General features: G+C 35.7%; 1 protein-coding gene and 1 long non-coding RNA gene across 6 annotated transcripts; one reads left to right on the forward strand and one right to left on the reverse strand.

Moving 5' to 3' along the window:
- Nucleotides 1–5,215: 5,215 nt before the first annotated feature.
- LOC143652167 (uncharacterized) lies at nucleotides 5,216–59,367 on the forward strand. Of its 5 annotated transcripts, XR_013160457.1 has the most exons (7): nucleotides 5,216–5,313; nucleotides 5,856–6,113; nucleotides 10,211–10,449; nucleotides 12,985–13,110; nucleotides 15,133–15,213; nucleotides 20,487–20,548; nucleotides 22,278–22,498. It is a non-coding gene; the product is annotated as an uncharacterized LOC143652167 (long non-coding RNA). The 5 variants fall into 5 exon arrangements; XR_013160459.1 differs by lacking the exons at nucleotides 20,487–20,548; nucleotides 22,278–22,498 and adding an exon at nucleotides 59,099–59,367; XR_013160458.1 differs by lacking the exon at nucleotides 20,487–20,548.
- DICER1 (dicer 1, ribonuclease III) lies at nucleotides 9,406–57,568 on the reverse strand. Its single transcript, XM_077123458.1, is given in 27 exon segments — nucleotides 9,406–9,606; nucleotides 10,058–10,133; nucleotides 10,226–10,388; nucleotides 12,949–13,217; nucleotides 15,165–16,065; nucleotides 19,313–19,468; nucleotides 22,839–23,622; nucleotides 24,200–24,375; nucleotides 24,765–24,870; nucleotides 25,119–25,301; nucleotides 26,250–26,403; nucleotides 26,594–26,807; nucleotides 27,039–27,218; nucleotides 29,002–29,141; nucleotides 29,820–29,895; nucleotides 30,671–30,803; nucleotides 34,032–34,189; nucleotides 34,779–35,021; nucleotides 36,819–36,951; nucleotides 42,980–43,452; nucleotides 44,843–45,011; nucleotides 50,036–50,196; nucleotides 53,744–53,878; nucleotides 54,796–54,926; nucleotides 56,584–56,746; nucleotides 57,406–57,525; nucleotides 57,527–57,568. Coding segments are annotated over 27 exon segments (5,790 nt in total). The 5' UTR covers nucleotides 57,554–57,568; the 3' UTR covers nucleotides 9,406–9,440.
- Nucleotides 59,368–72,089: the final 12,722 nt, after the last annotated feature.

Raw genomic sequence — 72,089 nt, forward strand, 5'->3', positions numbered from 1 at the left:
ATGTCACACAGTTAGGGACAGAGGAGACTTCAAATGGGAGAGTGAACTCTATGTACTGAGTTTGAGCTGGGTGAAAAGAGCCTGGAGACCAGGGTGGCTGGTGTACTGTAGGCAGGGAGGCATCGGATCACAGAGGGTTTGTAGGACAGGGGAAAAGTTTAGATCTATTTCCATTTCTGTTTTAAATCGATTACTCTAGATAGGAAATGCAGAACAGAGAGTAGAAGTAGGAAGACCAGTTAAAAGGCTAGGACCTCCTGACCAAAAGGGAGGAAAGAAGTGTAACAAATAAGGTGTCAGTGGCTGAGAGAGTTCAATTAGAGCTGAGGCTACTGTTATGCAAGCTTCAGCTGAACCTATCATATTTGCCAACCATTCCTGCCAACCCTGAAGAACACCTATGGCTTTGTATGAGATTCTACAAAGGTTCCGTACACTAAGATTACTTTCCAGAAATATGCAACCTCCAGGTGGGTTCCTAGGCCTGAAGAATCCTGAAATGCAGAGAGCCCAGCCTCTCCAGAACATCAGCTAGTTCCATACCCCTATCCCATATTATCAACAGCACCTTCCAACGTGAAAAAGTTAGAATGGACATAGCCCAAGTATTCCTAAACAGTGGGAGTAAGATCAAAGGAGATGGTAGAATTATACAGAGAAGATACGGTTTAACAAATGAGTATGACTGCTGAATCATTATATTGATCTTTTAGTCTCCAGTGCCTTGGAACAGCTGCTAGTAAAAACCTAAAATTGTAGAATGGTAACCCATGCTAAACTCTGAAATCTGTTCTACAATTAATTATTGTGGTATGCTTCGGAATTGATAGCTTTTATGTATACATATATACATATGTGTTTTTTCCTTTCCATGCTGTATGGCAGGGTCACATTTCATTCTTTTTCCATGCGAGTATCCCATTATTGCAGCACCATTTGTTGAATTTTGTTTTTTGTTTGTTTGCTTGTTTTTGGGGGAAGTGCATGGGTCTCCCCAGGTGTGCTGGTTTGAAAGGATGCATGTACCCTAGAAAAGCCGTATTTTAATCAAAATCCCATTTCGTAGAGGCAGAATAATCCCTATTCAATACTGTATGTAATTAGATCGTCTCCCTGGAGATGTAATCTAATCAAGAGTGGTTGTTAAACCTGATTAGGGGAGATGTGTCTCCACTCATTTGGGTGGGTCTTGATTGGTTTACTGGAGTCCTATAAAAGAGGAAACATTTTATAGAATGAGAGATTCGGAAAGAGCAGAGAACGCTGCAGCACCACGAAACACAGAGTCCACGAGCCAGCAACTTTTGGAGATGAAGAAGGAAAACACCTCCCAGGGAGCTTTCTGAAATCAGAAACCAGGAGAAAAAGCTAGCAGATGATGCCATGTTCGCCATGTGTCCTTCCAGCTGAGAGAGAAGCCCTGACTATGTTTGCCATGTGCTTTCTCACTTGAGAGAGAAACCCTGAACTTCATCAGCCTTCTTGAACCAAGGTATCTTTTCCTGGATGCCTTTAATTGGACATTTCTATGGTATTGTTTTAATTGGGACATTTTCTCAGCCTTAGAACTGTAAATAGCAACTTTTGTTGCTAGTTTACTATTAAATTATTAAATTTAATAATTTAACTAATTATTAATTAACTATTTTAAATTCCCCTTTTTAAAGCCATTCTGTTTCTGGCATATTGCATTCCGGCAGCTAGCAAACTATTTGCAATATACCAGTTTGCAAATACCAAACATGTTGGAACGGCTTTTTAAATGGATAAGGGGAAGAGTTTGGAAGAGTTGTGAGAACCTTGATAGAGAAGCCTAGAATGCTTTGAAGAGACTGTTGGTAGAAATGTGGATTCTAAAGATACCTCTGACGAGGCCTTAGACAGAAATGAGGCACGTCCTTGTTCTGGAAGGAAGGCGATCCTTGTTCAAAAATAGCAGATAATCTGGCAAAATTAACTAGTGGCTTTGTCTGGAAGGCAGATTTTAAAAGCCATAAACTTGGATATTTAGCAGAAAAGATCTCCAAATTAAATGTGGAAAGTGCAGCCTGGTTTCTTCTCACAGCTTATAGTGAAATGCTATAGGAAAGAGATAAGCTAAGAACTGAACTCTTTGGCACAAAGAAACTTGAAATTGATATTCTGGAAAATTCTGGGTTTCCAGGAGGGGAGACCCAAGAGAATAGTGCCCCACATGAGGTCTTGGCCAAATGTGAAACCACTCAGCCATTTGAGAAAACCAGGATTGGACATGGAGTTATCCAAGAAGGATTTATGGAAACTCCTTGTCTGATGGGCATGATCCAAGGCTACTGCCTAGAAAGCCAACGAGAGTGTTGTGGAACCTGTATAAACAGAGGTGCTGCCAGTCTGGACTGGGGGGTTCAGAGAAGGGACACATTGGAGGAAAAATAACTTCAGACACAAAACCATGGAGGCTGAGGTCTGAAGTCAAGAAGACTTGGGACAGGAGAGTGGACCCACCCAAGCCCGTGGAGAGGGTGAGTTTGCCCCAAAGGCAGAGAATGGGCCTTCCACCTTGTTGTAGTGGAAGAGTCATGCCGCCCCAGGCCTTGGAGAGGGTGAGGCACGTCACTTGGGGTTTGGGGAGAGCCTGGCTGCCACCACATGGAGGGGTTGAGCATGTGCCCCGGAGATGGCAGAGAGCCAGGGTATCACCCCAATGCTTAGAGAGAGTAGAGCCGAGAAAAAGGTGGTCTCCCCAATGTCCCCCAAGGTTGTGTTTGGAGAGAGGCAGGCCTCAACGTAGGCCTTTGGAAAGGGTGGGACTGCCACTTTCTAAAGCCGTGAAGGTAAATGACTCTCAGCCTTTGAAATCTAATGGTCTTTGCTCTGCAGGTTTTTCAAACTGTATGGATCGGGTGACCCCTGTGTTCCTTCCTCCCTATGGAAGTGGGTACATGTATCCTATGAATGTTCCTCCTTTGCATGTTGGCAGCAAATAACTTTTGAGTTTCTATAGGTCCAGAGCCAGAGGCTGATTTTGCCTTAGAACAGACTATGCCTATAACTAACTTTGATAGGAGTTTGTACACTTCTAACTTTGTATCTCATGTGTATTGCTACTGAAATGGTTTAAGGATTTCTGATATTGTTACGGAATGAATGTATTTTGTATATGGGAAAACATGTCTTTTTTAGGGTCCAGGGGGTGGGATGTGCTGGTTTGAAAGGATGTACGCCCCCTAGAAAAGCCATGTTTTAATCAAAATCCCATTTCGTAGAAGCAGAATAATCCGTATTCAATACTGTATGTAATTAGATCATCTCCCTGGAAATGTAACCTAATCAAGCGTGGTTGTTAAACTGGATTAGGGGAGATGTGTCTCCACCCATTTGGGTGGGTCTTGATTGGTTTATTGGAGTCCTATAACAGAGGAAACATTTTGGAGAACGAGAGATTCAAAGAGAGCAGAGAATGCTGCAGCACCACGAAGCAGAGAGTCCACGAGCCAGCAACCTTTGGAGATGAAGAAAGAAAACGCCTCCTGGGAGCTAGTAGATGACGCCATGTTCGCCATGTGCCCTTCCAGCTGAGAGAGAAGCCCTGACTGTGTTTGCCATGTGCTTTCTCACTTGAGAGAGAAACCCTGAACTTCATCGGCCTTCTTGAACCAAGGTATCTTTCCCTGGATGCCTTTGGACATTTCTATAGTCTTGTTTTAATTGGGACATTTTCTCAGCCTTAGAACTGTAAACTAGCAACTTTTTTTTTGCTAATTTACTATTAAATTATTATAAATATATTAATAATTTAATTAACTATTAAATTCCCTTTTTTAAAAGCCACTCTGTTTCTGGTATACTGCATTCCGGCAGCTAACAAACTACACCACCAGGTCTTAAACCCAGGTCACCCACATGGCAGGCAAGAATTCTATCACTGAACTTCCCTTGCACACCCTGTATATGTTATTTTTCACAAAAAAGAAAAAAGAAGTCAATTATGATGACGAATGCAAAGCTAATGCTATTGTGAATGACCGATTGCATACTTTGGATGATTACATGGTACGTGAATATACCAATAAAATTGCATTAAAATTAAAAAAAAAAAAGGCTGTGACCTAGTTCAGGAAAAGGCCATGGTGATGGCATTGGAATGGGGTTATATTTTGGAAGTCAATCAATAGGATTTGTTGATGGACTAACAAAAAGCAGATCATGAAGGAAGGTCAGGAAATCAAGGACGATCTTTAAGTTTTTAGCTTGGACAGAGGGGTTGGGCTATATCTACAGAGGACCACGTCAACCCTGGAGCACTATCAACATCTAAGAACTCTGCTGACTACCTTCCAGACAGGCCAGAGAGCATCCTGCTGGTCTGCACATCATCCCTGTGCTCATCGCCTTCCTTGCTCCTGGTGTCTTTGGGAGGACAAAATGACAGCATACATCAGAGCCAGCGGAGAACCAGCATTTATCATTTCATCTAAAACATGCATCATGTTTATGGATCTGCAAAAATAAAAAGTCAATTCCATCTGGATTCTTGTCACATATGTCATGGTCTGCAGAATGATACACACGGCATGGCTGTGGTTTTTTTTTGTTTTTTTATTTTTACCAGCCAAGGGAGACACAAAAGGAGCAGCCATAGGTCCTTGGAGTTTAGTGCCTACGGTGGCAGGAAGGGGCTCTGACAGTAAGGCTGAGGCTATCCAGTGAATTTGTGGGCAGTATTATCAACACTCATAAGCACAGAATGTTTAATGAAATTTCTGAGGACTAAAACACATACCCTTTTTTCTCTTTCAGTTTGGAGCAATCAGAGAGAGGAACAGAGAAAGAATTGGTTTAAACTCTTACAAAAGAAAACTAAATTTTTCTCATTCAAAGGCATTTATATTTACCACCTTTTCCCCATAGTCAGGTGATTTCTATTTTAGTATTTAGTTTACTGAGTTACAAAAAGCTGGGTTAAAAGTTTGAAATAGAATTCTTTCTTAAGCAACAATATTAGAAGTTTTCCTAAACCTAGAAGCTGAACATTCTCTCAGCTTTTCGTAACTCAGTACAAGAGCTGTGACAAATGTATATTAAATAACCTAAAACACAATCAAAAGTTCTTGTCCACTTAAGCTGAATCAAAATGATAGAGAAAAAAAGATAAAAAGGACACAAGTGAACAGACCATAACTTTATTGGAGATTCACTTGGCTACGATTATTACAAAAGACAATGCAAGGTAATGGTGACTCATCAGGTGCAGACTGCACATTTCCGCAGCCTAAGTACTGGAGGGAAGAAGTACATTGTGTTCTTTAAAGAAAACGGCAGCAGGATGTGATGGTAAATATTTTATCGTCAAATTATTTGTTATTTCACTCAATTTTAGTCATTTTCCTTCACTCTATTTACAGCAGAAAAGCCAGAAATTTTACTTCCTGTTCACCTTTGCATTTTTTGCTATGTAACCTGCTACTGCAGTGAATTCTGAGCATGTCCATAAAATTTACCTTGTCTGGTTGATGTCCAAACAAAAGTGGACTAGGAAAACAACAATGATTAAAATATATTTACAAGTCAGTTTTGAAAGATCATTTTCACTGCTTGTGGACTCAATGCCAATTCCTCAGATAGTGCTCCCGGCATCTCCAACAACTTTAATAATCAATTTAATATCCTTGGTCTTAAACATATCTTAAAACTTTTCACGTACATATAAAATAAAGAAGTTTATTTGGAAATAAATTCCTGAAAAGTAATCAGTGGTTGAAAAAATATACCTATTTGAATGTAATTAAAATAACCATATAGTCAATAAACATGACACTGAATTTTTTCTCTGTAGATAATGCAAACTGGGTGAAAATGAGCTCTAACAATTTCAGGTGCAGTTTAAACGAGGACATCAAGGCCTTGGTCTGCTGGCTTTAATTCTGTGTAAAAGGATTACATATCCTAACAAAGCAAGATACAAAGTTTTAAATCAACTGAAGACTGAACTGTGGCAGATCTGGATTTCGAGTGCTCTGCACCCCGCGCTCGGGTTGTAAGGAACGAATGAAAACATTGACTGTTGAGTGAATAACTGCAGTTACAAACTGAACCAACAGAACCAAAGTGGCCTCAACGCTCCTGCTATTTAGGCAGGTATCTGAATCTTTGAGGGCAAGCTATTATTAAGAAAGTAAAAATATTAGTATTTTAAAAGATAATTACAGGAGTGTTAGAGGTCATTCTAAATTTAATCACTTCACATAATGTAAAAGAAAAAAACGTAACAAACATTTTTTAAACATAATTAAGAGTTCACTTAACAACTCTCTGCCATACTTTTACAAACAGTAAAATTGCCACAGACAAAAATGACCTATTTAAGTTGTGCAAGTATATGACACATTGCAAGCATTATAATCATCTTTTTCAAATTCGGTAAATCAAAACAGCAGCAAGGCCAAACCACATTTTTTCCTCTCAGTTAAGCATATTCTCCTTGAAATGAGGTAAAGCATGTACCAAGTGCAGTGCTTATCTGTGCTCCATGAACAGAACAGAGGGGAAAAAAGCTATTTCAAAATGCCGCAGAGCTAGGACTGCTAGATGGACATTATTAAAGAAATAAAACATTTACAATGCAGGTTTCTGCCAACTAACCTCCACACAATCATCATAAGGAATTTCTGTTGTTGCTGTTCAAGATACACTCTGCCAGTTCTTTCCATGTGTGCTTTCAACACAATCCCACCTCCTCCCCACGAGTTAAGTTTTCCACATTACATTCAGTATAACATTGCAATCACGGGAACAACAGGATGACATACACAGTCATAAAGTGGGGCAATACAGAGTGAATTTTTTTTCCTTAACTGATGGATGCAAAACGTCTCAAGCTAAACTGGGGAAAAGTTTACAGCATTCAAAATCAGCAGCACAAAATTGTTCATAACCACTTCATATGTCTAACTCATCTTTTATTTTTTTAACTTAGTAACCAGGGGACTGAGAAACACTTCAAAATGTGAGTCAAAAATTAGAGTCAGCTTTTTTTCTCCAACAAAAAATGAAACAGCTAAAATTTGCTATTGATAAAAACATTTTGAATGGTAGCAGGAAATTTGAACCCCTGAGAATGTATGACCTAATTATAGCCAAGTCTGGACTTTTTAGTATTAACAAAAAATATTCTTTTTAAGATTACAAAATATATTGAGGCATTTCTCTCCCAAAGGGAATTGTAACTGTGAAACAATCTGACGTTTGGTGCCAGGAGGTGAAAGAATCCCTTAATATTGGTATTATGGCATTAAATATGATGCAAAACCCTCCATTCCTGGCATCAGGTAGTTTATAAATTATTAAGAGATCTGCGATATAACTGTATCACAAATAAAATTCATATCCACAGCCTGACTTATATAACTATATCACAAATCACCCTCACAAGTAAAATTCATGTCTGGCCTGGCTTGTTAACTGTACAAGTTTACAGTTACATAATCCAAGAATTGCTTGGTTTAACTTGCCATATCACATATTGAGATTTTTCAAAAAGTAAATAGAAATCTAAGCTTTCAAATCAGAATTAAATGTTTTAAAAACAAGTCAACCTAATTTGTTCAAAAAATTCATGTAATAATTTCGGTCTTAATTTAAACTTAACATCGGAGAAGTTTAATATGCCCTTCACTCAGGTGTCCTTAGAGCCAGAACTGAGAGATTGCTGTGTGCACAAGCACAGAGGTGTTTCTTTTGGGGTGGAAAGTGCAGATAAAGCCTGAACTAACTGTAATTTAAAACATAAATGCAGCATTTCATGAAGCATCAAGTTCAGAATAATGTGCTAGAAAATCTTAGACACCTCTGCTCAGCTTTTTTAAACTTCAAGCATAGTTAACGGGGCAAACTGCAGCAAACCTCTACTGGTATGTTGGTGAGTGTGCAAGACTGACCCACAACTTTTTAAAAGGTAAATAAAGAGGTATTATAGTTACAGTGCAAAAAAAAAAATAAAATTTCAAGCATAATACATAAACATAGCACCAAACGGGTTGGAAGGGGGAATGCATGCAAAAGAAAAAAAGAACTGAGGTATTTAAGTGAAGAGTGCCTACACATCTAACTAAGGAAACTTAGGCCAACGCCTAAAAATGTCTATTTTTCCCTTTCCAAAGATGGAAACAATGAGCTAGTTTATCTAATTCATGACCTAGATCACAGATGTATCAAAACTATGGCAGTTTATCGCAATGTTAAACTTCCACGGCATTAGGAGCCCAGAGTGGACAGGTGAAATATGCACACAACACTGCGCAAAGTACAGTAAGAAACTCATAAGACTAAGGGTAAAGGTGCTCTGTTTTGCTTCTTTAAATAAGTAACCAATCAATTATAAAATCTGCAGCATATTTTAGGTGTGATATGTCAAAGGTTTACTTTGTTAGAGCAACAGCTTACAGGGCAAAATTATTTGCCATAAACTTCCCATCACGGAACTACCTAGCAGGAGGTTTTCAGCAAAACTGGGGTATTTAGCCAAAGACCATTTTTATTACGGTGTTTTTAAAAAATCCACAGACTACATATTCTTGTTTTTAAAATGTCTTCAGTACACACATGACAGAAATTCTAGTATAATCCTGTAATAAGCTACAACTATACTAGTGAGTTGTAAATATCACACTGTCTTAATACCTAACGCATAATAAAATGAAGGGAATGTAAAATAGTTTGTTCCAAAAAGATCAGAAATTAAAGTATATCCATGAGGGTTTTACTTTTAAGGCAAGAATCTGTTTTATGCAAGACTACGTGACATAAAAAAACTAAAATTTGATTCCCCAACACGCCAGTTGATGTTAATTCAAAAATCTGTCCCTTCCTGTTAACTGCCACAGTGGTCAGGAGCATCGCCTCACACAATGTAACATGGAAAGAGAAGAACACACTGGCACCCTTCTTCTCTAGCCAACCAGATCCATTCTATTCGCTTGTCACCGACTATAGGACTGGCACTACTGCACAGAATAAGAGAATTTATGAGTAACTCTAATAACCTAGGGATTTAGATTAAGCTCCTTGGCCTTCTAACACTAAGCAAAGCTGACAGAAGTTAAACTAAAAAAAAAAAAAAAAAGACAAAAATAAAGAAAGAAAAACCTGTCAATAATCATTTTGAACACTTGCTAAATGTCATCATTAAAGCACTCTTGTGATTTAAACAAAGCAGAAGGGAGGAGAGAAGACAAGATTGTGTTTGCGCAAAAAACTAAAACTACAATTAGTTTCAAAATTTTTATACATATGTTAAATGTTTTATTCTGTTATCTATTTTGTTATCAAACAAACTTCAAATTGTCTCAAATTCATTCCACTCAATAGCTTAATATCGACTTTAAAGTCATCCTTTTCAATTTAAGTATCTCCCCACTTAACTCTGCCTTTAAAAAAAATGTACTTTATTTTTAAAAGGGGTTTCAGCTGTTGGGAACCTGAGGCTGATTAGCTTTGAGGCTTCGTAGGGCTCTTCTTGCTGCTGCAGATTTGGCAATCCTGTAACTTCGGCCAACACCTTTAAATTTCCCCTTTCCTACTACTTCCACAGTGACTCTGACCTTGCCATCATAAGTTCTCTCAGCCGGGCTGTGAAAAATCCAAACAGCTTGAATTAGAAGTCAGAAGTATCTGTTATTATTGTCAGTCAGCATTTAGCATGCACACTCAGACCAAGAGTCCTGTGTACAAACTGACACCACACAAAGGATTTGTGTATTAGCTTAATTATGTAAAACCGACACAGGGCTGCCATTTCTCCTTGAATTGAGCATTATAAGCATTATCTTCATAACAACAAAAAGTCTATCAGAGTATGAATGAAATCTGCCTAATAGCGTGCCACAGTCTAACCATTTTTCAGCCTCATTAGTTTATGGCATCTTTGAGAGCTTCTTCCCCTTCGTTTGTAAGTTTTAAGTTTTTTTTTTTTTGGAGGGAGCACTGCATGGTCCGGGAATCGAACCAGGTCTCCCACATGAAAGGCAGGCAAGTTTTAGGTTTTTAAGTTCATTTTTTTTCCATGCCTTTTTCTGCTTACCTAAATTTGGCGGTTTCTGGTTCCATTTCAAGCAATTCTCGCACAGGGGAACGGGGCACATTGGCAGAAAATTTTTCTGTTAAGCAAAATGAAGGAATGTTATGAATACTATGTTTGAAGTTGTTTTTAATTTTGTTTTTGCTTCTTTCAAAGGGGAGCCAACAATACCTATTAGCGGCCGCATCATAGGATAGTACACCTGCCAAACCATCTCCAATGACATGCCACTATCCATATAAATGGCACCAGCAAGCGACTCAAAAATATCCCCCATGGCCTTGGGAACTTCAATATCCTCTTCTTTCTCTTCATCCTCCTCAGATCTCCTAAGCTATTACAGAGAGAAAAGTTATTCATACGTAAAAGTCCATTTTTAAAGGCAGTCCTTAGAGGTGTGTTTCTTTTCGTCAACTGGACTTTATTTCCTTAACACAAGTAACAATCACAACATTTATGCTTGTTTAATACATGCCAGGCACTATAACAGCTTCTTCACAAACATTATCTTAGTTTAAAAAATAACAAAAGTTTTTCAAACTTAAGAAAAAAAAAGGAAAAAAATTTCCTTCCTACCCATTTAGTATTCTTAATTCCCAGCAAAAGATAACTTCTAAATAAAAAACAAAGAAAATTTTAATATAGAATCAGAAATAGTCAATAAACATATGAAAAAGGGTAGGGGTAGTAATTTTTCAAATTCCCTTATAATCAAAGAACTGCATATTTAAACAATTCTACTCTATAGTAGATTAGCAAGGACTAAACAGAATATAAAACTAATTAGTACAGTACCAGGAGGGTATTCACTCCTTGGAGAGTACAAACTACTACTTTCTTGGCAGGGAAATTCTATTTGGAAGGTATTTTCCTACATGCTTCCTTTTTATTAAATCCCTTAAAATAGGTCCACTATAATAGAGTACCCGACACGTAGTAGGTAATCAAATTAATAGAATAAAAACTCATATATATCAAAAACCTTTTATAAGCTCATAATTCTTTAATGCAGCAACTCCACCTCTAAGAATATACCTTAAGGTGATAAGTGGATACATAAGCATATTTATCACATCCACCGTTATTAAAAACCCTAACTAAAAAAACTTCAACTTCCAGCCAAAAATATTGTTTAAATTACAGTACATCCATCTATTGACTAGCACACAGCTATTAAGAAGCATGACACCAATCACCATACGGAAGACCATCCACAATATATTAAGTAAAAAGAACAAGTTACAGCACACTATGTATGTAGCTTAGCAATAGACACATCCCACAATATTAACATAGGTTATTTCTAGAGTAGCATATTTAGATAGCATTAATTAATTTTCTTTCTGCTAATTTTTCTAAAATAAACATGAACTCCTTGTGAAACAGAAATAAAGAGAAAGGATAGGGGAAGTAATTTCTAAATAGATTACTTAACCATAGAAAGCTCTATATAATATGTTTATAATGCTAAGTACCAGAAAAACAAGATTCTTCTTGTTCAGTCAGGTTTTGAGACAGAAAGTAATTTTAGAACTTTCTCTCCTTTTGTCTGCAGCCCAGAGAGATGGAGGGGCTTTCGTAAAATCAAATGGTAAATTAGAAAAGTCAGACCATGTATTTCCAATCAGTTTTTGTAATTTCTCCTTGTACGTTTATATAAACAAAGGGAAGGGAAAAAATGAACAAAACTTAGACAGAACCAGTATGTCCTACTGGCATCAAAAGAGAACTTGTATATAATTTTAGCTAATTCCTTAAATTCTAACCTTAAATATTTCTAAGGAAGGAGACTAAAAATAATGCTTGAACACGCTTGAGATGGCTCTAACTCCTTATCTCACTGCTAGCTGTACTTCAAACTCAGATCTTTCATCTTGGAAGAGTCTGCAGAGGTGAAAACCCAGAGTGCAAACGCTGCCTCTGTTTCCCCTGCTCAGCATATCTTTTGTACAGTCAACAGCACTTGATCGTCTGCCTTCCGGCTACGCTTAAGATCACTACAGAATCTAGACTCTTCATTTTTCACACAGAACGTCAAAAACATCCGCTATTCCCCAGAAATGGTTTAGCGCGATTTTTTAACAAGAAGGGATAAAAGTGAAGAAAGGACAATTAAAATGGCCACCAGAGTTAGGAATAAATTCCTGTACTACTTAAAAGAAATTTATAATCATCAAATTTATAACCAACATCAAAGGTATGAGGACAGGAAGAATGAGAGACTCAAGTGCTCTCCTAAGCACACAGGTATGCAGATGAACACTAGTGAAGGGGTAGAGAGTCTGGAAAAGATCCAAGCAATAACCTTTCCTACAAAAAAATTCAAAGTAGTTCACAAACACATTAGAATTGACTCCATCACCAAAGAACCTTTGGCTGAACTCATCACAGAAGCCTCCCAAATTCCAATGGTTAAAATTTTCAGTTTGGTTTTCATATGAGATTCTCCCATTTCAAAGAGAAGCAGAAGGTACATTTGTGATGCTTACCTGAGATATTAGCAAATATTTCTGGTCCATTAAAAAAAAGAAAGAAAAACAGAATAAACCACACTGAACTTTTACTAAGGTTGATGCTACTTCAGGGAGGAGGGGAGAAGTGGCATTTTGGCATGCCCTAAGACATAAGTCTTAATCACAAGAACTGGAAGTAACAATAAAACCCCTTCATCTTCATTTGAATTGCCCACGTGTACAATCACCTGGGCACCCCCAGCTGGAAAGGTCTACCCTACCTAAAAAGACTGCATGCGATCCATTTACAGCTCACCCCAGAGAATAGTGTGCTGTGTACCACAGCCATGCAGTCCAAACTCTAAAACTACTAAGATTCCGAGTGGGATGGCTTATTTTAAAGTGAACACTCAACTCAACCTATGGTTAAATAACGCTAACCTCAGAATCCATTCCTTGCATTTCGTTCTTCTCAAGCTGAAACTGCACAAAATCATCAATGACGTGGAACAGCTCGGGAGAAACCGCTTTAAAGTACTTGTGGTAGTCATACTTTACAGCCAGTGATGCAAAGATGGTGTTATTGACCAAAGCGGACCGCAGGTCAGTCAGGACCCCTGGAGAGTGCTGCCGTGGGTCTTCATAAAGGTGCTTGGTTATGAGGTAGTCCAAAATCGCATCTCCCAGGAATTCCAAGCGCTGGTAACAATCTGAGAGAGGGGGGCGCCGTGAGCTTATGCAACACTTACACTATTTACACATATAACTGTATATAATCTGATCCCCAAACCCATTTAAACTTTTAAGTTCATTTTCATATATATTCCTCAATGACAAAATTAGAGCCTCTGGAAATTAAATTTTAATGACAAATTAAGCACATTTCTTGTATATTAATAGGGGTCATAAAACCTTTAAGTGGCCAAAACACTAATGCTTGTTAAGAAAAAGTCATTTCCCAGATGACATCCTTATCATGAAGCCCTTCTCCTTTGGCATCGTGCTGGCCAGGCAGGTGTTGGGGGCAGTTTCTAGAAGTCTCCACCACACATCCCCACTTTAAGGTAAAGCAGCTCCTGCACACACTTCCCACATGCTCGCGCTCTGCTGCCAGCACCACGCGCTGCCTCCCACACTCAGGAATGCATTGTACCACCACTTCTGAGCTACATATGTCAGACAGGGTGACAGTTAACGACGCACTTCAACTAGAACTGAATTGGACACACACTAAGAAATCAAGAAGCAAGCATTGTGGGAGTGAGCAAAGACATGGTTTGTCAAATGTGAAGAGTTAGTGATGCTAACCAACACCTATTTTCTCATGGTGATGAAAAAGAAACATCTTTTTTCATGTGGAAACTGAGGCAGGGACAGATGAGGTGACCTGTGGCAGAAAACCAATTCAGTTAAGAGCTGGGGCCGAAACAGGCTAGAAACCCCAGTCTCATAACTTCCAGGGTAGTGAGGAGAAAACCACACATAATTTTTTTCTCCTCAAAGAATAATGGGCTTTAGCTTCACCAGAGTCTTTCTGGTTCAGAGTTAGATAATTTTTCCTTTTTGGTTTTACATTTTTCTGATTATTTTACCTAGATTGCTTTCATTATGCAAACTGAAATACACCAAGTAAAACGTCCTGCTTCTCTGTGGTAACCTAGACTTAAGCAGTTAATTATTTTAACCCAGAAAACAAAAATACAGACTTTTGCGATGTTTCACAAGCTGAAGCTGAATTTAGTTTTATGGGCTTACTTGAATAGGAGCCTATTAAATGAAGGAGGGGGGAAAAAGCACTGAAGTACAATGAAAGGTAGAAGATGACAGCAGAACTAGAGCAAGGTCGATGGAAACTTTCTGTGAAACAGTTTATTTTAATGTGATCATTTTTAGATATTAAAAAAACCTAACAGGTAAGTAAAAAATAAATTAAAAATAAAAAAAATAATAGGGGGAGCTAAAGGATAAACACTGGATAGATTGAATAACTGTGGTCAGTGAGAGGGAAGAGTAACGGTTATAGGACTTAATAAATCTTTTTTTCTTTTTGTTTATTTTTCTGGAGTGATGTAAATGTTCTAAAAATGATCATGATGAAGAATATACAACTATGTGATGATATTGTGAGCCACTGATTGTATAAAATGGCTGGACTGTATGTATATGGTTATTTCTGAAAAATATTTTTAAAAACAAGCAAATAAATAAAAAAGAACCTAAGAGAGGGGCCTTTTTGCCCAGGAAAAACAATAAAAGGGTATAGAAATACATCTGGAAAATAGGAATAAGTCAAGGACAAAAAGCAGCACTGAATGGGCATGAGAAAGACATTTGGGTAGGATAAAATGGGAAAGAAAAACATACCAAAATACTAAGGCTCAAATTTCTCTAATTATGAAGCATATAAAATGATACATATGCCAGTATATGAGAAAGTTATAATCTCAACTATCAAAATTAAGGAGCAGTACTTGCTCCTAGAAAGATGAAGAAAATAAGATTCATTCTTTCTGATTCTTTTGCTTCCTTCCCCCAACATGCAAATTAAGCTGAGTAGGTACATGCACAGATCTTTTAAATAAAATAATAATAAAAAAGGTCACAACAATGTATCTCTTTTTTCAGAGAAAAAGAAGTTTGGTCCTGGTGCTCCTTACCAGTAATGGTATTGTAGTGGTAGGAGGCATGTGTGAATGCCTGGAGAAGGTAAGCCTTATTCTTGAAACTGTAGTTGATTTTCTTTTCAAAATTTTCAAAACCCGATATAAGGTGATTCAGTGTTTTATCTGCATCAGGATGATCAAACATACATCTTGGTGGGATCTTCAAACAACCATATTCCAAGTCTTTAAATACAGAAGAGTATGAACTGGCTACAGAAGCAGCAGCACAGCTCACTGAAAGATTCTTTTGTTGGCTGTTGAAATTCTGCCTAGTCGGGTGCACGGCATTTTCCCGATCAGTCCGTTTAATTACCGGGAGCACCTTCAGCCCCAACGAACAGAGGAAAAGCTGGGCAGCCCTCTCACCACAGCTGGTTAAATAGCAGCCCAGCAGGGCCTCCACACAGTCTGCTATGCTTTTGTCAGCAATACACTGCTCAGTATGCAAGTCGTAAGAAATGGACTGTTTTCCTGTGTCAACACCACAGTTTTCTTCTGATGGATTCCAGAACCCCACCACAAAGTCATCCTCTTCAACAGCTTTGCTAGGATCCAGATAGCACATTGCATCCCAAGAGCTATAGTCAAAATCCTCAAAATCTGATGAAAATGGCATACTACCTAGGGAAGATTTTTTGGGCATTTTCCATTCATATGCAGAGTCAGTGGTTGAAAAAGGAGAAAGAGAAATTTTCTTTACAAAAGCTCCTGATCCCATTAACATATTATCTATAAATTTGATGTGTTCCTGATCATACTCCAGGAAGTCATCTTCGTAATCAGCCTCCTCCTTTGGAGCTCTCCACAACAGGTCCTCCTCCTCCTCCTCCTCCTCTTCCTCCTCTTCCTCCTCCTCCTCATCAAGTTTGCCATTAGCCAACATGCAATCTTTTGTCTGAAATGAGGGGGAATGGGGAAGGAAGGCAGACATAACTGCTGTTTTTAAAAGGGTTGGAAACTCAATAAAAGCAAGGGTTATGGATAATTTCAAATGACAACCACAAATACTAAAAGGCAACTTTAAAATCATGGCCATTTGTTTTCAATTAACCTAAAATAAGTTATTTAATCATATAAACAAAGTAAAACATGTTCTTTGAATGTTCATTTTCTAAGTTATAAAATGGCCTTTATCCAGTATGAAGCTTTATGTTAAGGATTTTGTATATGGATATAAAGTTAAAATTAATGTTCACAACGCAAAACTTAGGGTAAGAATTCTGACTCCAGCAGGATACACAATAAAAGCACTCATGCACCGATCACAGAGATCTTCAGTTTCACTAACAGAGTTTTAAAAAGGCGGTGACCAGATTTTTAAAGATTTTCAAATTAATAAAATGAAATACCAGATGCAGAAAAAGCATGATTATTGCACTTAAATAATAGTGCAATATGAAAGTGATGGAATTATTTTTAAAACCTTTGTAACATAAAAAATGTACAATTAGAATTTTGTAATAAAGTTTTTGTCCATATTTCCACTTCAAATCAAAGAAAGCACAGCTGCTACAACGTAAAAAACTAAACTGCTTTGCTCAAAAAATAAGTGTTCAGTAAACTAAGTTATGAATTTGAGAAATTATGCTTTTTCCTTCCACTCTAAGCTACAGTAATCAGGGGAGCAGATTATAGCATAACTGACAAGAATAGGAGAAAATTTAGACTAACATGAAACACAACAATCCAATTTCTGTCAGAAGATCTTTGCTAATTCCAATTTCTTTAGCTAAAGCTTATTTGTGAATGACAACCTTAATAATGGGCTCAAATTCTATAATGATGTCACTTTTTTGCAATGCTAGAAAGATGCCAAATTGCTGTTGTGCAATGAAGGAAAAAAATAGGCAGGGAAAGGCAAGACTGTGCTTTAATTTTGATTGCATCAATTTTCCAGAGTATTCTGACAAAAAGTTTTCCAAACTTTCTGTCAAGCATTTTCAAAATATTGCAAATAGTTTATTAAACCAGACTCAAAAAAGGAACAAACACTAAATATATTATTTGCTTGGAAAGAAAAAATAGAAGTAAGCCAACCCCTATATTGACAATTATATACCTTGATATTTCTTTAATTAAAAAAAAATTTATAAAACCTTCTCAAGAATACAGAAGAACACCACAAGAGAAACTACAGAGGAAGAGCTCTAAAAAAATAAATAAAAGAAAACTTAGATTTCACTTTGTCCTGTCCCTACCGTGGAGTATGACAGACAACCCACAAATCCTAGCAAGACTTACTTCATTCTTTTTAGACTAACAACGTGGTGTATAAATAAACTCAACTTGCAAAAATAATAATGCTTGAATACAGAACTCAATTACTATTCATGGATCAAGCTAAATATTTCTTGCTAAGACCCTATACATTTTCAAGATAACATGAGATGTGTCTGATCCTTAAGATATAAACTGGCCAATTTGTGATTTAAAAAATCAGATTTTTTTAAAGTAAAAAAATATATATTTTTATATAGTTTTAATAAATGTTATGATAGCCTGAAACTGGCAGAACACAAAAAACAAAGGATTGTGTTTTATCACTAATAACCTATACGATCGTGGGCAAAAGTCATTTCATGCCTCTGAATTTCAGGTTCTTTATCTGTAAATAACTGGGATTCTACCTCATTAAATGGTTCCAAGAGCATTCCAAACTCTTAAAAGAACAAAAACTAACAGCCCACAAACCTTTCTTGAAACAGTTCAACTCAGCTGTTCACCTTCTCACCTAAGAGGCTTTCACGTGCCAAAGTGTCACATCTATGTGCTGAGGGGCAGAGGAATGGAATGGAACAAGCCAAAAAACACACTGTATTCTTTCAAATATAATGGAAAGCACTATTTCAATATAAGTTATAAATGAAAATATGAACAATATTATTTAATGTGTTCTAAGAACCAAAGTGTCAAGTCTTCAGAAACGTAAAGGAAAATAACATAAGAACTTTGTGTATCTTAAAAACAAAAACCAAAATACCGCGTCAATGTCAGCTTTATAGTTTTTTTTAAAAAAAAAGTTAAATATATTCTAAAAAGGTATCTACAAAGCATGCATTTAGTAGAATTGCAATATTTTCCCTAAAGCCCTCAAAATTCACACACTTTCCTCTGAGGTTCTACTTATTTCTAAATTAGTAACAATTTTTTTTCTGACAAAACTAGGATTAAAATATTCTCTTGATGCTTTTCCAAAGAAGTTCAATTTCTGACAAAAGACAAATACTGAGTTTAAAATATACTCAATAAATACGTAAAAATCAGTAGGCTACCTGGAAATATTTAAGACAGATAGCTAGGATACATGTGTCAGAAAGATGACTTATAAAGAGTATACAACACTTAGAAATATAACCTGTGAAAGAAACAGTATTTTCACTGTTGGCATGAAGTAAAAATGAAGTAACAATGTGCCAGTTTATCATTAATGCAAAATAAATCTCCCGGAAATGAACTGCCTGAGGGAGTGACTACCTTCAGAAGAGGCACTAGTTTTCCCAGCTAACCACCACTGACTGCTCGCAGGGCTCAGAGGCCTTCCAAGGTGCCCTCTAGTGGCCTTCAAGACAAGACAAATGAAGCAGCTGTTGCTAATACTTGGAGTCTCCTCAAGTCATTGGCACAATTTAAATTATTTCCAGAAAACTACAACTTTAACGTATGATGATTTTTTTTTTAAGTTAACAAGAAGAGAAACAGTCCTAGCTGAGAAAATCCTGAGCTGCAAAAACAAGATTTTATTGAAAATAACTATTTCACAGACAGACTAGAGAACATGGATCACTGAAAACTCATTTTACTGGACAGAGCTAAGGATCAATGATAAATTATAGTATAACAGTAAATTATGCTAGGAGGTGTTTTTTTTTTTTTTAAGTCACAATATCAGATACACTTCTGCCTCTGGAAAAGGAAGAAGATAAAAGTAGAAGTCATTCTCCATCAAACTTACAGCACTGCTTCTGAATTCCAATGAAAAGATAACCTATTCAAAGGAATTAATGCAGTACATCAAACATCTAGTCTTTAAAAAACATGACACAGAAAGGAAAAAAATTAATAAAACAAAAATCTCCCCCTCACTATAAAAGAAATATTTTAAAAGTATTAAGAAGAAAACCCTCTAGTTACCCCAAACTCACCATTTCTTCTTTTTCCCATTTATCTGTGTTACTTTTGTCTTGATTTACTACATAACCAGGAGGAAGCCAATTCACAGGGGGATCAAATATTGACACCACCATGCGGCTGGGCAGGCCCTTCTTTTTTCCAAGGCGATAGAGATTACAGTTGCTGACCTTTAGCAGAAAATATTTATGAAACACTTATCCATAAAAGATCACTGCGGGAATCCACACAAGGCATATTATTATATCCTTAGCTGTACGTTCTTCATGTTACTATAACTGGTCAGTTATAAGGGTTGTATGTTTTTCTACCTAGTCATGATAGGAAAATATTAAATTCCCAAGTTCCTATTTCCATCAGATGAATGTTTCTGAATACAAAACGCAGATCGCAAAAAAAAAACTAATGTAAATAAATATGCAAATTCCTTATAAATGAGTCAAAAGAAACAGTTCAGATAATTTCAAACTTTTGAAAACACAAGCTGGTGATATAAAATGCAAACTACTAACTGGAGCTATCAGAATAGAAAAGAACCCAAAGAAAAAGTCAAGACATCACAATTCCTCAGTGAAATAAGAGGGGGACGCGCTATAAACTCAAGCTATAAAGTGAAAACTGGCACTGAACGGAGCTAAAACCACAAACGTGATTTCAATTGTAGTGTTTTCTCAATTATCCTTCTTCATTTTGGATAACATTTCAAGATACTTTAGTTCTATCACTTAAAAACAGAGTAAAAGGTTAAAGAACAACTCCATTTGTTTGTTCATAGTAATACAACAGCTTTGTTTTTTACCCTCAGGTCTACTTGTTTTTCCTAACATTTTCACCTCCTCGCAATCTGCTCAAATCACTGCATTCTCATCTAATTTTAACTGGGAAACTAGAATCTACAATCTTCACTTTCATTTTCTAAAAACTGGATTCTTTTTAACTTAACTATTTCATGAGTCCTTTTTCCATGTAACTTGGTGACTGTTTAACAAGCACCCCCGGTATGAAGGCATGCTGTCAGGCACCCCAGGGAGAGGGAAGTCAGAGAGACGGGACGCAGTCCTGGCAAACCACCGGAGCTGACAAGGAAGAGGCGGCTACGCATGACGCTCACTATGTGCAAAAGTGCTTTCCCACGCTGCCTGAGCATGACAAGCTTAAAATAAATGCTCGTTTCCTTTTCCTCACTAGGAGAACAAAGAACCACAACTGCCAACGAGAAGATAAAGTACCACGGGGAGGCAGACAAGAGGGTGAGCACAAAATTGACAGAGACTTAAGTGGCCAGCAAGATGGGAAAGGGAAGAAGGAGTTACAAACAGATTCATATATCAGACAAAATTTGGGACAAGGAGGACTCGACAGGTACAGGAGAGGATTCTGAAAGAAGAAAAGCACACAGATAAATGCTCTAAGCCTGGGTGGGGCCGCATTTACGAAGCTGGGCTGGAAAATGCGACCAGCGTGGGGATGTGAGCACACCCAGAAGGGCCTCGCAGTCACAGGCCAAGCTGAGAGAGTTGTGATTATTTCTAATAAGGAGGACATAGGAATCAAAGGCTACTGAGCAAGAAAAATGGATGCACTTTCATACTATAAAACAGTCTCTTTCTTACTCATCCTCAATCTTTGATATTCTCTTCTCACAACCACCCCTTGGATCTCATTTGTTCTCAGTGCTTCAATAATCACCCTTATGGAGACCATCCCCAAATTATATCTATATTCTAAATTCTCAATTACTGGGCCATCTCACTGAACATTTCCCCTTCATATTTCACGAGGTCTAAGACCCTAACACTAACCATGGCTTCCTACATTTTCATCTGCCTCACTCCCACCAGCCATCTTTCCCAGTCACATAACTGACATCACTCACTGCCTTGTCAGCTTCTGTCTGAAGTCCTACCAGGAGGCACAGAGGAACGTGGGGACCGATGTGGGCTCCAGGGTCAGACACACTCCTGATAGCCCCAGACTGATTTGATAACCTGACCTGGGTTGATTAAACTCTCTAGGCATAAGTTTTCTCACCGGCAAGATGGGGACAGAACATCTCAGCTACCTCTTTAGATGCTCGCTGAGAATATTAAACGATAATGTTTGTAAAATGTTCTGTTTGGTACTTCAAGCTACTGTGTAATTTTGAAAACAGACTGGAATCATGGTGCACAAGGTCTCTGAAGCCAGATTATTTGGTTCTGCCCCTTACGTGCCATGTGACCTTGGGCAAGTTAACCTCTCCTGCCTCAGTGTCTTCATCTATAAAACAGGGATAATAAAAGTATGCTCCTTATAGGATAATGAGAATTAAGTCAGGTAACATATGTGAAGTGATTAGAATGCTGTCTGGGGAGGGTAAGCACAGATATTTCTTCTGCAATATCACTCATCTGAGCCCTTCCTCACTGACAGACCTCTAGTTTGCTCCTATTTTCTGCTTACAGCTACATTTCTTCAAAGGCCCAACTAATCTCTCAGCTCAGTTTTTGCTTTTCAACCCACACTGCATCTTGCTACCAATTATTTTAAACATCATTATATTAATAGTCCAATGCTCAAAATTCCTTCAACAGTGCCTATGACATTCAAAATAAGTGCAAGCTCCTGAGCCTAGCATTCAAGGCCTTTAAAATATGGCTTCACCCCACCTACCTTTTCAAATCTTTTCTCAGATATTTTCAAACTTCTGACTGCTGCCACAGCTTATTCACTGAGTTCTTACATGCTTTATCATCTGTTCATTTTGTTTACAAACAGTAAACTTACCACTTCAATTTATGTCTTTCCTGATCATAGATGGAATTTCTTCTTTTAAGTGCTTAATATTATTTATCAGCAGCTTTGTAAGTTATTTGTCAAACAGACACATGTTGCCTTGTGACACTTCTTTTATCATCATTTAAGTACTTTACTTTCATTAATTTTTTTTACATAAGCCTTAATTCCACAACTAAGTTTAAGGGTGCATCCCTCCCTCAGGCTGTAAAGCACGACTGATGGCCAAGTTGAGTATCAAAATCACTCCACTGGAGCACAGCTGAACTCTGTGAGGCTCTATTGCTCCTTCCTTCCTCAACTCGACAAAACCTTATAGATGACTTCCTCCATGAAAGCCCTGTGTCTTATTCATGTATGCATGCCAGGATAGTACCTTCCCAAGGAAATGTTTAACTCAACTAAATAAAACCATATGCTTTCTGAATGACCATGTTGCATATTTCTTTATAGTCCCCTCAGCATCATCTAGGTGTGCATATGGCTTCATTAAGGACTGAATTTCCATCAATAAATAAGGCACATGCAGATCAGCTAACCCCCAAACATGAGTACATCCTCACTTAAGAGCATATTCATGTCAACTGCCCAGGCTTTAGCTTTAGTTGGCCCTGGTGGAATGTTGGAACAAGTGAGCTTGTCCAGTGTAGCAATCTCTTAGAAAAAATACTCATCCTCTGAATTTAAACTATCCAGCACATTAAACCACTTTCAGTAGCATCGAATACTTTAACTGTTCAAAACAAAAGAATTCTCACTTCTTACCTTTTTGCTTCTCATATATGAAAGGCGGCCTTCATGAGCATCAGGATAAGTGCAAAACAGATAGGTGGTGATGGCATGCTTTAAAAAGGAGTCGCCAAGCATTTCGAGCCGCTCCAGGTTAAATCCATCACTAGCATTTGAAAGAGTCAAAGCCTGAAGAATAAGTCCAGGGTTTGGGCCCAGGGTTCTTGGGGAGTACCCAACAGAAGGGCTCTGCTCAGAATTCAGCCTGTTCTTAAGAACTTTAACAGCTTCTGTAGTACCAGGCAGCACAGCCAGCAGGGGACTTCCATCTGAGGTAGATGTGTTAGCATTTCCATCAAGGTATTTATTACTCGGCAGAGTACATTCATCACTGGGCTTGAGCTGGTTCTCATAATTGTATAAATTCTGAATGGGATATGAGGTAGTTGGTTGTACAGGTATTTCCTGCTTGTAGTAATTCAGCTGATTTCCTTGGCAAAAGTCTCTGTTAGCTAAATCATAACTGCCATTGGCAAGATTTTTATTGTAAGAAAGACCATTAATTGCTGAAAGATCTGTTGAAATTTCAATTTGGAGCTTACCAGGTGACTCACTGAATAATGTTCTGCAGTTCACAGACATTTGGTCATGATTTTCTAGAGAGGAGGTTCTATTAGCACCTTGATGTGCAGCATTTTCAGGGACTACAATTGTGCTGTGCTTACAGTAATTATCGTTTTCAGCTGAGGAGGAATTAGAAATTGAGATGAAAGATTTGCTGTCGATAGATTTTTTCCATCCAAAGTCTAAGTTAGAGTATCTGCAAAGACATTTTGATAATTTTCATCAGATCCTTCAAAAGGCCTAAGCTCAAAGCAAGAACAATTTGAATTAAAAAAATAAAGATCCCCACAACACTCCCACTTTATTATGGAAAAAAGTTTCCAAACCAGAAACTAATCTTCACTGGAATTCTACTCAATGTAAATTATAAATAGAACGTGATTTTCTGTATTGCTTTAATCTCTCTTCCTACACGGTAGTGTAGTGGTGAAGATCCATGGATCTTGGAGTCAGCCTGTGAGACCCAGAGCCTCACATATATTGGGTTTTTCTAAAGAGTAAATAGTCTTAAAACATCTGCATATTAGCAAAGAAATGTTTTATTCACATGACAGCAGTTATCACTGAAGAAACAATGGTTATTTTTCACCTTAGGAACTCTGGTGCTTTTGTAACTTGACAAGGATTCATTTAGGAGTCCACAACACATTTATGTCACGTTTTGCACATCCATGTTTTTTTAATCTTTTAAGAATTATTTTATATAAAAGTAAAATCTCAACTTAATTCAATTTTATTGTAGATAGGATTACATAATCCTTGTCCAGACATACCTAAAATCTGCAGGAAGTGATTTGACTCCCACACCAGCATCGCTGGCTGTCTGGGCTCTAAGTTCCTCTGCAGTCAAAAGGCAGTGAAGGCGATAAAGTATGCTGGGGAGACAAACTGCTTTTCTCCAAAGTGATGCTGGAATTGGATGTATAGCACAAAGTTCTGGAACCAATATCTTTGAGTAAGGGAAAAAGTGAATAAATACATAAACACACACACAGAAGAATAAAAAAGAAAAGAGAAGATCAATTTCACTTATGGATAAAGAAAAATATCTTAAACAGTAGTAAAATCTAATTTAAAAATATCTTTAAATAATCCTTTCAGGCCAAATGGGATTTATCCGAGGATTAACTAAAATAACTTAGTGATAGAATTATATCAATAGGCCAAGTATAACCACAAATTCTCAGTAGTTACCAAAAAGATATTCAAATAAAATTCAATGCAAATTGTTGATTAAAACTTCCAGAAATTTCACAAATTGCTCAATTCATTTGATAATACAAAATCCAAACTTATCTTAAAAATCATTAAGTTATACAAATACAGTTAACTCATTACCTGTTTATTCTGCAGACTTTCCCATTTGGCTTTCCTCTTTTCAGCACTGCTAAGAGGAAGAGCTTTCCCTTTCTGATTCAAATGGCGTGGTGTCAAAAGATTAAGTCTATAAAGATTTCAAAATAATTTTATTATATCAGACAAACAAAAATAAAGACATACTCTAGCAGTGGGTTCTTCAATTCCAGGTGTCACTGGAAGAACTTCTAGGTCAAACCCTTCCAGTGAACAATTCTGTATACAAGAATCTCCTAGAGTTCAGAGTCTCCAGATGGGTAGTGAGTGATGGTGCCCACTCATCTCTGGAAATACTGCCTCAAGTGAAACCTACACGTCATTTTGAAAACTCCTTACCTTGAAGATGTGTGGTCCACATCCAGCAGTGGCTGGTTGAGATTGGTCAGGTCAAGGTTATACTTTGTTTTATAATATTCTGCAAAAGTTTCATATTCAGGGGAAGGAAATTTACTGAGTGGAGTAAGATCAGTGTATACATCAGCAACATAAAATCGATGAGGCTGATCAAAATTGCGATATCTAAAAAGAAAAGCAATCAGGTATACTTTGGTTTAAATTGTTCTCAAAACACAACTGTTTTCAATATAGAAACACAAATTATGATTTTAAGGGGTTCAAAAGGTTAAAAGCAACAGTACTTGAAAACTTCAATTCTAAAGAGTAAATTTCAAATGGACTTAAGACAAAAAGAATTACTTTTATCACATGAATACTGACTTTCCATTCTCCCCTACTTTATTATTCTTGTTCTAAATAGCTATACTTTGATACTCCACAAAAACTAAACAGCACCCACAAACAGTTCTTAATTTCATCAGTATAAACAGTATAGAAAATTTCTAGTATCTAAATTACTGATAGATACTTTGTACATTAAAGTTGGACACGAAAGGGACTTATCAGTAAAATATCTGACAGTGCTATCTACACTGTTTGATAACTAACATTTGAAAGAATCACAAAGGTGCAAAACAAACAAAAAAAAAATCAAAGAAAGTCTGGATTAGAGCAAGTATTCTAATTCTATGAAAAGTGCCTGTACATAATTTTATTTCCCAGAAACTCCATTCCCTAAATGTTCACAAAAAAGAAAAAAGCATTCTGATTTACTATTTTCATTGAGCCTAAAAAGATTTCCTTATAAAAATTTTCAGAAACAAGACTATTATTTATGATCAAATTTCACAATAAAACTTTGAGAATTAAAAAGGTAGAAATTTTAAGAAGAAAGGTATCAGTATCATTGCGATATCTTGACCTTCACAAAGGAAAATCCCTTCACCTAACGTGTTCAAGGTTTTGTTTTTGAGGTAAGGAAACTGGAAAGAAAAGGTCCAAGAGATACCTACATTTTCTATTAGTAGCATCAATGCCAAAGGCACAGCCCTTTTCTTACATTTCCATGTAAGCAAGAGAACTTTCAAAACAAAGTATCATCACTATTTTCCTTTCCATTACAATACCTACCTTGGAATGATAACTGCATCCTGGTAATCTTCTAATTTAAAAACAAAGGGTGTTTCTTTTGAATACTTTGTACTGGGAATGCCTATGCGAGCTTCAGATTTCTCAATATCTTCCATGAATTTAAAGTCAATGTCCAAAGTGCTGGAGTCATTAACTTAAGGGAGAAAATTTTTAGCTTGTTAAAAATACAGATGAGATTCTTACTTAAGCTAAATATTCACATATGTGTATAATTCGGATCTTATCTAAAAAGAACTTTATCGTACATAAAATAAGATGACAAGTAAATCTTTCATTTTTGAGCTAGTCTAAGAGAACCCTTTTAAAGTCTAGGTCCTTCTTACCGACATTAAGAGGTAGAACACAGTACGCTGAGTCAGCATCTGTAGGTTTAAATTCTAGTGCAGGTTTTTCCAGACGAAGAATATGTGAAAATATATACTGGTGAAGTCTTGTAATCAATTCGAGCATTTGCAGAGACAATGTGAAACCAGACTTCTTCAACTCAATAGATATGGTAACTTCTCCAGAGCGAGTGTATACAGGAAAGTGCGGAATCTTAACAAAAAGAAAAAGACCCACACCCACCCCAGGTTGAGGTTATTTCATTCCATTATAAGTATCACTTCAGAAAAGAAACAGTGTTTTCTATTGGGGGAATAAGGCAGACACCACAATTTTTAAAATATTAAACATACTAAGATTTAAAAAAAGGTACTCCTAATTTTTTTCTTTTACCTTTTTTTAAAAAGCAAGGTGTTTTTAACATAGTCATTATCAAGTACCTACCTGAGGTATGGGCTTGGCTGTCAGTATTCCAAAGCATCTTGTGGTATCCTCCGGGGGATAGAGCTTTCGCCTTCTAAAGTTGAGTTCATCAGGTAAAGGAGTAGTTAAAGCCATCCCTATTACATACAGGTAACAGGGCTGATCAGGTTTGGGATAACTACCCCTCAAACATTCTGGAATCTAGAATTGGAAAGAAATATTAAGCATCAACTCAATAAAACAGTCTCTTTTCTAGATGACTGCAAGAAAACAAATTTATTCCTTACTTTATTAAAAGCTGATGAGAAAAAGCTAAGAAAATAGGGCACAAGACCTCGTGAATAATTAATCCTCCTGGGCAGATAAGCATTTCTCAGGTCTGGTCTGCACCATGGCCCAAATTCATTTCCCTTAGGATGCATAGGTGACTATACAACTAATACCAAAATTATACATTAAAAAAAAAAATCAAACACTGTAGGGTGTTCTTTTTCATAAATGCCATTCCATTTGATCCATTTCTTTTGATTAGGTAACTCTTTTCTCTTCCTTGGGGTTTCTAAATTTTTAATCCCTATAGGAATATCAGAAAATAAAGGCAAAATTTAAAAAAATGATAATCCTACCACTCAGTTAATAACCCTAGTTATTATGTTAATAACCCTTATTAACATTTTGATATACAGTATAACCATCCAGACTCTTTTCCATACACAAATGTACATAAACATATACACACACATATTTTTCACTATAAATGGAATCATACAATACAGACTGTGTCATAACCTGACATTTTTTTATCCTCCAGTTACAGCAATGAAAATATCTTTCAGGGATCAATGAGTCAACATCATCACTTTTAATGGCTACTTAACTATATGAGTGATCTACAATTTAATTAAGTTGAGATTGTTTCTAAACTTTCAATATTAACATAATCCTACACAGTAAAGTCTCATTCAATAATATAAATACTTGCTTCTGTTATTTAAAAGCACAGAGAATACTGGCTAAGAGAAGGTTATGGTTAATAGAATATCAGATAACACAGACTGTATCTATTAATTAAACAAGATGTAAAGCAATGCTATGCCTCTCAGAACGCTTACCATTTGTGACATCTGTAATATGAATCTAGCCTCATGATCTTTGAGGTAAATGTTAGAGTAAGAAAGTGGGTATGGGACACAAAAGCACTTCAGGAAATAGGGTAATATTTATGACTTCAAAAAAACCATGATTTTGAATTTGAAAATGCCTAGCTGCATGCAAATTTTTTTTTAAAAGCAAAACAGTGAACATGTAAAATAAAAAAACAAAAGGCTAAAATAAAAGTATAAGGGCTAAAGTGGAAAGTACATAGCAAACTTGTTTGTTTGGTGTTCTTATGAGGTAAAGCTTGAAAACATTAATATAGGAATATGGTGATAGCTAAAATAGCTCTGAATCTGACTTCTAGTTATGATGTCACAGATCAAGCAAGGTGAGTCATTGAACTAACACATTTCACCTCCCAGGAGCCCAGATCCTAACTCCTGACAGTTTTCTTTGTGCTTAACCATTTCTAGTGGGCCCCTCATCTTGACAGTGCATCTTTTCACTTGCGTATTTATCATACAAATTCTCTTCTGTCTTAGTCCCAAATCAAATGGAAAACAAGATTTTTACTTTAAATGAAACAAGAAGTATCTCTTTAAAGAAATAAACTCATGCTGGACAGAATCTGATAGATGTGTCCAAGAACCTTTATGAGGGGACCAACAAAGCAACGTCTGAAGGGGGAGTAGGCACAGGGTATACACACAAAAGCCAAGGGGCTGGTCTTAGAGAGATTGTACACGAAGGAAATGATCTGAGATCCATAGAGTGGGCCAAATTACAATGGCTTGGAAAGCCAAGATGATAAATTCAAATTTGATGTAGCTAGAAATAAAAGAGTGGGAAAAGGCTTAATTTTTATTCGGTTGTAATCAACACTAACTGCTTTTGGGTAGCACTGTCTTCGTTTTGTGGAACCTGGCCTTCCTGGAACACTGGTTTCTTCTTCATCATGTAAATCGAGCTCTTCCTCGTATTTAACAGTTTCTTTCCCGACTGGCATCAAATGGTCATCCAGTTCACCTGAGAAATTTAAAAGAGAATTTAACATAAAAGGTCCAGATTTTGCCTCTCTAATTAATCAGCATATAATCCAGAAAAGCACCAGGTTAGGAAACAACTGGAAGAGTAATGAGAACTAAAGAACCCCTGTTGGTTTGAATAATGTGAACTTAATCAGATGTGATTCTTGAAGAAAGTTTATTTTGGCACTCATATATTCAGAATAAGAGCAGGAATACAAATTCCTTTCTAAGATTCAAAAATAAAAACATGTGAACATGAAAAGAGCATAAACCATAACTTCTAAATTATGAAGGGTATAGAAAATAAGTTCTTCCATTAAAAAAATTTATACATCAGTATAGACTAATATAAAGGACTGGTATATTACAACAGAAACATTCATGAGTCAACAGACAAGAGAAGATCTTTATGCAGTCAAAAGAGGTCAGTAAAGGGAGCAAATACATTAAAGTTATTTGCAGTTTAGCTGTGGAAAACAAGGAGCTCCTAAATGTGGTAGAATCCTCAAGTTACCTAAGCCCTACATGTACACTCACTCACCAAAGCACACCAAGAGAGCAAGTTCATAGCTCTACAAAATTCTTATAGAGCTATTAAGCCCTTGGAATGCCTTTTTTTAAAAAAAACAATGTTTATAACAATTTTTATTTGGATGTATTTTTCAAATATCCTTACCAATTTTGTGCAGTTTTTCACAGCAAATAAGAGCTACAACTCTCTCAGCTAACCGTTCACAGCTCATTGGCGGACCCTGAAAGTAACAGAAAACCTTTTCGTTGTATATGTACATAGCTATTTCATCACAAGCACATAAAAACATCTACCAAGTTTCTGCCCCAATATCTTTTAAATTTACCAGAACAAGTCTTCATTTTGAAAAATGTCAGCAAGTTTTAAAAATCCTCCTCTCCACGTTTGAAATATGCATCTTTAAAAATCCTGTACATCAAAAACTAAAAGAAATTAACTAAAATCTTACAATTTTGATGAATTTCAATAATATTTTAAAGTATCCTATTTTTGCTATTCTTATAAACAAAAAACAAAACAAAGCTATGTTGGGATGTAACTATAACATGCACTAGTAGTGTTGAATTTTTCATGTGCAATAAATATATAAAATAAATAAAAATAAGCCTTTTCAGACTATCTGGAAATTGGTGTTCGGACCAAGGACAGCAGTTACAGACAGGCAGACTTTTCAATCAACAAAAGAACTACGGAGCTCATTTCTGTTTAATGAGTTCTCCATCCCGCAGCTGAATCATTCTGTCAGAAATGTTTATGTTGATAAGATCTTGGAAGAAACTTCAGAGGTCATCTAGTCCAATTCTAAGAGCCTGTTAATTTATACAGTCTATTGAAGACTTTAACATGTAATTTACTGCAAGAGAGATTTATAAATCTCCTCTTACAAGTAGATTTTAAAACCAACTTTTTACCTATAACTTGTAGCTTTAGAGAAGCTGAAAAAATCCATCAATGACATACTTTAAAGGCACAATCATTTTTTTCTCTAAACTTACAACAATGGAGGCTCGAAGAGGTGAGTTAATTGGCAGATAAAGAGTTGAATAAAATGTACCATCAGGCAATTCTCGGGTTCTACATTTAGGAGCTAGATGAGTAAACGGATCACTTGGTAATCTAGCACAGTATCTGTGAAGAAAAAGAAGAATTCTGATGCTGAATACACAACTGAAAACAGATGGGAAAATGTATACTGCTAGTCACAACCTAAAGTTTGCTTTCTTATGTCCCTCTTTCCCTCTCCTGGACTGGTATTCATATCTGGAGTTTGAATTTCTTTGACTCAAACTTTCAGTGAGGTGGACAGTGCAGCCCAAGAGAATTATTTATGAGATGTTCTCTATGCTATCCAATACAGTAGCCACTAGCTATATGTGGCTACTGGGCACTTGAGATGCAGTGGGTACAACTGAGGATCTGAATTTTTATTTTATTTAATTTTAATTCCTTTAAATTTTAAAATTTATTTTAAAATTATAATCTGAATTTCAATAGCCACAGGTGTCCATGTGTCTACTGGACAGTACAGAAAGTCCTATTTTAAATCTACTAAGAGAACATATTGCCATGTTTGTCCCTTAATAATTTTGTATTTGCCAGCAACTATTGGAGCCTGTGAAGAGGGCAGGACAGGTCAGTTACAGATACAAGGAGGGCATCAGAGTAAGAAGACCACTGAGCAGCAGCACGAGATGTCTAAGAAGGGTAGCAGGGAGCTCAGGTCTGAGTAAGGAGGGTGCTGGGGCAGGAGTGCAACCCAGTCAGGGCCAGGACCCATGCAAAAAGGGTATCAGAGTGGACAGTAGCCTTGCAAGAGTCGATGCCTGCAAAGTCAAGGCACCCAAGTGTGGTGGCATTCCTATACAACAGAGAGATCAGTTACATAATACAGAAGAAAATTGAGCATATAAGTGATTACTTAAAGGAACAGAACCAGGTTTCTCACTGTTGGGAGAAGGGAGGTATCAAGACGGGAAAGAAGAAATCTAGAATGAACCTTCTGGTGACTGAAACTGGAGGTGTCAACAGATAGGCAGTTAAGAAATAAATACAGATGTAAATGTTTGCATAGTTCTATATATAAACATATTTTCTAGCTCTGTCCTACACAGGCTCCAATAGTTGCTGGCAAATATAAAATTAAGGAACAAACATGGCAATATGTTCTCTTGGTAGCAACATCACCCAGTGAGAATGAATACTCTTAGGGCTCAAATCTTAATTTCTAAACACTACTCACTCTCCACTAAATGAAAGGGAGCCTCTAGAAAAAGCTACTTGCAAGGCTGGGGCAGGAAAAGTATGAATTAAGTCTACAACATCTTATTGTATTGCAAAATATATCCTTATTTTGCAATACAATATTATTGAATACATTATTCAAAAAACAATATTATTTGAATACATTATTCAAAGAATAATGGTACATGTTAAAAAGCCACAAAGCTAACTAGAAGGGGTTCTCACTGGCTGTGCCAGTTTAAAGGATTATGTACCTTAGAAAAGCCATGTTTTAATCCTGATCCATCTTGTGGAGGCAGTGGTTTCTTTTAATCCCTATTAGTACTATTAGTACCGTAGGGTGGAAACTCAATTAGATTTTCTCCACAAAGAAGTGACACATTCAACTGTGGGTATTAACCTTTGATGACAGGGAGATGTGACTCCACCCATTCCAGGTGGGTCTTGATTAGTTTACTGGAATCCTTTAAAAGAGGAGCCATTTTGGAAAATGCAAGAACCCATGCAGCCAGAGATCTTTGGAGATGAAGCAGAAAATGCGCCCGGGGGAGCTTTAGGAAACCAGAAGCCTGGAGAGAAAGCTAGCAGACACTGCCATGTTCACCATACACTTTTCAGTTAAGACAGAAACCCTGAACATCACCAGCCTTCTTCAACCAAGATATCTTTCCCTGGATGCCTTAGATTGGATATGTCTATAGTCTTGCTGTAATTTGGACATTTTCCCACTTTAGAACTGTAAACTTGCAACTTAATAAATTCCCCTTTTATAAAAGCCATTCTGTTTCTGGTATATCACATTCTGGCAGCTAGCAATCTAGAACACTGGCCAAATCTAGGAAAATTTCAACATCAAAATAAATAATAAATTATAGTAACAGACTATAAAACCCAGTGAATAAAGCAAGAATTCATAAGTTCAGACTAAGATTAAAAATAAATAAAATAAACAAATAAATAAATAGAAGAGAAAGTCCTTCTTTATAAAACGACCACTAATAAATGCAGAAAGAATAATGGAATTAGAAAATCACCATTCACCAGCCATCACAGTAATAATTGTTTCAGGCAAGAAGCTTAAACTAACGTTTCAGGCAAGAAGCTTAAACTAATGGGTGATACTTTTATATAGTCTCAAAGTATCTCCTTACAAAATACTAATATAAAGGGAGAAAAAGTAACTTAACAGTATTAAAAGCTACTAGTCCTTATTCAAGTGGTCAAAATCAGCACCACCAATAAGGAGACAAGGCAACATCATGTACCACCGGGTCAGATGGAATGAGAACCCAGCATCACTTCAGTAGCATGCTGGCCAAAAATGTGTAATCTTGATCTCATCAGGAGAAAATATCAGATAGATCCAAATTGAGGAACAGTTTACAAAATGACTGGCATATAATCTTCTAAAGTCTGAAGGTAATTAAAATCAAGGAAAAGACTGAAGAATGTTTCCAAATTAGAAGGGACTAGGGAGATATGACAGGTTGGTACAACCCATGATCCTGGATTGGACCCTTTGCTGCAAAAAACGTTCTCACAAAATTCTCTGGGTGGATGTTACATGGGAGTTCGTTGCAGCACTCTTGCAGCTTTAAGTTTGAAATTATTTCAAAATAAAAAGTAAAATCTTGATTTAGTCCTTTATTTTGCCTCTGAATCCTGACATACAATCCAGGTATGTATCTATTTTTCTTAGTTCTTAGAAATGTTATTATACCAGCTCAGGACTGGTACAGAACACACTCAAATATACAAATTAATTTGTCATAATCTTACATCATTACTAACAATATTACCCAACATTTATGCCACAAGACAACAAATTCCAGTACATAGAAAAATAATGAGCATTATAAAATTAAATCTAATCAAAACAAGCATGCCTTCATAATGTCAGCTTGAGTACTAAATATTTAGCACAGCTTTTGGTCCTGACCAAAAAAAAAAAAAAGGAATGGCAACAAAAGTAACTTTTTTCTCATCAAAATATCACATGCCACAAATAAAAAGATTGGTGACTGCATGAAAAACATAAGTAACAACATACTTAGAGGTTTAGACTTAATTATTGCAATATCATAGGTTTTCCATGTCAATGCTTTGATGCCATACCTATTGATGTGCCCAATGGCTGTGTTGATTGTGACTCTTGGACCACCATCATCAGGCCTCAGCACATACGGTGGGAAAACATCATCATCATCATCCACCACAGGCTCAATGTCAGTCTCACTAGCATCAACTGACTTAGAACATTTGTTTCTCAAGATCTGAACATTTTAAAAACAGAACTTATAATGAGAACAAATTCTTCATTGTCATAGGTTAGTTACCCACCTCTATACCTATAGAAAAAGGCTTTCTTTAAAGGAAACATCCAGCTCCCCACAACATACCTCAATATACCAAAGTCTCCTACTGCAGAAAATTTCTCCCAGTGAGATTCCATACACGTACTGGAATTACACTGTACTATCCCTATATACGGGCACACATTTACACACATACCTATGTATACAGATGTGATTGTTGGAGTCTTTCATAAGTATAAGGACTATGTCTCCATTCTCAAATCACTCAACCACTCAAGCAATCAGCAGCCACCACACTGTCCACATTTAACAGAACACTTTCCCAGGCAATCTTTCCAATAATCCATACGACCATTTCACTGCTATTTTATGGTGAACTTTCAAACATTTTAAAAAATACTGCTGGGTCATTGTAATTCAACTTCCTTATAATGTACACATTGCACTTCCCTGTTGAGACTATTCTCAGTAAATAAAAAAGTTTTCATCTATTTCTATGCACATAAAAAAATGATAACTTGAAGTCATACTTATTTTTGAATCTTACCTTTTCAATAGCTTTGTAAGTTTTCAGGTCCTCTTCAAAGCTTCTTATTTTGTCAGTGTCTGCTAACATTACATAATTAGAGATCGGTGCTCTCGCTCTTCCCTTAGACTGAACATACGATCGATACTCTGTGGGCAAATCAAAACGAACCACCAAGTTGCATTTTGGAATATCAACACCCTCTTCTACAATACTTGTTGCAATAAGCAGGTTGGTCTCATGTGCTCGAAATTTCCTAAGAACCTGAAAAAAAATACACCAAGAAAAGCAATTCTAAGAAACAGATCTAAGTTTCTTCACAGTCATTAGCATTATAGAATTCAGAGTAACACACTGAATAATTTCCAAAGACAGCAATACAGTAAAAGTAAGTGACAACGGTCATCTCTGATACATACTCTGGACATGCTAAACGTTTTAAGGCTAGGCTACAGAAGAAGAGTATATCACAGAAAACTTGGCATGCATGGACACATGGGCAAACTTTGATTTAATGATGGTAGTTTTCAACCGAATGTAACTTAAAAATCAAAGGGCCTCTCTACTGTACAGAAGTACCCAGTTACAAATCATGGAAAGCCTTCAAGTCGAAAGGCATGACTTTAATGACCACAGTGAACCTAGTTAAAAAAAAAAAATGACCAAATGAATCCACTTCTGGATTCCTCCTGACATTCTGATACTTCATAATGACACCTTACATATGTGCTACTTTTTGTCAACTCAACATCTCTCCATGGTAGTCAAAAATCTTTCACTAAAATCCTTAAACCACGTGGAATTAAAAATTACAAGCTAAGCATTACTTATTATCTGGCATCTCAGAAAACGTTCAGTTTCAGGAGTTAGAACTCTAGTGAAAAAGAAAAAGTTTTTCTCACACTAAGTTTAAAATATACATCATTTCTCAATCTAGGGTAAGTTAAATAATGAACTAAGTTGATTTTTTAAATGTCAGATTTATCAGACTCTAGCATTTGGATACTACAGAACGTAGAATGTAGAATATTATTAAAAAGCTATGATGGGCGGGCCACAGTGGCTAAGTGGTAGAGTTCTCGCCTGCTATGCCGGAGACCCAGGTTTGATTCCCAGTGCCTGCCCATGCAAAAAATAAAAAAATAAAAGCTATGATTCAGAAAAAGTATTCCAACGTGAATTATTCATAATTATTCAATTATTAATTTTAAGGTTAAAAACAAACTTTAAATAGACGGGTTATGCTGATTTGCAAGCCAGAATACTGCCTTAGGTTTTAGCATCTTTACTCTGCTGTTCTCCCTATTAAGATCTTAAAAAGCATGAAAAAACTTAAGCTAAAATATATAGATTATTATTTTTTAAAGTATTTAACCAAGGTAAGACAGAATAAAATTCAAACAAAACACTTTCTTTAAAATATATAAACATTTTTTATTGTTTAATATATATACAAAGCAAAGAAAGAAAAAAGCAATAATTTCCAGAGTACACTTCAGCAAACAGTTACAGAACAGATCCCAGTGTTTGCCATGGGCTACCATTCCATCATCTCAGATTTTTCCTTTGGCTGCTCCAAAACACTGGAGGCTGACAGAATATTAATATACTGACTCAGCAGCCATATTTGTTCAATAAGTCCCATTTTCTCTGTCATACGTCCTCCTCCTTCTCCTCTAATCCTTCCCCCAACCTATAGGGATCTTAGAGCAATACACGTTTTGACTTTTCAAAGAAAACACTTTTGATTAAAAGATTTCAGTTTGTTACTTCCTAGTCTGAACAGGAGTTTATATGCTTTAGTCTTCAATAGAATGGAATTCTGTGCCAACAATCCAATAAAGGAAATGAAATGCTTGATGACAAGACACAAAATTGATTTACCAGACAGCTCTTCTAATTCTGAGCACATGACTCACCATACAGCTACTTCTTAAGAGCCAGCTGTTCTATACAGGAACAAGTTAATGCTTAGAGAGCTATGAAGAAAGGGAGTTCCTATGGAAGACTTTGTATATGTTCTGAAAATTGTTATTGTATAATTATTTTAACTTAAGTTACCTCTTCCTGTTTTCTGAATTCTGCTTCCATCTGTTTGTTACGAGGCTGATTCTTTCCAATGCCATGTCCAGTTATAAAATTGCTGCTGATATAAGCCAACTCTGGATCCTGTTTGCCAGCTTCCTTTATCAATCTAAGAAAATTATACACATTTGGAAGTTAAACATTTTTGAGGAAACAAAAGTTAAACTTTAGTTTAACTTAAAAAAAAAAAAAGAAATGTATTTTTTGCCAATATTCCTAGCCAAATAGTCTTGGTATTTTTTGTTTCAACCAACTTAAACAGACCTCACAACCACTCTTCACCCTGCAGATCTGTGAACCAAGTATTTCTAATACCAAATACAGGATTGATTCACAACACCAAGGGAAATGGTCACATTATCTCAAGCTTTCTGATTGTGACGATGACTTAAAGATATGGTTCAAAGGGGAAAAGAGCTAGGCAGAGAGAAACATGTTAACTTTATATACCAAGGCTTCAGAACAGGACTTTATAACAACAAAAGCTATGTGTAGCTCAATGCACTTCTCTAAACAAATGCACACCTTGAAGAAGCAGTAGCTGTGACCTTCTCTCTACGGCCACACTTAAACAGAACAAGTACCAAACACTCTTGACACCAAAAGGAAAAAATTCTACAAAGGAAACCTTATTCCCACTCTATGCGAAATAAAATAATTTCCAGCTGTGTAATGAAAAGGAGCATGGGAGCATGACTTATTTATTTTCGTCTTACCCCAATACCCTGTAACACTACAAGTACAGTTCTTGAAAGTGAAATGCCTCCATCTATTGAAAAGTATCTCAGTTCCCAGTATTTTTCTGTCTCCAGGATGCTGAATGCTCACCAAAGCTCTGCATAAGAGAATACTAACTTGAGCACAACAGTGCCAAAAAAAATCTGCCCCCATCCCATCACTTAAAGAGCAGAGACCCTTTTGTCCCTCTCCTGCCTACTCCTCCGTATTAACCCAGAGTGCTAATAACCTAAAGCTGGCCTTCTAGTGAAGAAATGGAAAATAGTTACAGGATGGGATCACCTTACACGGGTACAGAAGGTTAACAGTTAGTGTTGCCATTACAGCTATTTTGGAAATATCCACATTCAAAAACTCAGCACAGAGGATAAATGGTTCCACACCTGACATAAGTGAACCCATATGGGTCTTCTGAAGTCATACAACATAGTATAAATTCCTAACAGAAAATTGCATTTTGTTAAGTCAAACTACCAGTGCCCCCACCCCCCATGCCCCAATACATGAAACAGACTAATATCAAAGAGCTGGAAGAAACCTTGAGTGGTTATCTAGAGTATCCTTCTGTCTTCCAATCAGTAAAAACACCTGCATGCCTAGGTTAATTTTCAGAGTCTGTTCTACAGGTCAAGTACTTAAAATATACTGAAACAAACTTCTTTAATAGCTGTAAGGTTTAATTATTAAAACAAATACACATTGTCTAAAACAGAGGGCAGTTGTTACATGCAAACAAATAGCATGATCAAAAATCTAAAATATGAAATTATCTGAAGAATGATATACACATCCAAATTTCAGCATATGTAAGCATTAATCTGAATATAAAAGGAAGTTAAAAAAAACATGCATTTCCAGTTAATCCTAATTAAGTGAAGAATGTGTTCTACTTTACTCTGGCAGACTTCAATAAGCTGAGATATGGAAGTAATAAGAGTAAATGTATTTTTTCCCTTAATGAAATCTATGTCAATACTACAGAGAACAGAAGAACATACAATAACCAAAATTTCCTGTAAGAAATAATTAAAAGCCACACACACGTGCATATATGCTGATAAAGCCTAGAGAGAAAAAAATATATATTCCTCTATTGGATGAATGTAAGGGGAGGCTAACCATGTGCCTGCAACAAAGCAACAGGTCTCAAAGGAAACAAAACAAGTATCTGCCGTCCTCAGAGAGCTCACAAGTGAATACCATAAACTGCTTAATGATCTCATGGTATCATAGAACTAGCAAGAAAAAGTCTTTTTTTTTTTTAATTACACCGGGTAAGCTGTTCCAGAAGGAAACTGGCACACTATGCTATTTTCTAGTGCACAGAGCTTAGAACCAGGTTTTTGTGTGTGTGTGTATGCGCACGTGTGTTATTTCCTATCCACTGGAGACCATATTTTTGTAAAATTCCATAAAGACGAATTACTGACAAAATGAAATTTAAAGAGCATTAAAATTCAAGTGACAATTTTTATTATATTCCTCAGACATAAAAATGTCAAGTGGTTACAAACATTTCTAAAGGCCCCTTCCAATCTTGGTACTAAACTCCTGGCAGAGTTAATGGGAAGTGTCTGTGAGTTGGCACTGGCCAGCAAGCAGGTCATGATCCCAAGGGCGCTGCTCTGATGCTTGTGTGCCTACGGACACTGCCCCCCTCAGACTGGAAACAGCATAACCAAGTATGAACGGTCATGTCAGAAAAGCAATAAATGTACTACTGAGAATTGTGATATGATAAACATGCTGATTTACAGACAACCATAAGGGGGAAAAACCGCAAAGACACAAACACATCATCTGAAATCTCGACCAGATACTTGAAGGATGTTATCAACAGTACCTTTAATAGTATCCCTTACACCTTATATTTTCTTAGCAATGTAAGAAAATCAAATGCATATTTTCTTATCAATGTGAGAAAATACAATGTAATTCTCTGATCTTACAAATAAAAAAAAAAATCACAGTATCAGTATTCCCCAAAAGGAATTAGCACCTATTCTGTCCCAGGTGATCAGTCATTTTTACATACATTGTCTCATTTGACCCTTATTAACAAACTACCCAATAAGGGAAGGAATTATTTTATTTATTTATGCTAACAGATGAAGAGACTGAGGCTTAAAAATAACTTTTAGAAAATACACACCTAAAAAGGAGCTAGAAATAAAAGGAACCAGGGTGTCTGATTCTAGGGTTGAAGTAGGAAAATACAGCTGGAGTATCTTATACCAAAAGTAAGGAAGGATGGGACGTTAAAAGACACAGGAGCCAGCCTCAAAGCTCCCAGTGGCCAAGGCTAGAAAAATGTGAGCAACAAAATAGGTAACATATTATTGAATTTAACCTGCATACGATAAGCATGAGTTCATCATGATATAAATACATAATCCAATAAATATAAATAGATAAATGGGGGTAGGGGGAGAAGGTCTCCTTTACAGAAAAATTCCAAATATGTGTAGATCCTCCTCCCTCCTCCCATGCCCCCCACACCCCAGATGGCCTAGATTTAGTGACCTGCATCCAAAAATAAAAGGGAAAAGCAGTCATTTGACAGTGGAGAGACCTGGCAACCACTACTGTGGCCAAGCAATGACGTTTTAAATGAACCAGTAGTGTGCATGTCGATACCATGCATAAGATGATGACAAGGGCTTTTCACTTCTGTGGCATTCTTCCCAAAATCCTCTAAACCCCATCTAAACCTGAGGAAAACATCAGATAAACCCAAACTCAGAGGCATTCTACAAAATATCTGGCAAGCACTCCTCAAGACTGTCAAGTCCACCAAACACAAGGAAAGAATGAGAAACTATAACAGATGAGAGGACACTTGAAAACATGACAACTAAATGCAATATAGTACCATGGATTGGAAAGAGAGCATTATTAGAAAAATTAGTGAAATCCAAATAAAGTCCGGAGTTAATAGTAATAAACCAATGTTGGTTTTCTAGCTTTGACAAATGTCCCATAGTAACATAAGATATTAACGATAAGGAAAAAAGGTAAGGGATATACTGGAACTCTGTACCATATCTGCAATTTTTCTATAAATCTAAAATTATTCTAAAGTGAAACGTTTATTAGGAAAAAAAGCAGGAAGAGACAGGATGTGAGCCCAAGTCTGTCCAAGGCTAATACCAAACAATACTAGTAGATTATATGGTATAAAAAACACTAGACTTGGAGACAGGAGGCCATTGTCTACCACTTGATATCTCTATGATTTGGGGAGGGGATAAATTCCGATTTTCTCATCTCCAATGTGATAAGAACAATGACCTCCCTCTCCCACAGAATGCTGTTAAAATTAGAAGAAAATATATAAAGTTAACTTATAAACCATAAAACCCTATATAAATACAAGGTAAAAGTGAAACTGCAAACATACAACTCTACCTACACTTGTATATAAAAGTGGTCATGACATATTTTATTTAGGAAAGTAAAAAATTGCATAAAAACCATAACGCTGCAAAAACTTATACTCCCATGAAATTGTTTCTCCCATTTAAACTCATGGAAGGAAAGAATCTGGACTTCAGGAAGTTTTGCTAAGCTTATTACAAACTTACTGGAACAAGACCTGTATTGTATGTTTAATTAGCTGCCTATAAAGTAAGCCCTCAGACCACTCTTGATTCATCATATAACACTAAATTCTAGCAACATTTTATAACAGTTGATCACAGTCTGATTCTCAAAGTGAATAGGAAGTACCTGATTGATTTTGGATAAACCTTTCCAGGCTAACATTCCTGCAATGCAATTTAACACATCTGTACATAGAAATACATGCAAAGAACAGAAGAAAGAAAGAAAATTAAATCCCATTTCTTCTCTCCAAGCCCCAGAAAACTTACCCAATCCTTATATCATCTTATATTGTGACAAGGGGGATCTCTTAAAACTAGGCCAAGAACTCTGTCATTGTTAAACTTTTTGACCCCTGTAATGCCTTGCCTTTATTCTAAAAGGACAAATAATCTCTTGACAGTCATGGAAGGACTGTCTCCTGGCACCCTTCCCACTGTAAAGCACTGTTTTTTTAGTGTTCTGCGGTGCCCAGGGGTCTTATGACTGAAGAAAGAACTACAAATCAGGAGCTGGGATATCAGGATTCTAAAATTGTCTCTGTAGCTGACTAACAATTTAACCCAGATCAAATCACTTCTTCTCCTGAGGCCCTTCCTCTTTTTTTGTAAAAAGAAGTGGGTTGGATTAGTCAGTGAGATCCCTTCCAATCTCAAACTTTTGATTTAAATGTACTTTACTATCTTATTTTATTTTATATTCATAAGAAGGATTGGGCCTAATGACTATGAAAATTACCAGAATAAAAACTTCCAGACCCAAGAGTCCAATTTCTCATTATTCAAAAAACTTTTTAAAACCATAAATATTCAGCAGCAGTTAAGAAAAAAAAAAAAAATCCCAGATTACCTCAAGACACAAAGCTTAATTTTTCCTCAGAGATCATTACCTGCATAAAAAGCTCTTAGAGATCAACTTTGGCCCATTATTGGATCTCAGAGATAATTAGACTGTGCTAAATACAAAATAAGGATCTTTTGTCAGACAATAACAGAGCATCTATGTGCCAACCCAAAGGGCCAAATGGAGGGACCATTTGATACAACTTTGAAGTAGAGCTCCTTGGCTGGGACTAAATGCAGGAAAAATGAACTTTTATTAATGAAGGGGTAGGAGTCTGGAATTCACAATCTAAAATTTGGATTCATCATCAGTTTTATTAATATTTTCAGAATTCTTCCCTAGCAATTCTTATTCTCTTTTCATTCAGAATAATTTAACATGTACTCTATGAACCAATCCAAACTATAAACCCAGTTGTTGTTCTAAACTTTTTCCACTGTAGACTTGCAAACTTGAACATATTTTCTAAGAAATAAAAATTAACATAGAAGAATTAGCCATAATACCCAAATAAAATTTATCCTAAAACTTTACCACATAAAGATTGCTGTGAAATGCTTAACAAAACTCCCGATATGTAGCAAAACATTACTAAATACCTGAACTGAATTTAACTTGAATACAAAACAAGGAATGCTCTAACATAAATTTTTCTATACTTTAATGTTAATTTTTCTATACTTACTCTCTATTTTAGATGTACTAGGATGGATTAGCATCCTTTAAAGAAAAAAATCTCAGTCAAGTCAAACTTAGCCTGTGAGGGAGTGCTATTATACATCTATATCTCTGAATTCCAGTGTAGCATTACTTATCAATTTATGATGATACCAAGTATAGGACACTTATATAACCCTTATGCTAGCTCTTAAAGCTAACATAGCTTATTACTTAACAAAACAAAAAGCTGCTTTGTTCTAGCATGAAAACTAATGTTAATGTCAGAGATTTACCTGTTTAAGACAACTGCTGTATATCTTCTTTCCACAAAAATAATTCCACATAAAATATTGGTAAATGGAGAAGGAAAATTTGTCTCTGGCTTCTCTTTTTCTTCAATTTCTTCATCTTCATCATCATCCTCAGAATCACTCCAAGACACATAATTATCCTGATTCCTATTATTATACCACTCAACGCTTTCAAACTGCTGTCGCTCATATGGTTTATATTTGCGTAAGATTTCAAGCAGTTTTATTACTTTCGGAGTTACAAATTTCAGGTCAAGTGAGGCAGGTGAGAAGTGCTCTTCACATAGTGCATGTATTTTCCTTAGGAAAGTGTCTGTAAACAATAAAAATTTCCTGTGCAGTTCCTCTTGTTCATGCTTGATATATTTCTGTAGTTCTCTTACCATCATTCCAGCTACCTTATCTGCACACCACGGTCCCAGAACTACCAATACCGCACGACAGTCTGATAGTATCTACCAAAAAAAAAAAAAAAAAAGAAAAAAAGAAAAAAGCCAAATGCTAAGCAACAATCATGTAGCATTTTCATATCAGGCTTAACTTGGATTTAAGTTGTCCTCAAACTGCCCCTTCAAAATAAATCTGTCTCGCCAATATCAACACTGAGGTAATTCCCTAAAATTGGGGGAAGGGGCTTATATATATAAGCCTGAATCATCAGCCTGCCCACCCCCACCCCCAATTCCAGCCCTGGGGAAGAAAATCAAATAACAGACATTTTAAAATGCAATCATACATGGTAATAAAACAATTTTAGATTTTCAATTTTTAATTATTTAGAACTACAACTGAGTCATTTATTTCCAGGCAAATTATGCAAAAAATTATGTAACAGAGCAACTTAATTTAAAGTATTAAAGAATAACAAAACAATTTTTCTTGAACATTTTCTACAGATAACCTCCTCCGGTCTTTTAAATATATTACATTATAATGAATATTAAAAGAGAACGACTAGGCACTGTGGATGATTTTTTTTGGCCAGTCTACATCCAGCACTTCTGACTGCAATGGCTTGACAGTTCTAAATCAACAGTACAACTGTGCTCCATTATTTCAATGGAAATAATAGATCAAAGCTCCTTGACTTTGAGATCTCAGCTACATCCCGATTCTGATCTTGGGGATCACCCAGAGTTCCATACCTTAAAACCCAAGTTCAAAGAAGAATGTAAAGCCATAACCAGGCAATGACCGAAGAATGGCCAGTTCTGCAGTCAAGTAAAAGACATACTTGGTTGAACAGAGACATAATGAGATTTCAAAGGCTGAGAAAGCCTAAACACTGGTGCTCCAGAAAAAAAATCAGCAGGAGAGAAATTAAGACCCATTTTTACAGTATGACATTAGCACTCAAAAATGGGTGCAAAGTCCTAGGGCAGTGATTCTCAAGCTTTAATGCATCAGCATCATTTGGAGGGCTCATCAAAACCCAGACTGCAGTATCCCACCCCCAGAGCTTCTGACTTCTGATTCAGCAGGTCTCCACTAGGGCCCATACTCTGCATTTCTGTTGGAAGCTACTGATACTGCTGGTCTGGGGCCCACACTGTAAGAACCACTGTCCTAAGGGATCTCTTATGAAAGCTGTACTGCCCAGGGACAACAGGCTCTTACTCAGCTGCACATAACACCAACGAGCAGAATAATCTATTTAGTTCAAGGGTTTGGGCAGAAACTAACTTTCTTGACCAAAAGAGGACGGGGAGGAGGAGAAAAAGGAAGATACAACTAAACTAAAATGTATAGAAAAGAGCCTCATTAGAAGCAAGCTTTCATGTCAATATTAAAAGTAAACAGAAGGCCTGTATTATACTTATAAATACTTACTTTTTGTATGCTTACCTGTTTAGAAATTAAAGTAGAATCTCTTTCTTTAGAATGTACAGATATGTTACAGTCATTGATAAAATTAAGTGCTTCTTCTAATTCCATCAGCAGTCTCTCATAAAGCCCACTTCTGTCAGTAAATGGTCCACAATCTACCACAATCTCACACGGTTGAGAAGCGTATCTTTAAAATCAGAAAAAAAAAAGATATTAACACCTAGCAATGGTGAAAACACAACTTTTTTGAATTATTTCTAAAACATAAGAAAAAGAGAATATATATTAAAGAAAATATGCCAAAATGTTAGCAGTGGGGTGGGATTTTAGGTTACTCTTTCAGTTATTACTTTTCTATACTACTGAATTTCTCCACAGTAAATATACACAATTTTTTTGTAAACCAATAAAATATTATTTAAAGTACATTTTCAAAAGGAAAAGGGAGAAGGGTGGAAAGGAGAGAAAACAAATTGAGAACCTACTACATTTCAAACATTGTGCTGAGAACTTGTACTCTAATCCTCACACATGGAGGCTTATGAAGGAAACGTAGGCACAAAGAGAATAAATAAATAAATGACTTTAACCAAGTCAAAACTCAGGATTGCCTTCCTCTTAGGGATCCTTCAGTTAAATCACAATGCCTTGCGAAACAGGTATGTTACATTCTGATCCATTACACATCTAAACCAAAGAAGAAACTTCATATTTCGGTTTGTATGCCTACTTGGGGTAACAGGAAGCTTACAACATGCCTTTGAAGTGAGACTCGCTATTTTCCATACAAGGTTTGCCTGTGGCAGGTCTTGAGGACCTAAGGCTGACACTCAAAGAATTCTGTGAATAGATTTATTATCCCAGATTTTTTTTTTTTTTAAAGTTTAGACTTCCATCTCTTAGGCATCAGCCAGAATGAGGAAAATGATGTTCGAAATACTTAATAATGATTACTTCTCAGAAGCAGAAGCAGGGATGCAGGCTAGGTGATAGGGGTAGTTTTATCATTCTGCTGTTGAGTGAAAAAGTGAAATACAAAACTAAATTGACACACATTTAAGATTTCTAGCATTTGCAAATTTTAAATTTTTAGTGTATTTTTTTATTTATTCCTATAAAAACCTTTCAGTTTTCAATTATTTCTGTTATCATTCTTTGGATTTTTAATGACTTATTCATAAAATATGATAACTAGAATAGCACAAAATATTCTTGTAGCACATTCAATGATTTTAATTAAGGAAAAGAAATGCAGTAAAGACATACTTAAGTTATTACAGTTTTCACTTTTCTTTACCCAAATCAGAATTCATACTTAAATCCTGTGTCTCTAATACATGCTGTGATACCATATCATTGAATTAATAATGGTAAGAATTCAGAAACCTCCTTAATAAACACTAAAATGAAAGTCCAGAAGAATACGCATGAAAAACAAACACCTAGCTCAATTTAAAGCAAACACACTGGTATTTAAAATAAGCACAGCACCTAGGGCATTATATAACATTCCACAAAGACGTTCCACGCACAAGGGTAACTTTCCAGAAACCTACATCTCCAGATGGGTCCCTGGACCAGATAAGTCCTGAAACTGAGAGGGCCCAGCCTCTCCAGAGCATCAGCCACTCTCATCTCCCTACCCCACATTACTGATAGCCCCTAACAGTATGAAAATGTTAGAATGGCCATTGCCCAAATACCCCTAAAGAGTGGTATAGAAAGATCAAAGGTAGGGTTTAAAAAACAAATACGACTGCCGAATCATTAAATTGATATTTCTTTTAGTATCCAGTTTCTTAGAGTAGCTAGAAGTAGAAACGTAAAATTGTGGAATTGTAACCCATACCAAACTCTGAAATCTGTTCTGTAACTAATTGTTGTGCTGCGTTTTGATATTTATTGTTTTGTCTATACATTTTTCACAAAAATGAAAAAAGTCAATTGTGATGATAAAAAAATATTTATTCCTTCTAGCCTCCTATGTACTGGAGCAGCTAGAAGGAAAAATCTGAAATGATGGTATTGTAGCCCATGACAAACTCTGGGACCTGTCCTGTAACTACTTGTTTAAGAGTGCTTTGAAAACTATTGCATTTTTCTTTCTTTGCTTTGTATATATGTTATATTATACAATTAAAAAGAGTTAAAAAAAATTTTTTTTTAAAAAACCATAGCAAAGTTGAGATCCCCAATAAATAATGAACTTGTGCAAACTAACAAAAAATGCTGAAACCCTGTGCAAAAACAAGCACAGTATGTGAATGGATATTTTACATAAACTTTCTTGCTGTTTATTTTTAATAGCAATAAAAGAAATGGAAACGTAATAATTTTTCCACCAAATTAGATATGTTTTGAAAGTAATACTTAAACCTGGTACACGCTTTGTGACAACAAATTTGACAATACCTACCAAGGACCATAAAAAAATATATCCTTTGTCTCATATAATTCTTCTAGGAAACATTCCTAGGTAGTTATCAGAAATCTGGACAAAATTTTAGGTATAAGAATGTCCATCTAACAGCCCAAACCTGGACACTTTCGTTCAATAATATTAACAACAGTAATAATTGTTTAATTATGTTACATTTATACAACAAAATAAGACTTAGCTATAAACCTTTTTCACTTGTGGAATTCACACTGGAAAACGCTCACAATGTTAAGTGAAATACAAAGCTAAACTTAAAGAACTATAATTTTGTAGAGAATTATATATACATACTGTTACAGAATGCATATATACATATAATTTTTAAGATATACATTAAAATGTTAAAATTGCTTATCTCTATATAGAGAGATTGATTATGGGAAATTTTACTACTTCTGTTTTATACCTTTATTTGCCAAATAAGACTTATTATCAGAAAAAAAAAGAAGGGGGCATTCCCCCACCCTCTCTTTCATGAAGTCTCAAAACTCAAGTTTTTCAGCTTCCCATCTGTGCCCTACAAATAATAAATGAGAACAGTGGTAGCAGGAAGTCAATATATCAGACACTACAGGCTGCAACAGCAAGCAGGAGACTGTGTTGTAACAAAAGGACCTCCCTGATCTGTCCTAGTCTAGCTGTGACAAAGTAGTAACCCAGCACAGAGAGGAAGCCAAGGATAATCTGAGCCTTAAGAAACCTCTGTGATACTTGCAAGCAAATTAAGACTTCTTGTGCCCTGCAATTATTTTATATTATTTGATTAAAAGTGTGAGATAATTAAATTTTTATCTAACATTAATTACTCAAGTTCTAACTAATGTCTTTCAAATCTGGAAAGCAAATAAGTTTGTGAAACAGGAGGCTAATGAGGCAAAGTGCATTTAAAAGGACTAATTCAGAACAGTTACATTTAGAGAACTATGTAAATACCAAATCTAACAGACTTACCAATTATACTTAAATACTACCTCTTCTGAAAACTTCAAATTGTGCAGGACTAGCAACCTAATTCAGGTCAAATAAAAACAAAAGAATAGACTTTTATTTCATCATCATAGAGAAATTGGGCTTAGGGAAGTGAGAAACAGCTATGTTCTCACAGTTACAATATCTACACTCCACATGGCATTTAGATACATACATCCAATGAATCAGAAACACTGCCTTTTATTCTCTCTCTACAAGGGTAACTTCTACCAAACTTCTGTTTAATGTCAAGCATTTTGCAAGATGTTTTCATATGTCAATGCCATGGATCAAAAAATTCCATGGAAACACTGTCAGACCCATTTTACAGGTTCAGGTCAGTGACTGGCATACAAGCAACAGAGCTTACTTACAACTGGTGAAGCCAGTATTCAAGCCTACTCTGAGAAATCAGTTTTCTCTATTTATTCTAGCTGTTATGGATCATTACTTCGTAACCTCTAGCCTAATTTAAGATTGTATCTAATAAGACTATAAGGATATTCTGACAAATTAAATGTAGTTACACTTATTTAAAATACTGTTTCTTATCAATTTATACAAGCTCTTTTAAATTAACTTTAAGGTTTCATGGGAAGGGTGGATGTGTGAATGAGGGAATGTAACATATGTTTTTTAAACTTTTTTATTGTATAAAACAACATATATACAAAGCAAAGAAATAAAAAAGCAATAGGTTTCAAAGCACTCTTCAACAAGTAGTTGCAGGACAGATCCCAGAGTTTGTGATGGGCTACCAAACGGTCTTCTCAGATGTTTCCTTCTAGCTGCTCCATAATGGAGGCAGCTAGAAGGCTTAAATATTTTATCACCACAATCGACTTTTTCCCTTTCTTTTTTGTGAAAAATAACATATATACAAAAAAGCAGCAAATTTCAAAGCACAGCACAATTAGTTATAGAACATTTTTCAGAGTCTGACATGGGTTACGATTCCACAATTTTAGGTTTTACTTCTAGATGCTCTAAAATACTGGAGACTAAAAGCAATACCAATTTAATGATTCAGCAATCATATTCATTTGTTAAATCCTATCTTCTCTTCTATAATTCTACCATCACCTTTGATCTTTCTATTCCTCTCTTTAGGAGTATTTGGGCTATGGCCATTCTAACTTTTTCATGTTGAAAAGATCTGTCCTAATATGGGGTACGATGATGGAACTATCTGCTATTCTGGAGAGACGGGGCAATCTAGGTTTCAGGTCTTATCTGGTCCAAGGACCCATCTGGAGGTTGGGGAATGTAATATATTTTAATGAACTTCAAAATAGCAAATTCCTCAAAAGGAGGCAAACCTAGAAAAACATAAAAAGCATATGTCTCAGAAATCCACAACCCATTTTTCAATACAACAGGGTATTTCCAATTATTTAAAAATACATTATAAAATACTGGATTCTCTGAATAAATTAATGTTCTTGTAAAGAATCACAGAGGATGTTCACATCAGAGTAAAGCACATACCGACAGAAAAGCATGCAAATTTGCTGTCAAAGTTCCCAGTCCTTGTCAACATCAGCAAACAAGAAGCTGCCACTTATTCAATATAATCATTTCAAGTAGAAACACCTCCATGTGCTACTCTGAGTAAAGAAGGTTCGATTTTTGTACACCTAAGAAACTGTTCTTGTAAAGAATTCTTAGTCCAACTCATTCCCTTTAACAAACTTTTATGCACTGAAACAGGTACTATTGGCAAGACACTATGAAAGATATCAAAGGCTTAAATATAGTTATAACTGGCTTCATTAGAGCCCACACAATCAGGGAGCACATACCTGTCTAAGACCACCAAGTCAGTTGCAGTTTCAGCATTACTCTTAAGAATTTTCTCCAGTTTCTGAATTTTCTCTTCCAATTCCTCTGGATCACATTTTCCATTTAAAATGGAAGCAGTGAGTCCCAAAATGCGAGGACATGACGGACAATCTTCACAGAGCTAACATAAAAGAAATTGAAAGTAAACACTTCATTTTTGCAGGGACATAAACACAACAGACCGCACCTTATTAAAAAATGTCAAAGTGACTAGCAAATATTAAAACCATTTGTTTCAGTGGAAATATCAATGTACCAAGAACAACATACTTGTTTTAGTTTGCTAAAGCTGCCAGAATGCAACACACAAAAGATGGATTGGCTTTTAATAAGGGGATTTATTTAGTCAAAATTTATAGTTTTTCAGAGGAAAAGCAGCTAGCATTTATCTGAGTTTCTCTGTCACATGGGAAGGCACATGGCAATGACTGGGGCCTTATCTCCTGGCTTCTGGGTTCCAACAGCTTTCCCCTGCGCAATTACTTTCTGCGCCTCCAAACATCTGGGCTGAGCTGCGAGTGCTGAGACAAGATACTGACCTCTTGTAAGCCTCCATCTAATTAAACCTCACTCATTGTGAAAAGCATTTATTCCCCTTAACCTACCACAAATGTAATCAGCCATTAGATGAATTTCACATACTGATTATTTAACTCCACAGAAACAGAACAATGGGGCACCAGCACCTGGCCAAGTTGATACCTGAACCTAACTACCACATGTCCACCCCTTGTCAACTTGGCAACTATCATAGGTCCCACATACAATGCAGTAAGTCTTTCCATATACAAAATACATTCGCTTCATCATAAAAATCACAAAGTCTTAAATCATTTCAGCAACAATACAAATACAACACAAAGTTAAAACCAATAGTCTCAATAAAGTCAGCTACAGGCATGGTCTGTTCTAAGGTAAAAATTATCTTCTGGCTCTGGACCTATGAAACTCAGAACAAGTTATCTCCAGCCAATATACAAAGGAGGGACAATTATAGGATACATGTTGTCATTACCAAAGGGAGAAATCAAAAGGAACACAGGGGCCTCACTGGCCCAAACAGTTCCGAAAACCTTCAGGGCAAACTCTATTGGATTTCCAAGTCTGAGAGTTATTTATACTCAGGGCCTCTGAAAACAGCAGTCCCACACATTCCAAGGGCCTAAGCAGTGGCTTTGCTCTCTCCAAACACTGCAGTGGTTGCAATCTCGGCTCCACCCCCTCCAAGATGGGACCTCTGCCATCTCTAGAGCACACACTCAACCCCTCCAGAGCAAAGAGGTGGCAGCCAAGCTCCCCGAATCACCGGTTTATGCACTCCACCCTCTCCAATGCCTGGGGTAGCAAAACTCTTCCCAAGCAACGAAGCAGAAGGCCCGCCCCCTCTGCTCCTGAGACAAACTTACCCTCTTCACATATATGTGGCCTGCTCTCTTGCCCCAAGATTTCTTGACTTCAGACCTTAACCTCCATGGTTCTCTCTCTGCAAACTCCAATCTGTCACTTTTCTGTCCCTTTTTGTCCAGACTAGTGGTGGTTCCATTTATACCTACAGTCTCTTCAAAGCACTCTAGGCCTTTTCCATCAAGCTCCTCATGATTCTTCCAAAATCTTCCCCTTACCCGTTTATAAAACCATTCCGACATGTTTGGTTATTTGCAAACTGCAGCAGCATTCCACTTCTCCAGTACCAAAATCTGTTTTAGTTTGCTAAAGCTGCCAGAATGCAACACATCAGGGATGGATTGGCTTTTAATAAGGCGATATATTTAGTCAAAAATGTATAGTTCTTCAGAGGAAAGGCAGCTAGCTTTCATCTGAATTTCTCTGTCACACGGGAAGGTACACGGCAATGTCTGCTGGCCTTCTCTCCTGGCATCTGGGTTCCAAAGGCTTTCCCTAGAATAATTCCTTTCTGCATCTTCAAATGTCTGGATTGAGCTGTGAGTGCTGAGATGAGATATGCTGAACTGCTGAGCGAGCTTCTGACCTCTCTCTTTTAAGTCTCCAGCTAATTAAATTAAACCTCACTCACTGTGGAAGGTACTCCCCCTAGCCAATCACAAATGTAATCAGCCAGATGAGTTTCACATACTGTTGATTTAAGTCCACAAAAACAGAACGGGCAATATCACCTGGTCAAGCTGACACCTGAACCTAACTACCACAATACTTATGAAATTATTATAGCATGTTTAAACAACCTGTTTCCAAAAAAGCATATTTAAATATGCTATGACAAATTATCATATGTAGTTCATTTCTTATGATGCTTAAAAATAATATTAATTTAACATTCATTCATTCATATATTAGAATTTATTTGGGGGCATTAGTGCTTAAAGAGTACAGAGTTTCTATTTGAGGTGATAGAAAAGGTTTGGTAATAGATGGTGGTTGTAGCACAAGACTGTGGATGCAATTAAAAGCACTGTACTATTTATTCGAATGTGCTTAAATGAGGAAATTTGTGGCTTGTATGTATTGTTAAAAGAATAAAAACAAAACATAGGACATCACAATCCAGTGAACTCTAATGCACACCATGGACTATAGCTAGTAGTACCATTATAATAATATTCTTCCATCAACTGTAATAAAGATACTATGTTAATGAAAGTTGTTCATAATAGGGGGTAGGGGGTTAAGTGGAAACTGTATTTTCTGCATGATTTTTCTGTAAACTTACAACTTCTCTAATAAAAAAATACTTATAATAAATGGGGTAAAGCACATTATAGACCAGTATGTTCAGATAAAAAAGTTAAATGTTTACACAAGGGATAAATCATAAAACATTAGCATTACTTCTCTCAAAATGAGGGTTGTGGGGAATTTTTAGAGACCTTTTTTTGTGATTTTCTGAATTAAAAATTTCTTCAGTAAACTACTACTTTTGTCATAAAAAATGTTGTTACACACATCTGATCAGAAACATATCTATTTGGAAAATAGAACTTATGTAAATGTCTTAAGTATGAACCTAATTTTTAAAAATGGCATATTTAAAAATGCTATGTGTGCTGGTTTGAAACTGTTATGCACCCCAGAAAAGCCATGTTCTTCTAATCCAATCTCATGGGTATAGACCTATTGCAGGTAGGACCTTCTCATTAGGCTGTTTCCATGTAGCTGTGACCCTGCCCATTCAAGGTGGGTCTTAATCAGCTTACTGGAGTCTATTAAGAGGCAAACATTTTGGAGAAAGCACACACACAGACGCTTAGAGAAAGGGAGAAAGCAACACAACCCGGAACGAAGGACCAGGAGATGCCAGCCATGTGCATGGCTGACAAAAGTGTTTCAGATGCCAGCAGCCTCTTCTTCAGAGTCCAGGTATCATCTTGTTGATGCCTTAAATTCAGACATTTTCATTTAAAACTACAAATTTATAACCTAATAAATCCTCTTTACAAAAGCCAATCCATTTCTGATACTTGACATTTCAGCAGCTTCAGCAAACTGAAACACTATTACACATTATTATATGTAGTTCATTTACTTATATTATGATATTTAAAAATTGACATTAATATTCATTCACTCATATATTAGAACCAAGTTCCCAAAACCGTTTAAACTAATATTATTGCTTTTGTTATCTAAAGAACTGCATATGCTCAGATACTACCAAAAATTACAAAGAGCAATAAAGTCTAAAAACTTACCTTCATAATTTCTCGATAGGGGTGGTCTAAGATTGCAAGATGACACTCATCAAACACCAAAAGGTTAATGTCTGACAGTGATAAGTAACCATTTTTCAAAACGTTCAAAGCAACATAACAAGTCATGACCAGAACCTAAAATAAAATCAACATCAGTATACAAATGGTCATTCACTTGCCTGGGTACACATACATGAAATCAAATCATGAAGTCATTGTTTCATAGATGAGGATTAAGAAATTCATCAATCAAAATTAAACCCAAAATTTACTGGAACCAAGAAGCAGAATTATGAAAATTCTCTATAATGAAGAACCATGTCTTTATATTAAATCTACTAAATCTACTCCAGGTTTCCAGGTTCCTAGAGCAGTATTTTAACAGACAACACCCCTGAATTTGGTCAACTATCAAAACAATTCAAGCTTTTTTTTTTTTTCCTAAACTCACAAGGCTTTCTGGAATAAGATACAGACTAAATGTTCTTTTTATAGCTTATTCTGTGGATAGTTAGCTGCTTTATTAATGAGAATTTAATCCAATATGTGAGATATACTAGTAGAGTGTGGGCTACTTAAGGTTAGAAAGTATCTCAGCCATTGTGTAACTCCCAACACCAACCATAGCAACTGACACTCAGAAGGCCTTCAACACATGCTGGGTACACGGGAACAAGTAAATTAGCAGAAATCTCGGTCAAAGACCCAGAGACCTCAACCAAGAAAGCTCCTAAGCTTTAAGATATTTAAAACAAGAGCAAATTTCCTCAAAGCAGGTTATCTGCAAGGTGGAAACAGATGGTAGGAATTTGTGTTTCTCCAGCAAGTAAATCACATAAGTGAAGCTGTTTCTTTTCTAAAGAGTAGGAGCAATAATAAATTAGTAATCTATTTGGCTTTAGGATGACACTTGTAGTGAAAGAGAGCATAAGAGCTAGCTTCTAGGCTGATAAAGTACCAGTTTATCAGTTTAAAAGTAGAGTTTTTAAGCCTAACTCAGATAATCAAAGCCTGTAAGGATTGATAAAATGAAATTTCTCTACAAGTTTTACCTGGTGCTTAGTAAACTCTTGGTTCCATTTCTCTTTTGTCCAAGATGCATTTACTTCTAGGTTTGAGTATTCCCCAACCTTGAGATCTGAATGAGTTCTGACAGCTGACACTTGTTGAGCAACCTGGTTTGCTGATCACAAACATAACATTCCACGTAAATATGATAAATCTTACTTAGTTGACTCTCTGGATAAAAGTAATTAAAATAGTTAAGAAATCCTTATCATGTTATACCTAACCGCCAATTCCTTACCTAAAAATCATTGTTTCAAGGTTATCCTCCAAAACGCACTTATTCAACTCACCATCCTACCTTTTGTGATTCACTTCAGAGAACCTGATACACCTTCTTTCATTATAGTTCATTTCTTCAAATCAAATAATACAACTTCTAGGTTAGAATGGCAACCACTCCAGACTACCACCCCCCTCCCCATCTTTTCTCCAATAAAATGAGGGCTTGCACCAAGAAATATAGTCTAATAGCATATTTAAAACACATGAGAACATTATACAGTTACACTGAAACAATCTTTAAAAAGGGAAGGGGGAGTGATATGGTTATAGGACCTATCAACTTGGAGTCACATTTTATACTTTAATTTTTGATGCATAATTCCAAACACACAAAAATCAGTATTTTAAACTTTTACTAAATCTAACTTTTAAGAAACATACAACTTTCTTTTTACAACTGGTAAAGCAGAATCATAAATCGAAAGGTACCTATCTCATAATCAGGCAACTTTGACATACTCTGTGAAACTAAGCATCAGCATCCAAAATAAATATAACAATTTAGATTAGATTAGGTTCCAAACTAACCCATTCAAAGAGGATGCAGAATCAGAATTAAAAACAGTTACACTTAAGAGAAAAACTGGGTATAACGCTTGTGATAGAAACTGGTTTACATTTAAGAGAAATACTTTCAAGAAATAAGACAAAGTATAACCTTCCTGTCAACATAGGACAGAAATCCCAGGATGAGAAAGGACCTGGCATCAAGGGATTTAGAAAACCTTCTTGACCAAAAGGGGGAAGAGAGAAATGAAACAAAATAAAGTGTTAGTGGCTGAGAGATTTCAAACAGAATCGGAAGGTTAACCTGGAGGTTATTTTTACACATTATATCGATATCCCCTTTTTAGTTTATGGTGTACTGGAGTGGCTGGAGGGAAGTACCTAAACTGTAGAGCTGTATTCCAATAGTCTTGTTTCTTGAAGATGATTGTATAGTGATATAGCTTTTACAATATGACTATATGATTGTGAAACCCTTGTGTCTGACATTCCTTTTAACTAGAGTATGGACAGATGAGCAAAAAATATGGATACAAAATAAACAAATAATAGGAGGAACAAAGGTTAAAATAAATTGGGTAGATGGAAATAATAGTGATCAGAGAGAGGGAGGGGTGAGGGGTATGGTATATATGAATTTTTTCTTTATTTCTTTTTCTGGAATGATGCAAATGGTCAAAAAAATGATCACGATGATGAATACACAACTATGTGATGATATTGTGAGCCAATGACTGTATACCACGTATGGAATGTTTGTATGTTAAGAATGTTTGTGTGTTTGTATGTTGTTTTATTAATAAAAATCTTTTAAAATAAACCTTAAAAAAAAAAGACGAAGCGTCATTTCTCCTACCAGAGCATTAAACAAGTACCTTATTTGTCAAACTCCCTTTACTTTCAATAATTTGATTTAATAGACACAGAAAAATTCTGCTCATCCACTTTTCTCCATATAATCTGACAAAACAATTCTTTATTACCAGAGTTGACCAAGAAAATTGTCCTTTTTCCATTTCTGCTGAAGCCTCCCCTGATCTGATAGGACAGCTCTTTAGTGAGTAGGACTGCAATAAACGTCTTCCCTGAGCCAGTGTTTAAACAGACTATGGTATTATGATCCAGAGCTGCTTCAAGCAGTTCAACCTGCAAATACAATGGAAACAAAGATTCAAACACAATGGAAACAAAGACTTCTCACCAGTACAAAATTTAGAAAACTGAGTTTTGCTTTAAAATCAGGAAATTTTACTGTTTTCTAAAATCTTCATCCAATATTTATAAAAAAAATACTTCCTACATCTTTATACAAGAATAACAAGGACCTGTTAAAGTCTCTGCTACACACAACTGTGCTGTGCGAATATATGTTCAAAAGACATTTACAATTTCCAATCTTCGTTTAAAAATTCTATTTTTGTACAGACAGAATAGTTCTCTAGAATAATATGAATAACAAACCCACTGTAACTGTGGTTCTGCCAGCTCATGACTCAGTATTTTCAAACCAATCTGGATTCCTATGTAGCTCGCTAGGACAGATACACCCAGAAGAATGTTATGGAACAGTAAAGTTTTCACAGGAGGGGAAAAAAATTAAGGAAGTTCACAAATAAGACAATCAAATCAATTACCTAGCAGATGTTAGAAAAGAAAAGGACTATTAAGAACAAAGGTGTTTTGAATGAGAAACTTAATCAGAAGGGAAGCGCTTAAAGGGTAAATGAGTTTTATATAAGGTGTGTTGACTGCTAATTTACTCCATTTTAGTGAAACCGGTCCAGTATTAGTGTTATCATTAGTACCTGATATTTTCTTGGCGTATAAATGTTATCATGAATTGCTTCTTGTTGCCATGGCAGTCCAAAGAAAGGACCCATTGGTGAGGAAGCAGGGGTCATGAGCTGCAGGCCTGCCATGCTGAGGGGTTGCAAAGCAGGGCTTTTCATTCATCCAGTGTTTCTTTCATTGCATTTTTGTTCTAGCACAGCTTACTATAAAAGGGAAAAAGAATACCATTACACATCCATGCAGGGTTAAATACAAAAGAAAGCACAGAAACAAGAGAAATATCAGAATATCATTCCTAGGGGCTTTTTCAAACTCCTCCATTAACTGTTTTAGTTTTTTCTTAATCTAAGAGGATCATTTCACAAGTCAAACATTCTCTAAACCCATCTAAGAGAAAGAATCAGGCAATTGCACAAAGATAAGTATGTGAACATTTATTGGTGAATTATTACTTAAAACAAGAAATAACTTAAGAATTTATTTTAGAAGAATTAGCTAAATAAATTATGCTATAGCAATATAATGCTTTGAACCCATCAAAATTATGTGTATCTATATTTATTGACATAGAATAGTTTCCATAATAGACCTTTCAACGATAATGTATAGAGTATGATGCCTTTTTAAATATGTATGTGTGTGGGTGTGTGAATATATATATCACTTTGTAAATTCTATGAAGTTAAAATAGATAAAATATTGAGATAATATATGGAAGACACTCAGCACTGTGCCTGCCCCATAAGAAAGACTCATATGCCTGTTGCTATGATGTCATTTTATTGAGACCGTCTGTAAATATAGAAGGTCTTTTTCTCAATGGACAACCTATCACAATTGCACAGTTGAACTATTCAACTATGTATCTTTAAAATTATATATATATATCCCAGATAAATTAAAACAAAGTACACCATCCTATGAAATGAAAATTTTTTCCTAGTATCTAGGCACTCTTCTCTATTTCATATATTCTTTTCTGCAAATACATTTTATTATGTAAAAATAATAAAAGAAAAATTGAGTCTTTTTAAAATTCCTAACCTGCAAATAGAGTAACCGGTTAAGGTTTCAAATATCTATGCAAAAGCTTGTCACTAACTTCTGTGATTGTCAGCAGAATTTACTTGTCTTGCAGAAAGGGATTTCCTCCCTTTGGAGAACCACATTTTGGAGTGTTCATTGTTATATACTACAAAATTGGAAAGAGAAAATCCAGCTCTTTGTTCCTTAACAATCAAAACTTTTTAATCTCCTGACCTGTTGGATTTACAACCACAATACAATAGGGTGACTTAAGTTGTTACATCAAATCCAGTGAGGAGTCGCAAGTGTGCAATCTCTTTATGCTGAGGCCTAACACCAAATACTGAGCTCAGAGATTAATTCAGCTGACAAGTATTTAACATCCGGCTACTAAAAAGTGCTTTCCCCAATCAGTGGCACAGGGGCATACCACTAGAGGAGCTGAGGGCCTCAGCAAGACTGGTGTGTTTGTGGACCAGAGTGTACCATTATCCTCATTATCTTTGTCAGAAGGCAGGAAGCAAAGCATTACAGAGGACATTCTGGAGAAACTATTAAGTCATGTTTTTCCTTGGGTCAAACAGAATGCTGTTCTTCAAGAAAAACAATGTGCCCATTCTCTATAGACCCAAACCTCAATAGCCACATTCTTTTACCCCACATCTTGTGTTCACCTTTCAGAATTCCTCAGACTCTCAGGATGTAAACCCTCAGCTTCATCATTCAAGACTTCTTTGCAACATGGCTGCCAAGATCCCTATGAGGAAGGTCACCGCCCCAATTTCCTGTGGTCCAGCAGGCCAGCTGAAAGCTCAAGGAAGATGTGTAGACTTCTAACCAACCCTCCCACCTAGCTGCCAGCCTTGTGAGAACTACTTCTCCTGCAGGGCTTCTACATCATGACTACAGCCTGCTTTCGATCTAGAATAACTTATCCTTAAACCTGACCCCTCACTTTTCACCCAATGCAAATGTTAATTTAAGACCTATCAAAAATCCAGTGGAAGGTATAAGGAAATAAGCCAGGAAATAAACCTAAAGCCTGGTGGCAGATGGGGATAACAAAGGAAGAAGAAAAGAGGGCAGCAACGAAAATCCCCCCCACATCTTCTCCCACCTCCAGAAACTATGCACAGGAAGGAGCCAGCAACACCCCTTACTCCCACCAGTTCTTTCCATTTAGATTTTAATAATAATTACTAACTCCAGAGAAACAGTCTAAAAAATAAATGAGGTGTGTTCTATTTTTTTAAAGAGGGGATTGTATTCTTCAAAAATATCAACATCATAAAAGAGAAAAACCAAAAATGTTCCATATTAAAGAAGACTATAAAGATGGACACAAAATATAATACCTAATCTCAGATTGGATCTTCTACTGGAAGAAAACAATGCTATAAAGGGTATTATTGAGTCCAGTGAAAGTGTAGATAAAAGCATTGTTACTTTACTGAAGTTATAGCTGAGTTCTGTGGCTTTGTAAAAGAACTGCCTCATTCTAAGGAAATACACACTAAGGCATTTAGGGATAAGAGGCAACTCGTTTTCAAATGGTTCAGAAAAATAAAATGTATATATATCTCCATACGTGTGTGCAACTAACAAATCAAATAGGACAAAATCTTAACAGTTAACAACAGTGTATACACTGCTTGTTCTAGGCTTATTCTTATAACTTTCCTATAAATTTGAATTTACTTCCAAATAAAAAGTTTAATAAAATAAACCTTTTTCTTCATTTTCCACTTACATATAAATAAAGACTTCATTCTTTTATGTATCTAAAGGAGAAATTACAGTAGAGTCAGTGACTGTCTCACTCTCCATTTCTCCAACCGGGGAGCAGGCTGGTCTTTGGACCACACTCCTAAATTCAGGAGTGGCTCTGCTTGATCTCAGCCAAACAGCTACTCACTGAAGTCATCAAGGGCCCAGTGTCTAATTTTTTGCTATTTGCCAGTCACCTAGATTAAGCCAACTGGGGCAGAGTTCTCCCTTGGCCCAGGAATTAATGCATACTAGTGCAACAGAATGGCATTTAGGAATCATATCTGATGGACTGAAATATGACTCAAAAAATTATCAGCCCTTTTTGCTGATGAAATTAACCTGTACACTTGAAAAGATCCAGCCTTAGAATGGACCTAGCACTACAGATGGCAGAAATAAAGAAACTGGGCCCTGATAACATCAACAAATTTCTTGTTTAACCTCATAGTCCAACCAAAGCATGGACTTTCCAATTACAGGAGCCAACAAATTCCCTTGCTGTCTAAATTAGTTTGAATTGAATTTTCTGCAACTCACAAACAAAAGCAAACCAAATGATACTCTTAATCACTGTTACACTTTCTGTAACAGGTCTAGGTAGAACAACCAAAAAGGCAGACAGACAAGGTAACCAGATAAAGAAAGAATCCATGAGACTACAAATAGAGAGATAATGAAGAGGCTCTTTGGCTGTTCACCAAGAAAGTAAAAAAAAAGCATAATTTGTAGGAGAAAGTCAGAATCCAGCACCATTTGCCCTCAAAACAAACCAGGGATCTAGACGCTTCTGAGACTTATGAAATTTAGAAGTTCTCTCCCGATTAGTCTTAATGAGAAATTTTCCTCTTTCTGCTATTAGTAAATCCTTTTTAAAACTGCAAAGGATCAAATGCTTACTTCAGGGACAAAATAACTGAAGAAAAACCTGGACAATTTTTACATAGCAGTAAATCAAGGGAAGAAAATCTTGCTTGAAAATAAGGGAACAGTAATACAAAGAAAAACAGGCAAGTCAATCCCTGAGAAAGAAAGGGAAGCTGGCCCACGACCAACAAAAAGTATCCAAACTGCATTTGGAAAATAAGTCCAAAACTTCCATGCTTCTCCACACCTAGTTTCACCTCAAAGATACACCAATTTCACCTCAAGGATACACTAAGCATGACAATCCTATTCCTACTAAACAAGTAAAGAGGAGCAAAAATGTCACTACCCAGGCTCTGTTTCTGGTATCTCAAAACATAGAAACATTTTTTTTCTTAGAAAACAAGACCTTGCTTATTATTTCTCCAGTCCCACCCAACCTGTACAGAGTTTGAAAAAAGATGTACATGGATAGTTTCTGAGAATCAACTTGAGAGTAAAAAGTGAAGAAAACATAAAGAAACAATAAATTAAAAGGTGTGTATTTATCAGCATTTCAGCATTAAAAGGAAAACATACATTACATTGTAAAAGAATTGTCAAACAATAAAGTAACAAATAAATGAAACCTGTAACTGTTGAGAGATCAGGATTATAACTTTCACAAGAGACAAGAAAATATAAGAAATATAAATATATAAAAGTATACAAAAATATAAATATAAATATATGAGGCAATAAGAAGATAAGGCAAATTTTTAGAAGGGAATTTGTAATAAAATATTTAAAACTAACATACAAATTAAATCAAATCACATCCTTCTGTGATATACGGTCCCAAATGTTAGCTTCTGGTCCACAACTCATTATTGCTTGACTTATGCCACCTCTCCCTCTATCCTTTAGCTGAAATTATTTACCCAGCTAGAATGTGAGCCTATCTCCACTTCACCACCATTTGCAGCCAGTCTCCAAAAACTAATAGTAATCTCTGTCAGATGAATGCCTACACCCTACTATCCACATCCCCTGACTACTAAAAACGATATAACCTGCATTTTAATCTTATGTGCTCAACCTGATTGACTTAAAACAGCTATAAGTTTCGGTTATACTGTCCAATATCCATAAAATAAAATGTACTTCTGTAGTGTTAGAATAACTCTCACTCTTTTTAATCTCTATTCTCACTTAACAACAACCAATTAGACTAGGAGTTCCTTGAGGAACGGAATTATGCCTTACACAAGTTTGTATCACCTATTGTATCAAACTGTACCCAGGACATAGTAAACAATCAGAGCAGGTTTATAGAATGACAACAGTGTCCATCTGAGTGACATCAAAATCTCTAAATAGCTTCAACTGGCCTTTCATAATTTTATATCATGCTATATATATTCACATACATATATACACACCTTATTCTTTCACTGGAACACATGCTCCATAGAACAAGATATCTCATTCTTTGCATCTCTTAAAATTTCCTGGTACAATGTACCCATATATATATTCAAATAAATATTGGATCAAAGGACACAGATTCACAATTGTGTATCTACAGAATATACAGAACAGAATCATGGATGGTTCAAAAGATATTTCTGTTTGGTTTGGAAATGCACACCTACTCCACTCCTACCCCACCCACCCCAGTCCCTGCTGCCTTGTATTGCAGGGTAGTGCAGGAGCACCTGCAAGGAGGGAGAATAGCAGTTTAATCTTCCCAATTATATTCTGCATAAGCTCATAATATTTTAATTAAATTTCATTCTTTTAGTATAGTAGCTTTTATAATAGAGGCTGGTCCTAGAAAGAACTACTTTCTTTTTAAGAAGAGTAGAGCCAAGACTTAAAAAATTCAATAGCTAATGCTATAAAGTGAAAATAGCAAAATCTATCATTTTGCTAATTTTTACTTTCTTTAGCATGTCTCAACAGATTTATTTTTTTTTAAGTCGGCTTTAATGAAAAGATATGAATCCCTGCTGGTAAGTAAGAGTTCTATAGTTTCACAGGTGAACTGACTATCATTAATCACTTTAGCAGAGCCAACAGAGTAACTCCACATGACTGTTTGCAACTACAGATTTTAAATTTCTGGTCAAAGAATTTACACTCATGGAATCAGTTAGATTGTTTCATAGCTTCCGTACATTATTCACTTAGAAATAACTAACTTAAACATTTAAGTACACTCTATTCCTCTTTTCAAATATTACAAACAAAAGATGTACCGTATTAATGTTTGAGATCTCTGTGTTGCTGTTGTCTGAACTGCATTTTGACATCGTGATAGCAGTTATTTGGAAAATTACAGCATACCCAAGCTTCTGCTCTAAAAATAAATGCAAAAGTAGTCATATTTAAGATTCCTGTGCTTAAACTGATACATAAACACATCTACAAGAGAGCCCTATTGATATGAAGGGTTGAATAAAGGGCCATTATTTTCCATTAAATTCTAAACAAAAGACATTTGGGTTATTTTGGGATACAAAGTCTTATTCTAAAACAAAGAACAAGAGAATAAGCTGGAACAATAGCCTGCCTAATTTCCAGAGATACTGTGAGGGTGGGGATGTGAAGGGAGTCGAGGTAGAGGGAGTGGAGAAGCTAGAAAAAAAGCTCAAGAAATGGTTTCAAAAGGATTTCAAAAAGAATTCAAGAAAATTGAAGTAAATAAATTCTAAAGGTAATGCTTTGTAAATTATAAAAAAAAAAGGATAATTATGCATGATTTCTGAAATTCATATATACAAAAGAAATAAATTTTAAAAGATTACCAGAAGAATCACTTGGCTGAAAAATCCAAATCACCTAGCAATAAGCCTGTAATATATGTATGAAAAAACAGCAGCAACTTCAATTTCTCAAAATGAATTAAAAACACAAACTCAAGGACAGTTAAAGCCATACTATAAACTTTTTAAAGAATCCCTTTAGTATATAAACAAGACAATTCAGAAACACAGTTCTACAATGTAAATATTATTGGAGAAATTTAGGCTTAGAGTGGCTCTCCTAAAAGGGATTACAAATCAAAAACTAAGATGCTTAAAGAATTGAGATGAAAAGTTTACTTTAACAAATACTGATTTTGTTAAATTTGACACCATATTCACTCTATGTTCATTAACTTACTGCAAAGCCTCCACTTTATATTGTTACAGTCCACTTAGGAAGAAAAAATAGGCAGCAGTCTCTATTTCACTTACCTGTTTCCAGTCATTTAAAAAAATTCATGTGATAAACTTTCTCATTTCATACGCAAATTCATTTTGCTAAAAAATCTAATGCAGAATGGAACAACCTTAATATTATTTTAACGTATATATTTATTTATATTTATATTTACCTCAAAATGCTGATTCTAAGTTCTTTCAGTTTCCAAATCTGTATTATTTCATACTCTAGGTAACCTAAAAGCAATCAGAGAGAATATTTTAGAACAGATAACTCATTTTTAAAAACAACTTTAAGAGATTTCCTACATGACAAAATCTTCATGTTTAATTTATTAGAATAAGATCTTTCATAGAATAATTTCTTTATCTTTTGGGAGTCAACACAGCATTTTGAAAATGTTGCCCTTCAAAATTATTACTGTATTTTAATAAAACTGAAAAGTTGTTAGTGCAATCCAATTAAATGTAAAACAGAACTACTAATATTAAATTGCATTTTTTCTCCAGTAAAATTTGATTTAAAAATACACACTCTGTGGTTAAATCAGTAGTATCATGCTTTACATAAGCTTATATGCCCTTAGCTCTCAAAATATCAATGAGATTGTGTTTTCTGAAGCTATTTCCTCCTTCACTTGACTTTTTCACTTTTTTTAAATTAGAGAAGTTGTGGGCTAACAGAAAAATCATGCAGAAAACACAGAGTTCCCACATACCTCCCCCTACACACTATGTCATTTGACTTTTAATTCCAATTCTATACTATCTTATCACCTAGTAAAATACAAAAACAATACACTAACAAGGCCTTACATGTTACACTCTTTTCTTTTTTTTAATTTAACTTTTATTCACACTGCTATACAATTCATGCAAAGTATACAATCAATGGCTCTCAGTATAATCACAATCAATTTGAGAACATTTTCATTGCTTCAAAAAAAAACCTCTAAACCCTTATACCCATTATTGATGCTTAGCATTAACATGGTACTTCTGTTACTATTGATGAAAGAATATTATTATACTATTGTTAAACATAGTCATAGTTTGTATTAATTGTATTTTTTCCCATATACCATCCTATTATTAATATCCTGTAATTGTGACATACTTTTTGTTATAGTTCATGGAAAAACATTCTTATATTTGTACTGTTGACCACAGTCATCATCTGTAAGAGGATTATAATGTTATACTGTTCCATGTGTTATCCTCTGGCTTTCCTTCTAGTGACATGCACAACCCTAAATGTCCCCTTTCAACCACAATCACACCCAAAATTCAGCACTGTTAATTACACTCACAATAATGTGCTACCATTACCTCTATTCATTTCCAAACATTTACAACCAACCTTATTTAAAAATCTGCACAAATTATGCATCAACTCCCCATTTTCTATCCTCAATCTATCTCCTAGTAACCTATAGTCTAGATTTTAACTTAATGAGTTTGCTCATTATAATTAGTTCATATTGGTGCCATCGTACAATATTTGTCCTTTTGTGTCTAGCTTACTTCACTCAACATAATGTCTAATGGTGTCGCATGTATTAGTACTTCATTCCTTCTTAACAGCTGAGTAATATTCTATTGTTTGTAAATACCACATTTTATTTATCCATTCATCTGTTGAAGAACACTTGGGTTCTTTCTGTCTTTTGACAATTGTGAATAGTGCCTCTATGGACATTGGCATGCAAATGTCTGTTTGCATCCCTGCTTTCAGTTCCTCTGCATATATACCTACTAGGGGGATTGCTGGATCACATGGCAATTCTACACTTAGTTCCCTGAGGAACCACCAAGCTGTCTTCCACAGTGGTTGCACCATTCCACATTCCTACAAACAGTGAATAAGTGTCCTATTTCTCCACATCCTCTCCAACACTGGTAGTATTTTGTTTTTTATCAGTGGCCATTCTAGTGGGTGTGAAATCATATCTCACTGTGGTTCTGATTTGCATTCTCCTAATAGCTAGTGAGGTAGAACATCTTTTCATGTGCATTTTAGCCATATATATTTCCTCTTTAAAAAAGTATCTATTCAAGTCTTTGGCCCATTTTTTAAATTGGGTTGTCTTTTTATTATTGAGTTATAGGATTTCTTTATATATTCTAGATATTAAAACCTTATTAGATAAGCAGTTTTGAAATATTTTCTCCCACTGAGTAGGGTGCTTTTTCACTTTCTTGACAAAGTCCTTTGAAGCACAAAAGTCTTTAACTTAGAGGAGGTTCTATTTATCTATTTTTTCTTTCTTTGTTTGTGCTTTGAGGTTACACTCTTTTCTAATTAATATTCACTCTTCTATTAACACCATAGCCAAGTAAACTGATAATGCATTAAAATTCAACTCAATTCAACTATTACATAATTATTGCTAAGTCATCAAAATTATTTCCCTAGACAATTCTGCATGCACACACTGGTAATGTGCCAGGTGCAACAACAACTTATTTTACATTGGCAAATTAAAACCAAAAATTCCAGATTAGTAGTTTTACTTGATGACCATGATATATTACAAACCCACAAACTCCAGTCTAATAGGCTCCATTACTGCAGAAAATTCTGAGATAAGACATGTGACAGACCAGTCAATAAAGTTTCGGTACAAGCCAATTTACTTAACCCAAATTTTTAAAAGCAGTAGTGTGACTGTATCCTTTCAGACAAAGGCTTCTAACAAGACAGCTAACCCTTCATGTCTGAAAACTAAAGACATAGAAAGCTTCCTGGTGCTAATTTTCAAAATAGTAACAGAAGATGGATCCAACAAATTTCTAACTCATCCAATTTTAATATTAAATGTGTCAAGATTCTGATACTATTAACTTTACAGATATTACCGCCCAGATTTCATTCCTATTCTCCTGAAGCCCAAAACATAAACTCTCATAAAGTTTCATGGTGAACAAGGGAAAAATCATGATCTTAATCATGAGCACTGTGACTTTAAACATCATCAGAACTGAGTTACTTGTATACAACCTTGTCTGTCGTTCCCTGAAACTTCAGGTATTTATGTGACATCTGAGACTCCGAGGTAAAGCACTGAAGCTATGAAAGCCAGCATTAGCCCATTCAGCAACTGTTTTAAAAAGCTGAAAAAGTGATCAGGCTTTATCTAGAGATATGAATGAAGTTGATCTGGATAGGACTACAGTAAATCAAAATATAGGATAAAGGATGATATGGCCCCTATTTTCAAACTTCAATCTCTGTGTGAAACCAAAGGGAGAGATGTTTACTTGGCCCAAAATTTGTATTTTAGGTAGCACATATTAACTTGATGGTCAGTTTACCTGAACACCGTAATTAAATGGAATCTTGAATAGAGCATGAGATCTTGTTGGTTTGTACAGGTTAGTGAGATACCCTGATATATCCCAGAGTAATATAGGCAGAGAATAAAAAAGTATTCGCAAAGTCCCCTTGAGGGACTGAGGAGAAAGGAGGAAATATTAAACTTTCCCATCTGGGGAATTCCTGATATTCTCACAGCAATGGGGACAATCAATTCAATAGCCTCAATCTTGCGGCTCACCCTATGAAGCAAAGGAGAGGCTAAGCCTACTGATAATTATGCCTATGATTTACTCCCAGAGAGCCTCTTTTGTTGCTCAGATGTGACCTCTTTCTCTTAAGCCAACTCAGCAGATGAACTCACTGCCCTCCCCAACTACGTGGGACATGACTCCCATGGGTATAAATCTCCCTGGCAATGTGGGACAGAACTTCCAGGATGAGATGGGACCCAGCTTCATCGGATTGAGAAAGGATTCTTGACCAAAAGAGGGAAGAGAAAAATGAGACAAAATAAAGTCTCAGTGGCTGAGAGATTTTAAACAGAGCCGAGAGGTTATCCTGGATGTTAATCTTACCCATTATATAGATATCCCTTTTTAGTTTATGGTGTATTGGAGTGGATAGAAGGAAGTACCTGAAACTGTTGAACTATATTCCAGTAGCCTTGATTCTTGAAGAAGACTGTATAACTATTTAGCTTTTACAATGTGACTATGATTGTGAAAACCTTGTGTCTGATGCTCCTTTTATCTAGGGTATGAACAGATGAGTAAAAAATAAATAACAGGGGGAGATAAAGGATAAAAATTGGGTAGATTGAAATATCGTGGGTCAATGAGAGGAAGGGGTAAGGGGTATGGAATGTATGAGGTTTTTTTTTTCCTTTTTATTTCTTCTTCTGGAGTGATGCAAATATTCTAAAAATGCTCATAGAGATGAATACATAACCATGTGAGGATATTTCTCAATAAAGATATATTTTTTTAAATCATCAGAAGTACTTTGATAAGCTGACAGATAAAGCTAAAAAATGTTTCAAGAGCTTTAAGTTCCTAATAACAAAAGCACAATGGAGATCCAAGGCTCTATTGACACAAACAACTAGCCTAAATCATTAAGGCACTATGGGTGCAAAATACCAGGTCTATATTATTGGATTAAAAAAAAAACACCTAATTCTCAAACAGTATTCATATCAAATAACAAAATGCCTTTTCTTGAAACTTAAAATACTGGTGAAGTCTTAAAACATGCTGCCCAACTATATTGGGGAGGAGGAGTTTAAAAATGAAAATGGAGCTCTGTGAACACACACAAGCTTAGCTATATTAAAATTGAATCCCTTGAAGACAACTGTATATAGCTCTTACAACGTATGTGACCTTGTGATTGTGCAAGGCCTGTGTCTAATACTCCTTTTATCCATACTCTTTTATCCAGGGTATGGACAGATGAGTAAAAAGGATAAAAAACAAATAATAGGGGGGATAAAGGGTAAAAAATTGGGTAGATTGAAGTACTAGTGGTCAGTGAGAGGCAAGGGTAAGGGGTATGGCACATATGAGTTTCCTCTTTTTTCTTGAGTGATGCAAACGTTCTAAAAATGATCATGGTGATGAATACACAACTATGTGATGATATTGTGACCCACTGACTGCATAATATATGTGCCAGTTTGAATCTGCTGTGTAGCCCAGAAAAACCAAGTTCTTTAATCCTCATTCAATATTGCTGGGTGGGATCTCTTTGATTATTTCCACCCATTCAAGACAGGGTTGCTTACTAGAGCCCTTTAAGAGGGAACCATTTTGGAAAAAAGCTTTAGAGCCAACAGAGCAAGAAAGTGCACACAGCCAAAGACCCCAGTAGATGTCACAATATGCCTTTCCAGCAGTCAGAGGTGTTCTGGACCCATCATCCCTTCTTGAATCAAGGTATCTTTCCCTGGATGCCTCAGTTTGGACATTTTCACAGCCTTAGAACTATAAATTTGCAACTTAAAAGCCATTCTGTTTCCAGTATACTGCATTCTGGCAGCTTTTACAAACTAAAATATCATGTATGGACGGTATGTATGTGAGGATTTCTCAATAAAAAATATTTTTTAAAAAAATTGAATCCGCACTTAGAAAGGGTCTATTTTTAAAAATACAATTCCCACCACCACTTTCTAAGTCAGAGGGGAAAAGGGCCTCAGCAGTTATGTGTTAACTTCATCAAGTTAATGCTCTTACCTATTATTACATTCTAATATAAGGTAAGTCCCTCCTCATAGAAACCTTCCTGGGTAAGAGGCATTAAGTGAGATCCTTGGGCATGTAGAAGCAAAGTCTTTGTTTTTTTGTGGTTTCTTTTACTTTCTATTTAAAATATCTTTCATCTTAAAATTATCTTAATGCCGCAAGGGGTTCAGTGGCAGAAAGACCAAGGTTTACAACCAAGACCAAGGTTAGATTCCTATACTTAATGTTTCCTCATCTATAAAATAGGAACACCTGATTATTGTGAAGGTAGAATGTGATCACATATATTAAGCTTGATATAAAGAAACAGAGTGGCTGGGACATAGAAAATGCTCAATAAATGGCATTTTTAAAAGCCTCAAACCTTAAACCCTTAACATTTTAAGGAATTCCTTTAGGAAAATGTAAAATATTTTATTACTCCCAAGACTCTATAGAAAATATACTCTCACATAAATTTAAAATATATAAGATTTTATACAATATTTTAAACCAGAGAATCCTGAAATATTGAAACTCCAAACCACCCAGTCATTATGAATTTACAGTGACATGAAAATCAAACAAATTACAAAATATGGTGGTATATAATGTGAAACAAAATTAAATAGCTTTATGTCTACTAGTCCATTTTAGCAAAAAAAAAATTCTACTTTGGCTCCATAGATATCAAGGAAAACCTTATTTCACTTAAAAACTGCTTCTTAGGCAATGAAATCGTACACAGATGGACAAGAAATAATATCAATGGACAAGTTCTGAAAATATAAAATACAAGAAAATAGCAAACAAAAAGGGAATATCAAAAATGTACATAATATACAAACTAAATCTTTCAAAGATTTACCAACTTTTATTTGGTAAACACAGATTATAAAAAGACTAAGGTCAAATCAAAGACTGAGAGACTAGAGAGAGAAAAGGAAAAGGATACCAATTTTAGCACCTTTAAATATTAAATACACAGCATATTTCCATTTTTACTATTGTCATATCACTATTAATTTAAAATCCCTGCACACGAATCTAGCCTAAAGCAGTAACACACACACAAAAATTCATATTGAGGGCGGGCCGCGGTGGCTCAGCGGGCAAAGTGCTTGCCTGCTATGCCGGAGGACCTCGGTTCGATTCCCGGCCCTAGCCCATGTAACAAAAACGGAGAAACAGAATACAATAAAACAAGAAAATGTTTAAAAATGTTTCCCTTTCTTCCTTCCTTCCTTCCTTCTATCCTTCCTTCCTTCTCTCTGTCTTTCCTTTAAAAAAAAAAAAAAAAAAAAAAAAAAAAAAAATTCATATTGAATGCTCCCTTTAACATGAACATTTACAATAGCAAAAAAAAGGCTAAATAAATAAAAAGAATTTAAATGCCTAACAATGAGGGAATGGTTCTGTAAGGCATGGTTCCTTTTACAAGATGCAATGCAATTCAGCCATTTAAATGATGAAAGTTTATAATGAACAAAAATACTTATGTAATGGCATTAATGAAAAAAGTAATAAACATTTTTATTTACAGTAAGATCATGATAGTATCTTAAAACTCAAAATTAAAGAAAAGAAGGGGGCAGGCCATGGTGGCTCACTGGCAGAGTTCTTGCCAGCCATGCCAGAGACCCAGGTTCTTCCTGGTGCCCGCCCATGCAAAAAAAAAAAAAAGAAACAGAGGGAGGGGAGAAGACAGAAAGAGGGAGAAGGCAAAAGGAGAGGGAGAAATGGAATTTTACCAAAAATTAATGATGCAACTGGATTACAACAATGAGTAATTTTTTTCTTTAACTTTTTTCCATTTTGAAATGTCCTACAATGAATACATATTACTTTTAGTATTAGGAAAAAAACTTTCAAACAGGCTGATTTGTGCAAAGACTGATAGTTTAGAGGTTATAATTCTATTTGAACTGCTCAAGAAAAAAAACACCTTTTCTAAGCCATTAAAATAACAAAATTTACCCGTTTCTATAATTGAAACCACAAAGTCACTAGCTTTCTTTTAATGCACTAATCTATGACTCAAACAAGTTTCTAAGTTGCTCTAAAACTTGCAACATAAAAGTATTATGTTTAGATTTCAATGTAATCATGTCTAAAATTAGATTTGTCCAAAATCTAAGTTGAATACAGGTCAAATGCTATTTTAACAAATTCCATCTATCAAAATCTCCATGTAAAAAAATATCTCTAGGCTGCCAACCAATGGCCCACTTACTTGAAATACTTGTCAGAAAGAGGATATTTCAACACATCAAAATACCCATCCACCCCCACCCCCTTTCAAGTTACCT

Source organism: Tamandua tetradactyla, chromosome 12 (genome assembly GCF_023851605.1).
Source record: "Tamandua tetradactyla isolate mTamTet1 chromosome 12, mTamTet1.pri, whole genome shotgun sequence".
Classification (NCBI taxonomy): Eukaryota; Metazoa; Chordata; class Mammalia; order Pilosa; family Myrmecophagidae; genus Tamandua; species Tamandua tetradactyla.